Raw genomic sequence first — 57,169 nt, forward strand, 5'->3', positions numbered from 1 at the left:
ATGGGTGTAATATAAGCTCCTCTCTGTGTCTGGCTTCTTCAATTTAATACACCATCCTCCACTGCTTTCCCAGGTGCACCAGCAGGGAGCTGGATTAGAAGTGGAGCAGCCTGTATGGGATGCCAGCATGGCAGGCGGTGGCTCTACCCATTACACCACAGCACTGCCCCCTTCAAATACTTTTAAAGGATACTTCAAAAACTTTTTAAAAGGTGTGGGAGGAGGAATACTTCCAACATGTTTTAGGAAGTTAGCATAATTCTGATATCAAGACCTTTAAAATACACTGCAGGGACTGGGTTGTGGTGTAGCAGGTGAATTTGCTGCCTTTGACACTAGCATCCTGGTTTGTGTTCCAGCTGCTCCACTTCCAATACAGCTCCCTGGATGATGGGCCAAATGTTTGAGCCCCTGCTACCCACTTGGGAGACCTGGATATAGCTCCTGCCTCCTGGCTTCAGACTGGCCCAGTTCTGGTTATTGTGACCATCTGAGGAGTGAACCAGCAGATGGATGACCTGTTCCTTTCTGTCTCTCCCTCTCTCTACATAACTCTGACTTTCAAATAAATAAATAAATCTTTCTTAAAAAATACACTGCAAAAAAAGAGAATGTTAATGGACAACATCTTTACTGAGCCTAAGATATAAATATCCTTAAAAAATTATCAAATCCAATCCAGCAATATAAAAAAAAAAATCCCCTCTTGATTATTTACAGGTTTATTTCAGTAAAGCAAGATTAATATAACATTAATAAAATCAATCAGTCAATATAAATTTCACATCAGCAGACCATAGGAAAATAACCTAATCGTCTCAATATGTTAAAAAAAAAAAAAAGGAGTATTTGACAGAATTCAGTTCTCGTTAATGTGATAGAACTTAGTAATCCAGAAACGGAAGCTTCTTTATTCTGATAAATGGCATCTATCCACAAAAATCCTATAGGTACCATCAAAGGCAGTGCTGAAATATCAACCACCTTTCTCTAACTTCAGAAATGTGACCATGATATGTACTATCACCACGAATATTCGTGTAATGGAACTGCTAGATGTTACCACAATGCAAGGGAGAAAAGGCCTAAACACGAGAAAAAAGTAACAAAACCGTCGTTATGGGATGGGTGTTGTGGTGCAGCAAGTTAAGCCGCTGCTCAGAAGCACCTGGTTCAAATCCTGGCTACTTGGCTTCTGAGCTGGCTTCCTGCTGATGCACGTTCTGGATAGCAGATGCTAACTCAGGTACTGGGCTTCCTGCCACCCACCCGGGAGACTTGGATTGATTGTCTGCCCAGCCCCAGCTGTTGAGAGTATTTAGCGTCTGAACAAACACATGGAAGAGCTCGCTCTCAAGTAAAGAAACATTTAAAAAACTGTCATTATTTACAGATGACATGGTGCCAATACATAGCAGTTCTTACAAGAATCTGCAAATAAACTATTAGAATCCATAGATGAACTTAGCAAAGTTCCAGCTAAAAGTCAACACAGAAACCAATTATGTTTCTTTTTTTCTTTCTTTCTTTTTTTTTTTTTTTTTTTTTTTTTGACAGGCAGAGTGGACAGTGAGAGAGAGAGACAGAGAGAAAGGTCTTCCTTTTTGCCGTTGGTTCACCCTCCAATGGCCGCTGCAGTAGCGCGCTGCAGCCGGCACACCGCGCTGATCCAAAGCCAGGAGCCAGGTGCTTCTCCTGGTCTCCCATGGGGTGCAGGGCCCAAGCACTTGGGCCATCCTCCACTGTACTCCCTGGCCACAGCAGAGAGCTGGCCTGGAAGAGGGGCAACCGGGACAGGATCGGTGCCCCAACCGGGACTAGAACCCGGTGTGCCGGCGCCGCAAGGCGGAGGATTAGCCTAGTGAGCCGCAGCGCCGGCGTCAATTATGTTTCTATATGTTGTTTCTACAACCAGAAAGCAAAAATCTTTAAAACACTACTCATATTAACGCTTTTTAAACCCCACTAAATGTATTGTTCATTAGGAATAAATATACCAAGCATTCACAATGCAGCTCTGCCCTGAAAACTACAAACATCGCTAAGAGAAATTACAGAAAGCATATCCATGGAGACCTATGCCATGTTCATGAATTGAAAGAGTCAGTATTCCCAAGATGCCCCCATCTCATCAAATTGATCAATGGAGTTAACGCAATCCCAAGCAACACCCCAGCAAACTTTTTTTTGTAGCAATTGACAGGAAGATTTTTACATGTATATAGAAATAAAAGGGGTCTAGAACAGCCAAGATGTCTTTAAGAAAAAAGTTGGAGGAGCTACACTGCCAGATGTTTAAACTCAGTATAAAGCCACAGTTAATCAAAACAGCACTGTGTGAGGGGTAAAAACAGACAAATATGTCCATAAAAGAGAACAGAGAATTCTAATGTAACCTCAACGCATACATAATCTCTTGATGTATGACCACAGTGCCACTGCAAATCAATAGGCAAAGGATGGTCTGTCTTGTCAATAAGTAGGACTAGAGCAACCGGATATCCTTATGGAAAAAGGAACCACAATCTGTCACTTCATGCCACATACAAAACTTTATTTGAAATGATCTTAGACCCAGATGTTAAAACTGAAACAAGGTTTTTAGAAGAAAATACAAGCATGCCGTCTTAACAAAGTTTTTAGAAGAAAATACAAGCATGCTGTCTTAAAAAATTCATTGTATTTATTTGAAAGGCAGAGCTACAGAGGGAGAGACAGAGTGAAAGAGGGACCTTCCATCTCCTGGCTCACTCCCCAAATGGCCACTGCGGCCAGGGCTGGGCCAGGCTGAAGGCAGGAGCCTGGAATTCCATCTGGGACTCCCCCATGGGTGGCGGGAGCCGAGGTACTTGGGCCATCCTCCCCTGCTGTCTCAGGCACAGTAGCAGGGAGCTGGATAGGAAGTGAAGCAGCTGGGACTGGAACTCATGCTGTCTGTGGGATGCTGGTATCTCAGTAGCTCACCCCACTGCACCCCGGTGTCAGCCCTGAGCATTTATTTTATTTATTTAATTTTCTCTAGGGTAGGTAAAGATTATTTAGCCATGGCACATAAGGCAATACATAAAATAAAAAAAAATCAATGTGTTAGATTGATTAGAATGAGATTATTTATCAAAGACATGATTAAGACAGTGAAAAGACAAGCTTTGAATTGGAAGAAGATTTTTTTAAAGATTTATTTATTTATTTGAAAGTCAGAGTTATACAGAGAGAGTAGAGGCAGAGAAAGAGGGCTTCCACTTGCTGGTTCATTCCCTAATTGGCCGCAACAGCCAGAGCTGAGCTGATCCGAAGCCAGGAGCCAGGAGCTTTTTCTGGTCTCCAATGCGGGTGCAGGGGACCAAGCACTTGGGCCATCTTCTACTGCTTTACCAGGCCACAGCAGAGAGCTGGATTACAAGTGGAGCAGCCAGGTTTTGAACCAGCACCCATATGGGATGCCAGCGCTCCAGGCCTGGGGATTGACCTGCTGTGCCACAGCGCCACCCCAGAAGAAAATTTTTAATACATATCCATATTTCCAACAAAGCACAAACTGTTATATATATATATGTATATATATATATATAAAACATATGTAATACCTTTACAGATCAATAAGAAAAAGACAAATCATGTATTTTTTTAAATGGGCAAAACACAGACAAGATCTTACAAAAGAAGATGTCCAAATGGACAAAAATGCATGAGATACTCAAATGAGGAAAAAGAAAATTGAAACTTCAATAATTTACTAATACTAAGATTATTTCTTCTTATAAACAGTGATAGCAACCACTACTGATGAGGGTGTGCATGAAGGTGGAACAACTGAACTCCGTTCATAGCTGACAGAAAAGTCAACTGATGTAACTTTGGGAAAGCATCTACTATAGCTGACTCTATGAGATGTTACTACAGCTGACTCTAGGACAGCATCTACTACAGCCGACTCTAGAGAGCATTGTTACTACAGCTGACTCTAGGAGATGTTACTACAGCTGACTCTAGGAAAGCGTCTACTACAGCTGACTCTAGGAAAGCGTCTACTACAGCTGACTCTAGGAGATGTTACTACAGCTGACTCTAGGAGAGTGTTACTACTGCTGACTCTAGGAGATGTTACTACAGCTGACTCTAGGATAGCATCTACTACAGCCAACTCTAGGAGAGCATCTACTACAGCTGACTCTAGGAAAGCGTCTACTACAGCTGACTCTAGGAGAGTGTTACTACTGCTGACTCTAGGAGATGTTACTACAGCTGACTCTAGCAGAGCATCTATTACAGCTGACTCTAGGACAGCATTACTACAGATAACTGTATCTGTCCTATATCTGGCAAGTCCATTCTTGGTATATATATCCAAGGAAAATGAGTCCACCAAAAGACATGTACAAGAACAGTTTAGCGGGGCTGGCACTGTGGCATAGCAGGTAAGACCACCACCTGCAGTGCCAGCATCCCATATGTGTGCCAGTTCAAGTCCTGGCTGCTCCACTTCTTATCCAGCTATCTGCTCTGGCCTGGGAAAGCAGTAGAAGATGGTCCTAGTGCTTGGGCCCCTGCACCCACATGGGAGACCTGGAAGAAGCTCCTGGCTCCTGTCTTCAGATCAGCACAGCTCCAGCCATTGCGGCCATTTGGGGAGTGAACCAGTAGATGGAAGACCTCTCTCTCTGCCTCTCCTCTCTCTGTGTAACTCTGACTTTCAAATAAATAAATAAATCTTTAAAAAAAGAAGCAGCTGTATTCAAAATAATCAAAAACTGGAAGCAATCTAACAACCCATCCAGTAGAAGACTAGATAACCAAATGGAAATATATTCCTGAATAATACACACAGAAATAATATTCTTGAATAATACACACAGAAATACGAGTAAGTTTCTGTAGTATACCATTGAGTGAATGAGTCAAAGAAGTCAAATTCCAAACAGTATATACTGTTTGATTCAGTTTTTTTGTTTGTTTATTTTTTGTTCTTAAAGTTGGGGCCAGCGCTGTGGTACAGCAAGTTAAGCTGCTGTCTGCAGCACCAGCATCCCATGTGGACAGAAGTTTTTGTCCCAGCTGCTCCACTTCCAATCCAGCTCCCTGCTAATGTGCCTGTGAAAGCAGTGGAAGATGGTCCAAGAGCTTGGGCCCCTGCACCTACTTGGGAGACCCAGATGAAGTTCTTGGCTCCTGGCTTCAGCCTGACCCAGCCCTGGCTATTGCAGCCATTTGGGGAGTGAACCAGTGGGTGGAAGCTCTCTCCCTCCCTCTCTCTCTCTCCCCAACCCTCCTTCTCCCTCTCTCTTTCAAATAAGTAAATAAGCAAATCTTCCACACAAAAAAAGTTGAAAACAACCTATGGTGGTAGAAGTTAGCAGTTGTTATATTTTGGGGACTGGAGCTTGACAAGGAAGAGAATGAGACATGCTTTCAGGGGTGCTGGAGGACTGTCCCCCCTCCGCGTTGGTGATCACCATAGTGGGGTACACAGTTGTCCCTTGATGTTTTTGGGGACTGGTTGCAGGCCCCCAGTGGTGCAGTATGTACCATTACCTACATATTGTATGTTTTTCACCTCTAGATTACTTACAATATCTAGTACAACATAAATGCTGTGTGAACACTTGTATTGTTTCAGGAATAATGACAAAGAAGCAAAGTCTGCACATGCTCAGTGCAGACCCAAACTTCCCAGCATTTTGTACTTGCACTTGGTTGAATCCACAGATGTGGAGCCGTGGATATGGACAGCTTATTCTGCATACATCAACATTCATGGAACTGAACGTATAAAATTCGTGCACTTTGTTGTACCCCCATAGAACATAAAGAACTGTGGAACAATAATAGGGACCAGCCTAGACAATGATAGCCCTGGAGACAACAGATGTTGAAAACCTGGTCCAGGGGCCGGCATTATGGCACAGCAGGTTAAGCCACCGCCTGCAACACCAGCATCCCTTATGAGTGATGGTTGAGTCCCGGCTGCTCTACTTCTGATCCAGCTCCCTACTGATGTACCTGGGGATGCAGTGGAAGATGGCCCAAGTGCTTGAACCCCTGCCACCTGGATGGAGCTCCAGGCTTCCGGCTTTGGCCTGGCCCAGCCCCAACCCAACCATTTAGGGAGTGAAGCAACGGATAGAAGATTTCTTTCTCTCTGTTTTCCCTCTCTCTGCCACTCTGCCTTTCAAATAAATAAATAAATCTTAAAAAAAAAAAAAAAAGCAAGCAAGCCTGGGCCAAAGCAATAGATCTGAAGCTGGGTGTGTGGGGCTGTAGATGACTTCTGAGGACTTTATGACTTAGTAAAATCAAAACGGTATCTCCTTAGACAAAAGAAAAGCATGAAAATAGCCACCCTACAATGACTAAGTGTATTTCCTTTGCGATTTTATCTTCTGTCTTAAGGAACACTGTTACTTTAAACACTTGATGTAAATGCTTTTTTCAAAAAAAACGAAGTGTTACAACCTAGGAAAACTTGCCAAAGGGCTTGTTAATTAGCAAACACACAGTGCGTGTCAAGTGCTCCTCCTTAAGAGAAAGGAAATGAAGACCGAGCCACAGCAGCAAAGCAGTCCTGATGGAGAGGGGCTTCGTCGGCTGGGCTGCAGGGGCGGGCGGCAGGGGCAGGCAGACCCTACACAGCTGCCTGGCACAAGGAGAGCCGGAGATGCGCTTGCGGGGGCATTTCTCCAAAGCAGGTGTAAATGAGACGTGCTGAGCAACCTGGCCGTTCAAAGCCATGGGGGTGCACCTGCTCCACCACAGAGGAGGGCCACAGACCCCTGCCTCACCTCTCACTGCCTCTGTGAGAGCACGTTAGCCCAGAGCGGCCCTGTGCACGTAAGGCTTGTCATCAGGCCAGTTCAGAAATGGCCCAAAAACCTGTTCTGTGGGTTTCGTGAAGCCACTTGTTCTTTTAAGCACCCATGTCACTGAAGAGAGGAAACATGATTCTTCCGTGAGGAGTCAAACTCCAAGGACCACGACTTGTGACTCAGTGGGACGCAGGACGACTTAGGAGCCAGGCGCGGAGGTGCGGGCCGGCGGCGCTGGGGAAGCTGGGCACTTCATTTTGTACCTGTCTCCCGGGCTCCCTTCTCTTGAGGTCAGACGGGTTCTGCTGAGGCCTGCACGTAGGGACACGTGGGCGAGTCAGTCTGCAGAAGGAGCCTGCTTGCAGCTGAGGCTTCTGTTAACAGGCGCTCACCCGGAGCAGGTAAGGAGTAGGCACAGGGATGATTGCTCTAAGGATTTATGGGAGCAGCTGGAGCAGACCCCATCTCCAAAGTCAGCTACCCAAGGGCAGAGTTTTCAGACGCTCGACCCCTTGCTGCTGCCACGGGGTTGTGGCATTCATTACCTCTCCATCCCCCCCGCCCACCCTTTTCCTGCCTCTTGTACTTAAGAATGGCCTATTACATAGCTTCTTTAGGGCAAAAGCCCAGCCATGTTCTCCATGATCCTCCGAATAAACTCTTTCTTCACTTCGGCCCCTGGTCCTGCAGCGCTGTGGGCAGAGCAGAGGACCTGGGGCTGGGGAGCATGCCTCTTGCATTCCCGGGGACTGGGGAGCTGGCCCCAGAGCTGCCTGGAGCAGGCGCTGACCTCCCCTCCCCTCTTGCTCCGGGTCAGAGCACCCAGCCCTTCCCAGGGCATAGATCTGAACTAATCAGTACATGCTGCTGGAGTCGCTAAAGGAAGCTATAGACAGGGGCAAGAACTCCCTGGCATGGGGCCCTGGGCGGGGGGCGAGGGAGAGGTGGGAGCTTGCTGTCTCTCTCTGCCTCTCAAATAAATGAATTATAGACAGAAGTCAGTGTAAGGAAACAAGACTCTTAGACATTTGGCACAGTGTGAAAAGCTTGGGAATGGCAAAAATTAGAAATGAAAGAAAAGGAGTTACAGTAATATTATTTCAAGTTTTCTTAATGCATTGCTTTCAATAAAAGGGAGCAGTAAAATACTGGGAGAAAAGTGGCTACCATAGGCTCCGGTGAGCCCAGGAGACGGTGCTCAGCCTAGCAGTTAGCACGCCCACATCCCACACTGGAGTACCTGGGTTTAGTGAGCCACCGCCTGCTTCCCGCTAATGCACACCCTGGGACACAGCAGGTGATGGCTCAAGAGACCGGGTCCCTGCCACCTGTATAGAACACTGGGATTGTGTTCCAGGCTCCTGGCTTCCATCTGACCCAGCCCTAGCTGTTGCAGGCATTTGAAAAGTGAACCAGCAGATGAGAACTGTCTCTGGGAAAACAAATTTAAACACTAAAACAAGCACACCTGGCCTATGGATTATCCAAGCCAGTGTATAAATCCCACCTCTGCTGTCCTTGGAATGCTGGGTCGCCTCCTGTTTCCTTCACTCTGCACCTTATTATGTGTGTAACAGTACCAGACATTCGCCGAGGAAATTCTGAAAGGCATCTGTCATTGGCACACTCCTGCCCCCTGGTGGCAAGTCTTAGAACCATGTGGGCAGTGGTGAGGGCAAAAAGAAAATGTGAAAACTCCCAGATGGGTCCTTCCTTGGGACGTGGGGAGTTTATGGCTTGTTCTTTCCTGCTCCCTCAGTGCTTTCCCCCTAGTACCACCACGCTCACCCACACGCACTGCAGGAAGTTTCCTTACCCCTGGGGAAGGGCGCATCTCTGCTTTCCTGTTTATTTCCCCTTCTCTAGAGGGCACAGGTTTGTGCTGCATGTCGGGGCTTCAGACTGTGAGCTTGGCCTTTTTAGATGTGACCACGGAGTTGAACAAAAGCCATGGGAAATCAACAAGATCCAGCTGGAGGTCACTTAGGTGTGTAAAACTGCTGTGGCCCTAGCAGGTGGAAAGAATCCAAGACCACATGAGTCAGTAGATGAATTGGATTTAATTAGGGCATGAAGCAGTTGAGGTAGGGTGCTTCACCCATCCCTATCCCATGATAAAATGGAAAGAAGGTCAAAGAATTAGCAGGCCTTTAAAGGGGCCGGCCTTGTGGCGTAGTGTGCAAAGCTGCCACCTGAAACACCAGCATCCTTTGAGGGCGATGGTTCACATCCCAGCTGCTGCACCTCTGATCCAGCTTCCTGCTCGTGGTCTGGGAAAAGCAGCAGTCCACACCAGGAACCCGGAAAAAGCTCCTGGCTTCCACCTGGCCCAGCCCTGGTGGTTGCAGTCACCTGGGGGGTGAACCAGCAGTTAGAAAGTCTCTCCCTCTCTGTATCTCTTTCAAACAAATAAATAAATCTTTTTTTTAAAAAAAAATAGAGCTTTAGGCCGGCGCCACGGCTCACTAGGCTAATCCTCCGCCTGGCGGCGCCAGCATACCAGGTTCTAGTCCTGGTCGGGGCACCGATCCTGTCCCGGTTGCCCCTCTTCCAGGCCAGCTCTCTGCTGTGGCCTGGGAGTGCAGTGGAGGATGGCCCAAGTGCTTGGGCCCTGCACCCCATGGGAGACCAGGAGAAGCACCTGGCTCCTGCCATCGGATCAGCGCGGTGCGCTGGCCGCAGCGTGCCTACCGTAGTGGCCATTGGAGGGTGAACCAACGGCAAAAGGAAAACCTTTCTCTCTGTCTCTCTCTCACTGTCCACTCTGCCTGTCAAAAAAAAAAAATTAAAAAAAATAAAAAATAGAGCTTTAACCTGGACTCAAGTGAATAGATTGCAAATCCAACCCCATTAGTAGGACAAGTATCTTTTTAAAAAAATTTTTTAAAGGACTATTTATTTGACAGGCAGAGATAAAGAGAGAGAAGGAGACAGCCGGAGCTGGGCCAGACCAAAGCCAGGAGCCAGGTGCTTCCTCCGGGTCTCCCCCATGGGTGCAGGGGCCCAAGGACCTGGGCCATCCTCTACTGCTTTCCCAGGCCATAGCAGGGAGCTAGATCAGAAGTGCAGCAGCCTGGGGTTGGCATCTCAGGCAGCGGCTTTACCCGCTATGCCAGCACACCAGCCCAACAAGTGTGTCTTTTAAAAAAAAAAAAAAATCATTCCCCCCTCTTCCCACAACAGTAATTGTGAGCTTGGAGCTGGAGTTGGAGAGGAAGACGAAGAGTGGAGGGAAAGAAGTAGGAGGAACATCGTAGGAATGGGGATGGGCTGGGAAGGTGAGCGAACAAGGTACCAGCGTCTTCTCAGGGCCAAACAAAGCTGTTTCCCTGTGCGGCAGCTGCTGGGTGCCAGGCTGCAGCCTCTCCCCACCGCTGCCCCCAGGCTGACCAGTCTGGCACTGGCGCCGCCCCTGGCTGTCCTCCTCCTCTGGGTCCACCCTAACTCCTGGAGCTTGCATCTGCTGCCCTTTCTCCCACTGACACGAACCTATCTAGCTGAGGCTGTGACGTGGCTGAGGTATCTGGGAGATTCAAGAGACCTGGAAGAAAAATCAGGAGTTTGGGGGATCCTGCTCTAATTTGGTAATTTACCAAGTCATAACATCCTGAAACCCTGGAGTCATTATCTGTAAAATGGATGTATCCTCTCTAGCTCATAAGAAGTTGTGTAGCTTAGGGGCAGGCACTGTGGCATAGCAGTAAAGCCACTGCCTGTAGTGCCAGCAGCCCATATGGGCGCCAGGTTGAGTCCCAGCTGCTCCTCTTCCGGTCCAGCTCTCTGCTTTGGCCTGAGAAAGCAGCAGAAGATGGTCCAAGTCCTGAACCTACATAGGAGACCTGGAAGAAGCTCCTGGCTTCAGATTGGCACAGCTCCAGCCATGGTGGCCATCTGGGGAGTGAACCAGCAGATGGAAGACCTCTCTCTCTCTCTGCCTCTGCCTCTCTGTTAACTCCTACTTTCAAATAAATAAATCCTTAAATAAAAAAAAAAGAAGTTGTGTAGCTTAAATGCGTGAAGACGTAGGCAAGGACTTACAAGAGGTGTGTGCAGTAGTGTCACTGAGGGCCAGCACAGGACCAGCTGCTGCCTCCAGCCTCCCCGTGAACCCTATGGTATTCTCTGGCTCCCTCCTGCCTGCCTTTACCCTTTCCTATTGCAACCCGCTCTAGTTGCTTTTTATACTTTTTTTTTTTTTTTTTTGACAGGTAGAGTATTAGACAGTGAGAGAGAGAGACAGAGAGAAAGGTCTTCCTTTCGCTGGTTCACTCCCCAAATGACTGCCACGGCTGGTGCTGCCCCAATCCGAAGCCAGGAGCCAGGTGCCTCCCCTGGTCTCCCATGTGGGTGCAGGGCCCAAGCACTTAGGCCATCCTCCACTGCCCTCCTGGGCCACAGCAGAGAGCTGGACTGGAAGAGGAGCAGCTAGGACTAGAACCCGGCACCCATATGGGGTGCCGGCACTGCAGGCGGAGGATTAACCAAGTGAGCCACGGTGCCGGCCCTTATACTTTCTTTCTTTTTCTTTTCTTTTTTTCTTTCTTTTCTTTTCTTTTTTTTTTTTTTTAGTGGAAAGCAAAATAGCAAGGTTTATTAGGGAAGGAACATCCATAAGAACAGATGGGCACCTCTCTAGACAGAACCTGAGAGAGAGTGCCCAGTTGCTCAGACTGGGGGAGAGTGAGGTTACATGGTTGAGAGGCCCTTATACTTTCATAATATTAAATCAGAGATTATGCAGTTAAATCCAAGATGGTTACACGTTATCCAGAGATATTTATGAATTAAGCTCATTTGTCTTTGGGTGGTAAAAACATTTAGTTCTGTGATCAAGAGCATTTAGCCTGGTGGCTAAGACACCCACACCTCACTTCGAAGCGCTTGGGTTCAGTTCCTGGGTCTGGCCCCTGACTTCAGCCTCCTGCCAATGCAGACCCTGGGCCACAGCAGCCATGGTCTAGCAGCTGGGTTCCTGTCACCTACGAGAGAGACCTGGTTCGCATTCCTGGCTCCAGTCCTGGCCAGCCCTGGCTGTTGTGGGTATTCAGGAAGTGAGATGATATATGGGCTCTCTTGTCTCTCTCTGCCACAAATAAATAAATAAATAATTTAGTCCTTGTTCAAGAAATATTACCCAGCAGTTTGGGAGAAGGAAGGAAAGGAGGTTTTTCCTGTGTCATGAAGTCACCATTTTTCAACCTGAATTACTGCACCTGGGGCTGGACTTTAAAAGAAGTCTTTGGGGAACCAGCGCTGTGGCATAGTGGGTAAAGCTGCTGCCTACAGGGCCGGCATCCCATATGAGTGCTGGTTTGAGTCCTGGCTGCTCCACTTCCGATCCAGCTCCGTGCTAACGGCCTGGGAAAGTAGCAGAGGATGGCCCAAGTGCTTGGACCCCTGTCATAAAGTTTTAAAATAAATAAAAATTAAAAATCCACTTAAGCCCCCCACTTCAGCCTCACCCCCATTTGCACGGGCCACTGTGAAGTGCTGCCTTGTGATCATCCCATGAGTTTTTACTGCTGTGTTTTGTAAATCATGCGACTGGACTGTACTTGATGTGGGCAACTGCTGTTCTCGGGTCACTGTGGGACAAGGAGTTATTTCCAGGTGGGAGGGGCAGCCCCGCCCCCTTTCTCCTCTGGGCCTCACAGCCCCCGCACACACCCTGCACACTGGATTTAACCAGCGTCCTACTGAAGGGCGTTTGGGTGGCCTCCAATTTCCCACTCTGGAGCAGGCTCGCTGTTGGCATGTTTTCTTTCCAGAATTCAGAGCCATCGAGCTGAAGCCCCAAGGGACTTCCTCATCGCAGCCCCGTAGCTCATTTCCTATTGAGCAAAACTTCCTCGGGTCAGCTCTTGCCACACCCCGCAGCGATGGGGGCTTTTTCCGCAGAAAGAAGAAGTGGAATTGTGTGTCCTGGGCATTAGGAGGAAACACACCCATTCCCCTGACGGTGCTGCCCACTCCGCCCCCAGGGGCTCCTGAGCAGCTCCTTACGCGGCTACAGTGAAATCAACACCGCTGTCTCCGCGTGGCTGATCGCCCTCCATAGGATACCATGGTTCTGGCAACGCACAGGCTCCTTCCCGGGATGAGTTCCCACGTGGGCCATCTGTAGGGTCCACAGCCCCGCCCCTCCAGCCCTCCACCCCCGCGCTTGCTTTCTGCGCCTTGGCCACCTGCAGGCTCTGCCCCCACAAGGCTGCGGCCTTGAGCAGTCCCAGGCACAGAGGAAGGTGTTCAGCTTGTTGCCCAAAACACGGACAGAAGCTGGCCTTGGCCCTGAGCTGGATTTCCCGTGACCTTGGTGTGAACCTGGCCCTCACGCTGTTGCTTCTGACACTGCTGCATTTGCCTGCTGTGGGCTGTGGGCCTGGGATTCAGCGGCAGGCGCCTCCTAGGAATGTTCTGGCATCAGGACCCCGCCCCCCTTTTTTTAAGGATTATTTTATTTTACTTGAAAGTCAGAGTTACACAGAGAGAGAAGGAGAGGCAGAGAGAGAGGTCTTCAATCCGCTGGTTCACTCCCCAATTGACTGCAATGGACGGAGCTGCGCAGATCTGAAGCCAGGAGCCAGGAGCTTGTTCCAGGTCTCTCACGTGGGTGCAGGGGCCCAAGGACTTGGGCCATCTTCTGCTGCTTTCCCAGGCCATAGCAGAGAGCTGGATCAGAAGAGGAGCAGCCGGGACTCGACCTGGCGCCCATATGGGATGCTGGTGCTGCAGACTGGGGCTTTAAACCCATTGTGCCACAGTGCCAGCCCCCTTGGGATCCTTTGAAACATCCCCACTTTGGGGGCACCTCAGCTGAGGCTCTAGTGGGACAAAACATGCTCCTTGGCATCACCCCAAAACATGCTCCTGTTATTAGGGTGACCATTGATAGGGTTCCTTCCTTCCTTCCTCTCTTTCTTTTTTGTCTTTTTTTTTTTTTTTTTGACAGGTAGAGTGGATAGTGAGAGAGAGACAGAGAGAAAGGTCTTCCTTTTTGCCGTTGGTTCACCCTCCAATGGCCGCTGCGGCTGGCACATCTCGCTCATCCGAAGCCAGGAGCCAGGTGCTTCTCCTGGTCTCCCATGCGGGTGCAGGGCCCAAGGACTTGGGCCATCCTCCACTGCCTTCCCGGGCCATAGCAGAGAGCTGGCCTGGAAGAGGGGCAACCGGGATAGAATCCGGCGCCCCAACCGGGACTAGAACCCAGTGTGCCGGCGCCGCAAGGCGGAGGATTAGCCTGTTAAGCCTCTCTCTTTCTTTTTCTTTTCTTTTTTATGCAGAGGTCAAGCCACAGCCTAGGACTTAGGACAGCCACCTCCCTTATCAGAACGCCTGGGTTGGGCTGGGCTTCACTTCCAATTCCATCTTCCTCCTAATGCAGACCAGGGACAGAGCAGGTGATGGATCAAGGTAGATCCCTGCCACCCATGTGGGAGACCTGGGTGGAGTCCTGGTTCCTGGCTTCAGCTTGGCCAGTCCTGGTGACTGTGGGCATTTGGGGAATGAACCAGAAGATGGAAGATCTCTCTCCATCTGTCTCGGCCTCTCTCTTTGTCTCTCTGCCTTCCAAATAAATAAAAATAATTAAGTAACATTTTTCATGAAAGAGTGTTCTTTCCAGTCCCCTATAGGCAAGTCTCCCAGGGCTGGCACTGTGGCATAGCAGGTAAAGCCATTGCCTGCAATGCCAGCATCCTGGAAGTGTGCAGGTTCAAGTCCCAGCTGCTCTGCTTCTGATCCAGCTCCCTGCTAATGTGCCTGGGAAAGCAGCAGTAGATGACCCAAGTCTTTGGGTCCCTGCCACCCATGTGGGAGACCCTGATGCAGCTCCAAGGTCCTGGCTTCAGCCTGGCCTAGTCCTGGTCATTGCAGCCAGCTGGGGAGTGGAGCAGCAGATGGAATATCTCTCTCGCTCTCTGTGTCTAACTCTGACCTTCATATAAATAAATAAATATATATATATACATATATATATTTAAAATAGACTACTCCCTTGAGGATGCACTCAAATCTGATTCCTTTTTTGAAACTCCCTCGGCCTAAACGAGTGCCTTTCCCTCTACTACCTTTCTTTCCCCAAGGATGCTTTGTGTGTGCCGTGCACCTGTGGAAGGGTGAACCCCTGGGTCTTGGAGCCAGTCATTGGGGAAAGGCTTAAAATAGAAGGCTGTAGTGTACCTGAATCTCGCAGAAATAAAGTTATTTTTGAGAAGCCTCTGTAACCACAGATACACCCTGGAATATATGGGAGTTAGTACGAACACAAAGGAGTTGTGGACTGAAGACACCAGCACCCACGATGATAAAGGATGGAGCACAGGGGCGGGGCTAGCGTTCTCCCAGGAGCCTGGCTCCAGGATCTCTCTCTCCACTGCTTAAAGTCTGCCAGTGGTGGAGGCTGCTGGAGGAGGCAGGACAGGGAGGCCTGCGGGGGCAGGTGTACCAAAGGCAGCCGGGAGTGTGAGAGCAAAGGGCAAAGGTTACTGTCAATGACTGCCAGCAAATTCCTGGCCTAGGGAATCCAGAGCTCCTCAGCAAGTCACTGAAAGACTACTACTCGTTCCTTTAAAAAAAAAAAAAAAAGATTTATTTTATTTATTTGAAAGACAGAGTTATAGGGAGAAGCAGAGAGCAAGCGAGTGAGAGAGGTCTTCCATCCGCTGGTTCACTCCCCAGTTGGCTGCAACAGCTGGAACTGTGCCAATCCGAAGTCAGGAGCCAGGAGCCGAGAGCTTCTTCCGGGTCTCCCACGTGGGTATAGGGGCCCAAGGACTTGGGCCATCTTCTACTGCTTTCCCAGGCCACAGCAGAGAGCTGGATTGGAAGTGGAGCAGCTGGGTTTTGAACTGGCGCTCATAGGGGATGCCAGCACTGCAGGCCACTAGCCCACAGCACCAGGCCCCATCCTGGCTCCTCTTTTTTTTTTTTTTTTTAAGGCTCCTCTTTTTCTTTTCTTTTTTTTTTTTTAAGGAGCCCTCCTCAGGAAGGGACCTGGTCTCCGCTCAGAGCGCTCAGTCACATGCAGAGATGGAGGCTGTCGCAGCCTTCCCAGCTGGTGAAGATAGTTTTCAGATTTATTTTCTTTAATTTTTTTTTTATTTGTTTGAAAGGCAGTTACAGAGAGAGAGTGACGGAGAGAGAATCTTCTGTTTGTTGATTTACTCCACAAATGGCCACAAGAGCCAGAGCTGAGCCAGGCCACAGCCAGGAGCTTGGAACTCCATCTGGGTCTCCCACATGGGTGGCAGGGACCCAAGTACTTGAGTTATTATCTGCTGCTTCCCAGATTCCTTAACACATAGGCCAGCTGGAACTCGGAACAGCAGGCCACTTCAGCACACAGAAACCGAACACCTGTGGCTAAAGTAGGGGTCCTGGCCCCTGCTCCCCGGCCTGCCCTTTCCTCCTCAGGAGCAAGGGCCCTCCTGCATCCCTGCCCCATCCTGGCTCCCTTAGCGAGGCCGGCGCAGGCACAGCCACTGCCACTGCGGTGGACAAAAGGCGATGCGGTGGCAGGGAAAGCAGCAGCGAACCCAACGCCTCTGCCTTCTCCCTGGGGAGAACGCCTCACCCACTTTCTGAAGGAAGTGACGTCAGACAGAGGAATGGACCCAAAAATCAAAACCAGAGAAAGATAAGGTTGGGATTTTGAAAATAAAGCTTTAGTGAGCATATTGGGCTGCTGTCACGGGTGCCTTAGTCACAGGCGTCCTCGTTATATGATCTTGTCTGCAGCGGCTCTCAGGTGGGTCTGATTTTTCTTCTTCGGCTTCCTATTTGGATTGTGCAGGAGGGAGTGATGACCAAGTGAAGAAGGACTGACCCTACTTCATCCACAAGCAGTTGTGACCATGTGACGTTTTTCTTACTGACTTCTCTCTCCCCAGGGAAATGTGAGCCCCCGAGGGAGCAAGGTCCTGCCTGCATCCTGATTAATTACCCAGAGCAGCAGGAGGCACATAATAGGTGAGTAAAACACGTGATGCATAAACGAGGGCCGACTCTAAGCACGACGCAGACACCTCAGCATTCTAGGAAGATTATCTAGAAGCCATGTGAAGGGGCCGGCGCTGTGGCACAGCAGGTTAACTCCCTGGCCTGAAGCATCGGCATCCCTGTATGGGTGCCGGTTCAATACCCAGCTGCTCTACTTTTGATCCCGCTCTCAGCTATGGCCTGGAAAACAGTAGAAGATGGCCCAAGTCCCGCGTGGGAGACCCGAAAGAAGCTCCTGGCTCCTGGCTCCTGGCTTGGGATCGGCGCAGTTCTGGCCGTTGCGGCCAACTGGGGAGTGAACCAGCTGATAGAAGACTCTCTCTCTCTGCCTCTCCTCTCTCTGTGTAACCCTGCCTTTCAAATAAATAAATAAGTCTTTAAAAAAAAAAAAAAGCCATGTGAAGGCTGAGCAAGAGTTGCCTAGATAAAGGCATGCTGATTAGGTCATGAGAAGATATTGTTGAATCCTTCCAGAGTCAAGCCAAAGCTACCTTTTGATGAATTAAAGAATAAACACTGCCCTCTGATGGTGGTGTTTTGTTTTTGTTGTTATTTTTCACTTTAAAAAAGTGTTTGTTTATCTTTATTGACTTAGAAGGCAGAGTGACCTAGAGAGATGGAAAGGGAGGGCGCTCCCATCTGCTGGCTCACTCCCCAAATTCCCACAACAGCTAGGGTTGGGCCAGGAGCCAGGAACTCCAACGGAATCTCCCAGGTGGGTGGCAGGGGCCCAAGCCCATGAAGCCTCCCAGGAGGCATTACCAGGAATCTGGATCGTAAGTGGAGCAGCTGGGACGTGACCTGCCTGAATAGGAGATGCAGATGTCCCAAGCTGTGGTTTAACCTGCTGTGCCACAATACTCACCCCACTTATTTTTTGTTTTAGCAGCAATAAACATCCTAGTTGCCTTAAGAGCAGATGATGGCTGTCAGCAATGGCACAGCCATTGAGAGGGGTTTTAAAATGCACGATGCCCTTGCTGTACATGCCGGAGACAATGCTCCTAGCTACTACCTCGGCACCCCAACATTTCTGGTTAGACAGCTGCCCCCGAGCCTCTCTCCTACAGAAATCTAGAGCCTCACTGGGTAACATGGCAGTGCTAGAATGGGAGTGCCCAGAAATGCTGCCAGGAAGAGGGGACAGCGGGCACCCAGAGAGTGGTGGCCCCTAATGGGGCAGTTGTCCTCCGTCTGTCTGGCTTCTCCACGTGGCCTCTTCCTTTTATGTTTTAAGCTTCCTGCTCTTTCCTGCTTCCTATTCTTAGCTCCTCTGTAGGTAGAAATGTGGGAAGTTTAAAGTACACCGGTCCATTGTAACAAAAGTATGCCCCCAAAGATCAAAAGGATGTCAATCTCTTTATCCTATGGGTTATCAATGCCAATGTATAATTCCTAAAAATGTACACATATAACTCTCATATAAGTATGAAATGCACATGTATTTAAGACTTATGAACTGATTAAGGGGACCAGTAGTCTGGTAACATTGGTTCACAGAGTATTTTCAGGAACTAAATATTTCTAGGCATTCACAAAAAAAAAAAAATGTTCAAATAATGCTGTTAGCTTAGATTAAAAAGTGGTTAATGTCCTATAGGGAAATAAACCATAAGCTTCACAATTATCCTCTTCACTGGACACAAATCTTCAGGTTAACATGTGACTGCACTGTGGGCTCTAATCGAATAGTAAATAAAAGTAAAACAAAGTTACATTGTTCTAGAAAACACAATAATCTTGGCAGGCTTTTAAACAATGCGCCAGCATGGCGCTGAAAGACTGTGTCCCTTATCCTCTGCCTCATTTGAAAGCTATAGATAATTAATACACATTTATGTACTTTTCAAGGCCTTACTCTCTCCTTTTAGCATTTCCCTGTTTCAGAGTGTTAGTACTTTTCAAATAGTAAAGAGTGTCAAAGAGAGAGAGAGAGAGAGAGAAAACAACTGTCAAAACTTCTTAAATTATTCTGCTACTTCAATAATTCTAACTTCAAGATGGCAAGTATTTGGTGAGGAGTGCAGGGAAAAGAGGAAAGATGAGCAAAGAGCTGGGACGATTTGGCTATGGGGCTGGTGCTGAGCCTAGCAGCTGTGATGCCTGTGTTCTGCATTGCAGTGCCTGGCTTTGATGCCTGGCTCTGGTTCCTGATAGCAGCCTCTTGCTAATGCAGACCCTGGGAGGTTGCCGTGATGACTCAGGTAATTGGGATCCTGCCAGCAGCACAGGCAGAGCTCACTGAGTTCCTGGCTCTTGGCTTCAGACTTGGTCCAGGGCATTGTAGATAGTGGGAAGTGAACCAGCAGTTAGTTTTCTCTCTCTCTCTCTCTCTGAAACATTTTTTTGAAAGTTTTGAGGATTATATTAAGATTTTTAACTTATCCATTCTGTTTCTGTGGTTCATTATCAGAAATAGTAGATGCCAGGGGCTGGTGCTGTGACATAGCAGGTAAAGCTGCCGCCTGCAGTGCCAGCATGCCATATGGGTGAGGGTTCAAGTCCTGTCTGCTCCACTTCCAATCCAGCTCTCTGCCTTAGCCTGGGAAAGCAGTAGAAGATGGCCCAAGTCCTTGGGCCCCTGCACCTGCACAGAAGACCCAGAAGAACCTCCTGGCTCCTGGCTCCTGGCTTTGGATCAGATCAGCTCTGGCCATTGCAGCAAACTGGGGAGTGAACCAGCGAATGGAAGACCTTTCTCTCTCTCTCTCTCTGCCTCTGACTCTCTGTAACTCTGCCTTTCAAATAAATAAATAAATAAATAAATCTTAAAAAAAATAGTGGATGCTTTTACATTTCTTGAGAGGAGAGAATGTATCTGACCAAAAACATGAAAATTATCTGGTATCTACTATATAGTAACAGAGAAAGATGGACAGTGGAATCAAGAAATATTAAATAGTAATGATGGGGGCCAGGTCTGTGGTGTAGCGGGTAAAGCCACTGCCTGCAGTGCCGGCATCCCATATGGGCACTGGTTCGAGTCCCAGCTGCTCCACTTCTGATCCAGCTCTCTGCTGTGGCCTGAGAAAGCAGTAGAAGATGGCCCAAGTCCTTGGGCTCCTGCACCCAGGTGAGAGACCCAGAAGAAGCTCCTGGCTCCTGGTTTTGGATCGGTGCAGCTCCAGCCATTGAAAACATCTGAGGGTTGGAAGGCCCCCCACTTTCAAATAAATAAATAAACCTTTAAAAAAAAAACAGTAATAATGACAGATTTCCTGGCTCCTGGCTCTAGTTAAAATTTCCTCTAAAGTAGAGAGGCATATGGTAATCTTGCTACCCCAAATACAAAAGACTACAATTAGCAAGGTCAAAGGTGGTAAGGAAGGCAGCTGTCATGGGATTTGCTAATATAAGAATTTCCCTGGATCAGGTATTCATATTTAAGAACAAGACACATTCACCCAATTTAAAAAATGCCCCATCTTGAATATGTACCACTAATTTTGTTTGCATTTTTGCTTCTGGTGGAGCGTGTTTAGGAATTCTTTTCTAATACATACATATGTAGCAGAAGAAATTTATATATTTATATTCTGAATATTTCTGAATACAGTATCAAACCCTCTAAATCCTTTATCACTTCTTTACTTTCTACCCTTCCTCTCCTTTCCTAAACATCTATTAATTCTACCCTCTTACATTTTCTTCTTTAATTTTTATTTGTTTATTTTTATTTATTTGAAAGGAAGAGAGAGAGATCTTCTATCTGCTGGTTTACAACCCAAGTGGCCACAATAGCCAGATCTGGGCCAGGCCAAAGTCAGGAGCCCAGAACTCAAAGCAGGTTTCCCACATGGCTGGCAAGGACCCAGGTACTGGCACCATCTCTGCTGCTTCTCAGGATACACATTAGCAGGAAGTTAGAACAGGATACAGAGCCAGGACTGAAACCCAGGCACTCAGATATGGGATGTGGGCATCCTAAGCAGCGTCTTAACCTCTGCACCGAACGCTGGCTCCCGTTTTCTTCTTTAAATTATTGATGCAGTTGCTATCAATAAGCATTTTATACAAGGAGCCTTCCAAAAGGTCATGGAACTTTTGTTATGAAAAACTCACGCATAGATTTCAGTATTTTTTTGCACCAAAATAAACTTATTTTTAAATGCCATTTTCCCAAGAACGTTTTGAGGCACCCTGGGACATACCCAGAGGACTTTAGGTCCTAGCTGGTTTTCTTCTCCCGGGACCTTTCAGCATTGGAGTTGCTGCTCCTTCAGAGCTCACCCACCACAGCTTGCCAGGCCCGCCCTGGTGCCACTTTTCCTGGTGTGCTTCATTGCTCAGCTCCGCCCATCTCACGCTCCCTCTGGCTCCACAGAACTGCACCCAGCTTTAGACTCCAAGGTCTACTGCTCTGTTCAGCCCTTGCCAATTCCCTGGCTGTCCTCAATCCATTATGCCCTGCTCTATCCACTATATCAGTTTCTTCCCAGAGGTCTTTGGTCCTGTCTTTCAGGCCACATTGGGTCCAGAAATGGTGCTAATAGAAGAAGCTTGTTCTGGGGCTGGCGCTCTGGTGCAGTGGTAAAGCTCCGGCCTACAGTGCCGGCACCCCATATGGCATCAGTTCGAGACTCGGCTGCTCATTTTTTTTTTTTTTTTTTGACAGGCAGAGTGGACAGTGAGAGAGAGAGAGACAGAGAGAAAGGTTTTCCTTTGCTGTTGGTTCACCCTCCAATGGCCGCCGCGGCCGGTGCACCACACTGATCCGAAGCCAGGAGCCAGGTGCTTATCCTGGTCTCCCATGGGGTGCAGGACCCAAGCACTTGGGCCATCCTCCACTGCACTCCCAGGCCATAGCAGAGAGCTGGCCTGGAAGAGGGGCAACCGGGACAGAATCCGGTGCCCCAACTGGGACTAGAACTCAGTGTGCGGGTGCCACTAGGCAGAGGATTAGCCTGTTGAGCCACGGCGGCGGCTCGGCTGCTCACTTTCAAGCAAGCTCCCTGCTAATGTGCTTGGGAAAGTAGTGGAGGATGGCACAAGTGCTTGGGCCCCTCACCTGCATGGGAAACCAGGAAGAACCTCCTGGATCCTGGCTTTGGATCTGCTCAGCTCCAGTCATTGCAGCCATTTGGGGAGTGAACCAGAGGATGGAAGACCCCTCTCTCTAACTCTTTCAAATAAATAAAATAAATAAATATATACATATATATAAAACTCACAGGGGGCTGGTGCTATGGCGTACCAGCAGAGCTGGCATCCTATGTGGGCGCCAGTTTGTGTCCCGGCTGCTCCACTTCCAATCCAGCTCTCTGCTATGGCCTGGGAAAGCAGTAGAAGATGGCCCAAGTCCTTGGGCCCCTGCACCCACGTGGGAGACCCGGAAGAAGCTTCTGACTCCTGGTTCAGATCAGCTCAGTTTGAACCGTTGCAGCCATATGGGGAGTGAACCAGTGGATGAAGACCTTTCTCTGTCTCTTTCTCTGTAACTCTACCTCTCAGATAAATAAAATCTAAAAACAACAAAACTCAGTACCTGATATAGACGGTGCTTGACATATACTTTTTTTTTTAAAAAAAAGATGAATACTTTTTCTTAATTGATAAACAGAAAAGAACCTATCAGTCAGTTAACTCTGCCTCCGAAATAAATAAATCTTTTTTAAAAGTTCATGCAGGGGCCAGCATGGTGGTGCAGTAGGTTAATCCTCCACCTGTGGCACCCGCATCCGATGTGGGCACCGGTTCTAGTCCTGGTTGCCCCTCTTCCAGTTCAGCTCTCTGCTGTGTCCTGGGAAGGCAGCGGATGATGGCCCAAGTGGTTGGGCCCCTTCACCCACATGGGAGACCAGGAGAAGCACCTGGCTCCTGGCTTTGGATCGGCGTAGCTCCAGCCTTTGCGGCCATTTGGGGAGTGAACCAACAGAGGGAAGACTTTTCTCTCTATCTCTCCCTCTCAGTGTCTGTAACTCTACCTCTCAAATAAATAAATCAAATCTAAAAAAAAAAAAAGTTCACGGAGGGGCCAGTGCCGTGGCATAGTGGGTAAAGCCGCTGCCTGCAGTGCTGGCATCCCATGTGGGTGCTGGTTCAAGTCCCAGCTGTTCCACTTCCTATACAACTCTCTGCTATGGCCTAGGAAAGTGGTCAAAGACAGCCCAAGTCCTTGGGACCCTGCGCTTTTGTGGGAGACCCAGAAGAACTCCTGGTTCCTGGCTTCAGATCAGCGCAGCTCCTTTCTCTGTGTAACTCTTTCAAAAAAAAAAAATTTTTTTTAAGAAAAACTTAAGTTTGAGGAACACCTTTTTACATGACAAAAAATGAAGTACAGAGAAAATACTGATTAAACACACTTGAAAATATCCCCCTGGGCAAGCCCTTTGGAGCAGTGGGTTATTCTGTAATTGGGACTTCCACATCCCAGACTGGATTGGCCGGGCTTGAGTCCCCACTGCATCTCTGACCCATCTCCCTGCTACTTTGTACCCTGGGAGGCAGCAAGTACTTGGGTACCTGCCACATAAACAAAGAAAAAAAAAATGACATGCTGGGTAATATTATTAACTTCTGTCATAAAGAATTAAGGACTACTTTTCTTTTTTTCCTTTCTTTTTAAAAAATATTTATTTTGCCGGCGCCGCGGCTCACTAGGCTAATCCTACGCCTTGCGGCGCCGGCACACCGGGTTCTAGTCCCAGATGGGGTGCCAGATTCTGTCCTGGTTGCCCTCTTCCAGGCCAGCTCTCTGCTGTGGCCAGGGAGTGCAGTGGAGGATGGCCCAAGTGCTTGGGTCCTGCACCCCATGGGAGACCAGGAGAAGCACCTGGCTCCTGCCATCGGATCAGCGCGGTGCGCCAGCCGCAGCGCGCCTACCACGGCGGCCATTGGAGGGTGAACCAACGGCAAAAGGAAGACCTTTCTCTCTGTCTCTCTCTCACTGTCCACTCTGCCTGTCAAAAAAAAAAAAAAATTTTTTTTTTTTATTTTATTTGAAAGGCAGAGTTTGAGAGAGAAATCTTCCATGTGCTGGCTCACTCCCCAAATGGATGCAGTACAATCGTTGGAGCTGGGTCAGACAGAAGCCAGGAGCTTCTTTCTGGTCTCCCATGTGCGTGCAGGGGCCCAAGCACTTGGGCCGTCCTCCGCTGCTTTCCCAGAAGTATTAGCAGGGAGCTGGATGGGAAGTGGAGCAGTCACAATCCGGAACTGAACTGGTACTCATGTGGAATGCCGGTGCTGCACGTGGGAGACCAGGATGAAGCTCCTGGCTTCCTTAACCCAGCCTTGAACACTGTAGCCATCTGGGGCGTGAACTAGTGGATGGAAGATTTCTGTCTCTTTGTCTCTCTCTAAACTATGATTTCAGAAAAAAGCCAAAGACCAAAAACAAAATAAAACAAACAAACAAACAAAAAACCAAACTCTAAAATAAAAAAAAAAACTTTCATAAATCTGTAAGAAAATCATCAAAAACTCAATCAGAAAATGAGCAGTGAACAGGTGTTCACAGAAAATGGCTCTTAAGTGTATGAAGATACTCAGTTCTGCTCAAAATAAGAAAAATACTAATCACAACTATAACACTTTTAAGTGACAGAACAATTTCAGCAAGTCTGGCAACACCTTGCAATGAGTATCTGGGGAAAATGGATACTTCTGTGTACTGCTCATGGTTTCAGTTTGCACAACCTGCACAGTGAGAACAGCATTGTTAAGACATTCCAGCCTCATCTCCTACCCTTTTCCTTATGCTCAATCTGCATTAGCCACATTGGCCTCCTGTTCTTCTCAAGTATGCCACGTACACATGACAGGGTCTGTGCATTTACCACTCCTCCAGTCCTGAAATGCACATCAGTGTTTGCTTCCCGCCTTCAGCCCCTTGCCCAAACACCACCTCTTGGGTGAGGTCTTCGAGCGTCCTATCTACAGCTGCAGCTCCTGCCTTCCCTCACTTTCCTTAAGCTGTTCTTTCTGTGCAGCACCTACCACCTGACATTGTCCTGTGGATCTATGTGACAGCCCAACCCGACTGTAAATCCTGCAAAGAAGGCAGGGGCTGCCGTGAATACTGCTGCATCTCAAAACCCCTCCAGCAGCACAAGCTCCGAGTGTAGTCGGTACTCACTGGGCGTATAACCGAATGAACGCATGGATCTCTGTGAAGGAAGACTTAACAGTATCTACTAAAATTTACAATGCACACAAGCAGGAATTCCCCTTTAGGCTTTTATCCTATAGATGCCCTTGCATGTGTGCAGAACACAGTGTACAAGGTTATTTGTTGTTGTATTGTTTGCAACAGTGAATGAGAAAACCACCTAAGATAATCTTTTAAAATAAATTACCCACATTTACACAGTGGAATAAATGAAATACTATGTAGATTTGGGATGATCTATAATTCTGAGAACTTCTTTTGTTATTTTTGGCAAATATACATATGGGAGCTAAGACCCTGGTAATATCCCTACATACGTGACCTCTCTCTCTTTAAAAAAAAAAAAAAAAATTTGATAGGGAGGTGAGAGGGGTGAGTCAGGAGAGAGGAGAGAAAAGCGCATTCCCACCTGCTGCTTCATTCCCCAAATACAAGGGCCAGAACCAAGCCCCCAGCCTCAAGCCAAGAAACAGAAACTCAATCCAAGTTTCCCACATTACTTGGGCCATGACTGCGGCCTCCCTGGGTCCACGTGAGCCAGAATTGGGAATCAGGAGCCGAAACTGGACATCAAACACAAGTACTCCAGTGTGGGTGGTAAGAGGTCTTATCCAAAATTTTAACTGCTAGGTTAACCACCTGCTCCAAATGACCCCTTTCAATGGGGGCATTTAATGCTAACAGAGTAGGGACGAACAGCTTAAAAATAGTGAATAGTTCCGGCGCTGTGGCTTAACAGGCTAATCCTCCGCCTTGCGGCGCCGGCACACCGGGTTCTAGTCCCGGTCGGGGCGCCGGATTCTATCCCGGTTGCCCCTCTTCCAGGCCAGCTCTCTGGTATGGCCCAGGAAGGCAGTGGAGGATGGCCCAAGTGCTTGGGCCCTGCACCCGCATGGGAGACCAGGAGAAGCACCTGGCTCCTGGCTTCGGATGAGCGAGATGCGCCGGCCGCAGCGGCCATTGGAGGATGAACCAACGGCAAAAGGAAGACCTTTCTCTCTGTATCTCTCTCACTATCCACTCTGCCTGTCCAAAAAAAAAAAAAAAAAAAAAAAAAGTGAATAGTTATTTTTACAGTTTTATTTAATGGACATTAATTGCCTTGTAGGAAACACAGGATTTCTGCCAATTAAATAATACTCTAGTAAGAATGAATGTATCTGCACACAGATAACCTTGTTAAACAAAGATCCTCTCTTTGTAGGTACAGACTCGTTAAGTAGGCCCACACTGGCAGTATCTATTGTTCATTTATTGTGGGTGGATTTCCCATTTTACAAACAATCTCTTATTTACAGGAAGAGGTTCCGGGTTTCAGAAATGTCTGTTGTCCATGTTTCCTGATCCAAGAGGGGCAGAATTCCCCGGCTGGGGAACACACTTGCAGCTGCAGGCATCCCGCAGGGGCCCTCTTCTACTCCAGAGGCCGACACACACACAAACATGATGCATCCAGGGTCAATTCCTGGTAACTGTAGTGCCCTCCAATGTTGTCAAACTGTGATTTGCTAAAATACAAATGTCTATTTGTTGTCTCTTTGCCACTCCTCTTCCCCTTTGCTGCATGCACTCTAGTCTGGACCCCTACACGGGCATCTGTGAACTTACTATGATTTCCAGGGTCAGGCAACGTCCTGTCTCCCCCTAGCCATTCCACCCTACAGGAATCCAGGCTCTGACCTTTATCCTCTACCAGCACCTGGCTCTAATCTTTCTAATGCCTATATTATTATATCTTTTCACAAGTTTCTGACTTATCTTTCAATTAGTTTATGAGTTCCTTAAAGGCAGACTCCTATATTGTTTTTCCTATATCCTGCTTGCACCTACCTGGTAGATGTAAATATACTGCTTTGGAAAAGTAACACGGTCAATCCATTTATGACCCAACACATACATTTAGTGTTCTTGGCAGATTTTTCTAGAATCACTGTATGTTCTTTGTATAAACATGGATATTCTGCTAGCCCCTGACTTCCGAGTGCTCTGTATCAGAACTCATCAGCTGACTCTGTGTCCCAGCCACAGGACAGTACTTGCTCATCCTGTGGAAACTCAACCTCGATGTCATAGACAAAATTTGGATCATCCTTCTTCTTCCGATTTTTCTCAAAAAGTTCATCCATGATGCGCTTCCTCTTGGCAAGCTCCTTGTCGTCCAGTTTGTTCAGGTCTTCCTCAGGATCAATGGTTGTTTCCCGCTGAATTTGTTCCATCGTTTCTGCCAAACTCTGTCCCCGCAAGTTACCTCGTAAAACACTGAACAACTTCTCTAGCTGCCGCAGGGACACCTGTTCCAGGTAATACTTGTGTCGGGGATTATTCTTTAATTGTTCAGCAGCTCTGGTGCAATCTAGAAGGAAGACAGAAAGCAGTATATGACATACATCATCTATATCACAAATAATAAACGTACCATAAGTTAATGCAAGGGTCAAAAATAAAACAAAACTGAATCTTGAAAGCATTATCTCCCTTACCACCAAGGGACTAAATGGATTTATTGGAGTGCTTTTTATCCTCTTTTCGTTTGAAAGGTAGAGTGACAGAGAGAGGGAGAGAGGGAGAGAGAGAGAGACCTTCCATCTAGTGGCTCACTCCTCAAATGTCCTCATCCTGATTTCTCAGGTGGGTAGCAGAGACTCAAATACTTGGGCCATCATTTGGTCCCCTCCCAAGCAGCACACAACCAGGAAGCCTGATTGGAAGTGGAGTAGCCAGGCCTGGAAACAGCATTGCAACATGGGATGCAGGTGTCCCAAGTGGTAGCTCAACCCATTGCACCATAATGCCTGCCTCTTGGATGAATTCTTTTGTAGAACTATCTCTTTTCACTGAGCTTTGAATGTGGTGGCAGGAGGAGGGAGTAATATTTTTTAAAAGAACAATTATTTATCCTTTTTTTAAAAAAGTAATATTTGCAAAGCTAGGTGACAAAGAGGAAGAGAAGAAGGGAGGGAGGAATGGAGGGAGGGAGGGAGGGGAAGAGAGAGGGGGAAGAAAGATCTTCAACCCACTGGTTCGCTACCTAAATTAGCTATAACTGCTGGGGCTGGGCTAGGCCGAAGCCAGGAGCCAGGAACTCCATCTGGGTCTCATATGTGGCAGCAGGGACTCAAGCAGGTACTCAAGCCATCATCTACTGCTTCCAAGGCAGATTACAGGGAGCTGAACTGGAAGTGGAATAGCTGGGACTCAAACTGGCATTTTAGGATGGGCTGTAGATGGTGCAAGTGGTAGCTTAGCTGGCTGTGCCACAATGCCCCAGAATAATTTTTTACTTGCTTAATTTAGCTTTTTAAAAAATTTTTTTTGACAGGCAGAGTTAGACAGTGAGAGAGAGAGAGACAGAGAGAAAGGTCTTCCTTCCGTTGGTTCACCCCCCAGATGGCTGCTATGGCCAGCACACTGCGCCAATCCAAAGCCAGGAGCCAGGCGCTTCCTCCCAGTCTCCCATGCGGGTGCAGGGCCCAAGCACTTGGGCTATCCTCCACTGCCTTCCTGGGTCACAGCAGAGAGCTGGACTGGAAGAGGAGCAACCAGGACAGAATCTGGTGCCCCAACCAGGACTAGAACTTGGGGTACTGGCGCCGCAGGCAGAGGATTAGCCAATTGAGCTGCAGCGCCGGCCTTACTTGCTTAATTTAAAAATCACTTTGTGGAGATGCTGAACACTTTCAACTAGAGGAAGTGTCTAGGAGGAAAAAGTTGTATTATAGCCTTTAGATAGCAGTAGTGGTACTAATAAAATACCAAGGTTACAAACAAAAAATATTAGGAGGGAATTAATATTACTGAATAATGCTATTTAATTTAACTCAATTATCAGTTATCAAACTGGGAAAAAATTATCAATTCCCTTTGACAGATTAGGAAGCTGAAGCCCATGACAATAAGTAACTTAACCAAGATTGTACATCAAATCCCTGATAGAACAGTGATTTGAACCTAGGTTTGTGTACTCTGAAGGGCATGCCACTCCATGGCATGAGGCTCAAACTGTTCTCATGAAATGATTTAGTGAATAGTTCGGACAGGAGGCAAGACAAAAGATGAGATACCTGAAAACTTGGAAAAGTTTCGGACTGGCATGATGCGCTGTCGACTTTTCCCCTTAATTTCATGCTCATAGATTAAGATGATAGCTGGAGGCTGGAATCGAATTCCACATTTCTTGGCAGTACACATCATTCACACATATAATTCAGCGTAAATCAGAGGAAACCCGACAAAAATGCACTCATTGCACGGTTACTTCCAGCTAAAGGGAAAAAGACCACAAGAGGTGTCAGATGTACTTCCCTCCCCTTCCCTTCCCCTCCAGCAAACCTGGCTCTAGCCCAATCTATTTTTTTAAATTTATTTTTATTTTTTAATTTTTGACAGGCAGAGTTAGACAGTGAGAGAGAGACAGACAGAGAGAAAAGTCTTCCTTCCGTTGGTTCACCCCCCAAATGGCCACTACGGCTGGCACGCTGCGCCGATCCAAAGCCAGGAGCCAGGCACTTCCTCCTGGTCTCCCATGCGGGTGCAGGGCCCAAGCACTTGGGCCATCCTCCACTGCCTTCCCGTCTAGCCCAATCTAAAGACACATACTCTGCCCATGAAGCCCAACACTTCAAGCGCTACCCTGAAAGTTCTGTTTGGCCTTGGGTTAGCCTCTGTTGGATCCCTACGATTCTTTGGGTCATTGAAGGATGTAAGTTTGTTCACATGTGAGCTGGAGAATACAATTCCATTTGGATCTCTTAGTGTACTGTACTCTTACCAAAGGTTGTAGCCAAACCTGAGTCAGCCCAGGGCTGATCTGTAGTGCCTTTTCTATTTATCAATTAATAAGATACGTATCAAGCACCGTTTGTATCAAGGTACTATGCAATTTGTCCTGAGAGGGTCACCAGACCAGATCTGTCTCCTTTGAATCTTCCCAATTACTCTACTCATCGAGTTTGTTGTAATTATTCATTTACTCATCTCTATCCCCTTCTGGTCTGTATGTTCCATGAGGGCAGGGAGTACATACATTTTTCAACACTATATCTTAGCATACGTGGAGTGTAGTAGGCATTCTACCCATATTGTTTAATTCCTTTAAAAAAAAAAAAAGATTTATTTTATTTGAAAGAGTTACAGAGAGAGAGAGAGAGAGAGAGAGAGATGAGGTCTTTCATCCGCTGGCTTACTCCCCAAATGGTCGCAATGGCTGGAGCCAAGCCGATCTGAAGCCAGGAGCCAGGAGCTTCTTCCAGGTCTCCTATGTGGGTGTAGGGTCCCAAGGACTTGAGCCATCCTCCGTTGCTTTCCCAGGTGCATTAGCAGAGAGCTGGATTGGAAGCGAATCAGCTGTGACTTAAACCGGTGTCCACATGAGATGCTGGTGCCGCAGGCTGGGGCTTTAACCCACTGTGCCACAACACTGGCTCCTTAATTCATTTTTTTAAAATTTATTTTGAAATTCAGAGTTAGAGTGAGAGAAAGACCTTCTATCCATTGGTTCATTCCCTAGATGGCCAAAACAGCCAGGCTGGGCCAGGTTGAAGCCAAGAGCCAGGAACTTCATCCAGGTCTCCCACATTGGTGGCAGAGGCCCAAACACTTGAGCCATCTTCTGTTGCTTTTCCCAGGCCATTAGAGCAAGGCACTGGTTCAAAAGTGGAGCAGCTGGGACATAAACCAGTGACCACATGGGATGCCGAATGCCAGCCCCATTCTTGTTTAATTCATGTATTAATCTAAGGCAGTTCTGGTACATCCTGATCCACCATTTAGAGACCTGACCAAAAAAGGCAGACCTGAAGGAGAAACAGCCTGCCCTGGAGCAAGGCAGTAGTTTACATGGCTTCTGTCTCACTATATTATCTTTCCTAGTTACAAGAAACACATCTATTTACAGATTGACGTTTTTTATTCTCTCATTACTTCCACATCTTCAGTGCCAAAATACACTTAATTACAGGTACAGCTTCAGATGTATCTAACATTTTAGGGAAATTCTTAAGTATCAAAAAACTCGAGGTAAAGTGGCATGGGGTGATTGATAATATTGTCACAAACCTGGTTCTGCTGGAGAAGTGCTACAGGAATATAATTTTCTTTAAATCCTTGTTTTAAAAATTTATTTGAAAGGCAGGCAGGGACAACGAGAGATCTTCCATCTGCTGGTTCACTCCCCAAATGTTGGCAAAGGCTGGGGCTGGGCCTGCGCCAGGACAAAGCCAGGAGGCAGTAACTCAAGCCAGGTCTTCCACTGGATGGCAGGGACCCAACCACCAGAGCCATCACCACTGCCCCCAGGGTATGCATTAGCAGGAAGCAGGAGTTGGAGCCAGGACTTGAACCTAGGCACTCCCACAGGATGCAGGCATCCCACAGGTCCTTGGGCCCTGCACCCCCATGGGAGACCAGAAGGAAGCACTCGGCTCCTGGCTTCAGATCTGAACAGTCTTAACTGCTCTAAATGCCTGACCTAGGAATATAATTTTTAAAAATACTTAACAGTAGGCTGGCGCCACGGCTCACTAGGCTAATCCTCCGCCTTGCGGAGCCGGCACACCGGGTTCTAGTCCTGGTCGGGGCACCGATCCTGTCCCGGTTGTCCCTCTTCCAGGCCAGGGAGTGCAGTGGAGGATGGCCCAAGTGCTTGGGCCCTGCACCCCATAGGAGACCAGGAGAAGCACCTGGCTCCTGGCTTCGGATCAGTGTGGTGCGCCGGCCGCAGCGCGCCTACCGCGGCGGCCATTGGTGGGTGAACCAACGGCAAAAGGAAGACCTTTCTCTCTGTCTCTCTCTCTCACTGTCCACTCTGCCTGTCAAAAAATAAATAAATAAATAAAATTAAAAAAAAAACTTAACAGTAATAAAATATTTACTGTAGAAAACTGGGGACGAGCAGGAATGGGAGGAAATAAAATAATCACCTTTATTACTAACAGGATTTTTCCAGAGATACAGTTTAGTCTTTAAAACTATGTCTAGGCCGGCGCTGAGGCTCAATAGGCTAGTCCTCTGCCTGCGGCACCGGCACCCCGGGTCGGGGTGCCGGATTCTGTCCCGGTTGCCCCTCTTCCAGTCCAGCTTTCTGCTATGGCCCAGGAAGGCAGTGGAGGATGGCCCAATCCTTGGGCCCTGCACCCGCATGGGAGACCAGGAGGAAGCGCCTTGCTCCTGGCTTCAGATTGGCGCAGCGCGCCAGCGGTAGCAGCCACTTGGGGGATGAACCAACGGAAGGAAGACCTTTCTCTCTGCCTCTCTCTCTGTCTAACTCTTCCTGTCAAAAAACAAAAACAAAAAACAAAAAACAAACACTATGTCTTTTATATCATACATACTATCTCCTAAAGTTTAACAACTCATTTTCTCATTAAATATTTTACTAAGATATAATTCTTACATGATTCCCAAGGATCTTGTCGATATACGATATACTATAGTCTACATTATTCACCCCTTATTGTTGAACATAGAATTTTTACTCGGGAAACTAATCATATATAAAGAACTGCTGGGGCCGATGCTGTGGTGCAGTGTGTTAAAGCCACCGCCTGCAGGGCCGGCATCCGGTAGGGTCGCCAGTTAGAGCCCCGGCTGCTCCACTTCCAATCCAGCTCTCTGCTGGGAAAGCAGGGGAGGATGGCCAAAGTGCGCCCACGTGGGAGACCCAGATGAAGCTCCTGGCTCCTGGCTTCAGCCTGGCCCAGCCCCGGTTGTTGCAGCCATCTGGGGAGTGAACCAGCAGACAGAAGACCTCTCTGTCTCGACCTCTCTCTCTAACTCTGGCTTTCAAATAAATAAAACAAAACTTTAAAAACAATTTAAAAAGAACTGCTATCTCAAATGAGTGTTTGGCCTCTTAGCTGATGCAATTGACTCCTCCCCTCCCCTCTCTTTAACGCTACTCTAAAAATTGCGTCTCATTATACCATGTTAGTAAACTTTCTAGGAAAGCGTGCTGAGCACCGTGTAAACACACACTCTAGAGACCCGCGGTACTCAGGATGGAAGCAGTTCATACTCAACCGCGCAGTTTCCCACTGCAGACTCTTTTCCTTATTAAAATGTAACTTTTGTTTTTTTACCAATGCTGTGCTCTGTTGGGAATGTAAAACAATTCCTGAGGCCGATCGCGCGCGCACACACACACACACACAAACACACTCTGCCCCTCTCCTCCTCTCCAGGGGCAGCTCCATCTGAAGCGGATCTCCGTGTTTGTCCACCAGGCGCATGGCGCTGGTTTCCGCTTGGGACCTGCGCTCGGACACCAGGCTCTCCAGGCCTGCTAGCAGATTCCGTCCGGTTCAGGGAAGGGAGAGGGCGCGTTTTCCTGATTACCCTTCCTGGACTTGCATGTTTTTCTTCCCAGGGGTCAGGGACCGCCAGAATCTTGCCAGGGGACCCACGGTGGGCACGGATTTCCCCCAAGGAGCAGACGCATCTCTAGCTTCTCACGTCTCCAGGGCAAGGCTGGCGTCCTTACCTCAGAGAAGATCGGAAAGCGCACCGTCTCCCGCAGGACGACGTCTACACCGTGAGGAGCGGCCGCCTCCACCCGACCGCGGTGCACACAGGCACGCCAGAGTCTCCTGTGAGGCCGGGTGGGGCCCAGCGCCGCAGGAAGAGGCCGCAACCACAGCCTCACGGACAGCACCCCAGGGGTGAATCCTCGTGCGGGAGGTCTAGGCCCGCAAACACCAGGAAGCCCAGGCGGAGGCCGGTGGGCAGCGCAGACCGCCAGCTCCCGCCAGGGCTTGAGGGCTTCAGAGTCCAGCCAGCGCCCGCCGGGACGTTCCCATAGCAACAGCCCGGGCACACGTCACCGCGCTTGCGTCGCTGCTCGCCCCGCCCCCGGGCTGGCGGGGGGCGTGAACGAAAGGGGCCGGGTCCCGCCGCCTCACGCAGGGCCTGAACTTTTCGGGTAGGGGGCTAGAGCTTTGAAGACGCGGGACGGCCCGCGTACGCGACCCAGCCCTCCGGCGCAGACACTAGCGGACTCCTTCCCCTGCCGGCACCTCGTCCCGCGCGCCCCTTCTCGGGCGTCCGCCCCTCGGCGTTCTGGCGGCTCTGGTCCGGGCTGTGCGGGCGGCCGCTTGGCTGCTCCTCTGCGCGGCGGCCGGGCTCGCCCGCACAGGAGCCCCGAGCTCCAGCGACGCCGCTGTCGGTGCAGGTAAGGGCAGGGGCCGGGTGTGTGCTGGTGCTTCCGGAGCCGAGCGCTGCAGCTGCAACGGTGGGGTGAGTTGGGGCGGATTAGAAGCGAGCCAGGGCCACGCGCCTTCCTGCCGCTGCCCTTCCCGCGCGCTCTGCTCCGTGGCAGCACCTGCGTCTCTGCAGGGCCCCGCGTTGTCGCTGCGGGGTGGAACCGGCTGCGCTGTGACTCGAGTACCGAGGAGTACGGTGGTGACGCGTCTTGGGAAGCGCGTGGGCAGCGTGACGCTCCTCCGCGGTCAGGGGCCCGCGAAGAGTTCCAAAACGGAATGGGGAGACTGGACATCTTTGGTGATACCAGGTTGGCTTGGGGGTTCTTTGTGACTCCAGGCTGGGCAGGGGAGTTGATTCCTATCGTAGGGTCCAAGTTCGTGGTCCTGAGCTAAACACACCCGGAGCCGTCGAGGTTGCAGCGTATTGAGGGAGACAGACACCTGCCAGAGTGATTTCAATAAGGTGATAAGGTGATAACACTTCCGGGTGAGTTTCTCCAGCTGGAGGACGATTGTAGCCTAGTTATCCGTGCTGTGCTGCCTCTGTGGATTTACTTATTAGATTTCCAAATTTGTTTTAAGAAAGAATTATGAAATGAAAAATAACTGCTCAATAACTGGACTTGATATCTGTAAAGAGTTTTCCAGCCCGGCACTTAATCATTAAAAAGGGGTCCATTTCCACAGCTAGTTCAGGCCAGCACACCAAATTGAAGTAATATTTAAGAGGAAAAAGTTGTCTTAAAGATTTGTTTTATTATTTATTTGAAAGAGTTACAAAGTGAGAAAAGGCGAGGGAGAGAGAGGGATCTTCCGTCCGCTGATTTCACTCTCCAAATGCCTGCAACCCAGCAGATGCCAGGAGCCTAGAACTCCATGTGGGTTGCAGGTACTTGAGCCATGTTCCACTGCTTTCCCAGTGGCCTCACCAGGGAGCTAGCTTGGAAACAGCAGCTGGGATTAGATTTCTCCTAATTTAATATGTAGTTAGATGATAGACTGTAAAGAGAAAAAATGCTTAGGCCTTACTCCCTATGCCCATTAAAATTAAACACAAGGAGGAAAACTCTGGATTTGTACGAGATACGTGCAGTGTTTATTTGGAGAAACATTGTATGCTGCTCCAAAGCAGTTAAGATTTCTTTAGCTCCCTGGGAGAGTGGAAGTAGTGCAGACTGTAGGGGGTTGGGCAAACTAACTTCTGATCATTTACTCGGTTCAATGACTGAGAATCAGTTACTAATGATGTGTATACTTTAAAAAAAAAAAAAAAAGCTTGAGGAAAAGGGAATTAAGGGGCTTGCATTGTGTCCTACCGGGTAAAGCCACCACCTGCAGTGCCAGCATCCCAAATGGGTGCTGGTTCGAGTCCCGGCTGTTCCACTTCCAATCTAACTCTCTGCTATGGCCTGGGAAAGCAGTAGAAGATGGCCCAAGTCCTTGGGCCCCTACACCCGCGTGGGAGACCTGGAAGAAATTCCTGGCTTCAGATTGGTGCAGCTCCTGCTGTTGCAGCCAGTTGGGGAGTGAACCAGTAGATGGATGACCTCTCTTTCTCTCTCTGCCTCTCCTTCTCTCTCTGTGTAACTCTGCCTTTCAAATAAATAAATAAATCTTAAAAACATAGACTTAATAAAAAGGAATTAAAAGAAAAGTTCACTTTGGTGCAAAAAGATTGAAATTCATGCATACAAAGGATCTTCAAACAGTTCATAAAATATGTGTCCTATAAAAAACTATGATGCATGAATAAAGTAATATTAACAACAAACATATAGTATGCTTAGTGTATGGTAGGCTCTGTCTTCCCTTGGGAACCTGCCACACAGTTACCCCAGTGTACAGTCCTGGTTGGGTGACTGGGAGCTGACCATGTTGGGGCAGTTAGCTGTCTTCTCAGAGAACATTCTCCACAGGACTTGGTCCAGGAGTCAGACACCCCCCAAGGCCCCCGGGCTCCGTGTGTGCTCTCAACAGCATGGGGGAGAGCTCAGGGCCTTGTTGAGGTGCCCTGTGTATGCTGGGAATGTGGGGGGCCTAGGAAACCCTGCTTGCATACAGCTCTCTCACAGTGTTGGGGCATGCGGGGCACACCACAGGGAGGGCAGTCGGCATCCCCTGCCATCTCTGGGAGCTCCTGCGCTGTGTCCTCGCTGTGCCCACCATGAGGATGAGGAATGACCACCTGGACGCTGCCCTCAGGACCTGGGGTCTTCCAAGCACTGTGTGCTCTGGGCCACTCTAGAGAGTACAGGCTCCCTGCTGAGACATGGCCAGAGAGCCAGTGCCTCCTGTGTTGCCTGCCATGCTGGGTGGCGGCTGGCAGCCCCTCATGGTGAGGATTTCCCTTTTCTTATATGCACTATCCCGTCATGTGGTTCTTACAATAAATTGATTATTCCGGTGGAGAAAAAACATATGCCTTTACACATAGTAAGTCCTGTGACAGCTAGCAGAAAGAGAAGCTACCTTTGTTTTTTTTTTTGTTTGTTTGTTTTTAAGATTTTTATTTTATTATTTTTGACGCAGACTTACAGAGAGAGGGAGAGACAGAGAGAAAGGTGTTCTGTCCACTGATTCACTCCCCAAGTGGCCACAATGGCCAGAATGAACTGATCAGAAGCCAGGAGCTTCTTTGGGGTCTCCCACGTGGGTTCAGGGGCCCAGGCGCTTTGGCCATGTTCCACTGCTTTCCCAGGCCATAAGCAGAGAGCTGGATCAGAAGAGGAGCAGCCAGGACACGAACTGGTGCTCATAAGGGATGCCGGCGCTGCAGGCAGAAGCATAGCCTACTCAGCCACAGCACCGGCCTCAGGAGAAGTGGTCTTCCCAAAGTAATGGCAGACTGGGATTTAAAAACAGAAAATCTAGTTCCAAAGTCAGTGTTCGCCACTACGTTATACTGGAAATAGACTTATGTATAACTCAAATTGCTTAAGTTCGAAAAGCTTTTGGCTTTAGATCTGTTAGATTTTATAGGCAAGTAAAGCCTATTGAAGTAATTCTGTGATTATTTAAGTATTCTTTCATTATGTTTTTATTTAATATAATCTTTTGGTTCTATAGGTATAAGGGACACATGTCCTGAAATTGTTTTGAAGCAAGAAGTATTGAAAAATGGTTTTCACAGGTAAGTTGCCATTGAGGCATTTTTTTTAAAGATTTATTTATCTGGGGGCTGGTATTGTGGCATAGCATGTGAAGAAGCTGCCTGTGATGCCAGCATACCTATGAGCTATGGTTCAAGTCCCAGCTGTTCCATTTCTGATCCAGCTCCCTGTCAGTGGCCTGGGAAAGCAGTGGAAGATGGCCCAAGTGCTGTCCCTGTACCCAAGTGGGAGACCTGGAGGAAGCTCCTGGCTTCTGGCTTCAGACTGGCGTAGCTCTGGCTGTTGCGGTCATTTGGGGAGTGAACCAGTGGTTGGAAGACCTCTCTTTCTGTCTCTGCCTCTGTGTAACTCTGCCTTTCAAATAAATAAATAAGCCTTTTTTAAAAAAAAATCACATTTGGGTAACTTTTTATTCAAAAAATTGTATTTTCTTCCTTCCTTCCTTCCTTCCTTCCTTCCTTCCTTCCTTCCTTCCTTCCTTCCTTCCTTCCTTCCTTCCTTCCTTCCTTCCTTCCTTCCTTTCTGTTTTTTTTGACAGGCAGAGTGGACAGTGAGAGAGAGACAGAGAGAAAGGTCTTCCTTTGCCGTTGGTTCACCCTCCAGTGGCCGCTGCGGTAGGCGCGCTGCGGCCAGCGCACCGCGCTGATCCGATGGCAGGAGCCAGGTGCTTCTCCTGGTCTCCCATGGGGTGCAGGGCCCAAGCACTTGGGCCATCCTCCACTGCCTTCCCGGGCCATAGCAGAGAGCTGGCCTGGAAGAGGGGCAACCGGGACAGGATTGGTGCCCCGACTGGGACTAGAACCCCGTGTGCCGGCGCCGCAAGGCGGAGGATTAGCCTAGTGAGCCGCGGCGCCCGCCTCTTTTTTTTATTTTTTGACAGGCAGAGTGGACAGTGAGAGAGAGAGACAGAGAGAAAGGTCTTCCTTTTTGCCATTGGTTCACCCTCCAATGGCCGCTGCGGCCGGCGCATCTCGCCGATCTGAAGCCAGGAGCCAGGTGCTTCTCCTGGTCTCCCATGCGGGTGCAGGGCCCAAGCACTTGGGCCATCCTCCACTGCCTTCCCGGGCCACAGCAGAGAGCTGGCCTGGAAGAGGGGCAACCGGGACAGAATCCAGCACCCCTACCGGGACTAGAACCCCGTGTGCCGGCGCCACAAGGCGGAGGATTAGCCTGTTAAGCCACGGCGCCGGCCAAAAATTGTATTTTCATCTCTTGAACTTGTACTCAGTTTTTTTTTTAACCTTATCTGTCTCATAATACTCGTGTTTTTCTTTTAAATTCTTGGACATATTGGGAGTGTTCTTAATGATTTTTATAGTACCTTTTGCAAATTTTAGCACTTCTGTCATTTCTGGGTCTGTTTCTGTTGGGTTATATTTTCATGATGGTTGATCATGTTTCACTGCCTCTGCTGTTTAATAATTTGATTAGATGCTGAACATTGTGAACATTTGGGATATGAATTCTGTTGAATGTGGATTTTCTTGTTTAAAGTGTGTTGGGCTTTTTTTTTTTTTTTTCTGTTGGCAATTAAGTTACTTAGTAGCTTGATCCTCTTAACCTTTTCTTGTATAGTTCTAAAGTTAAAGGCTAGTATATCTGCCTTATAAGGCTTTGCTCTACTGACCTCAATCTTGTTTGAAATTTTGGACTTTTTCAGTTTCCTGATTTTTTTTTTTAATGTACATGTAGATATATCTGTGTGTGTTTAAATATTTATTTATTTGAAAGGTAGAGTGACAGAGAGTGTGAGAGGCAGGGAAAGTGAAATCATCCATCTGTTGGTTCCCCCCTCCAAATTGCCTTAACAGCCAGGGCTAGGCCAGGCTGAAGTCAGGAGCCAGGAACTCCATCCAGGTCTCCCACATGAGTATCAAAAACTAAGCACTTGGGCCATCACCTTCTGGCTCCCAGGCATACTAGCAGGGAGGTAGTAGAATAGCTTGGAACTGGAACCAGACACTCTGATACAGGATATAGGTAGGTGTCCCAAGCTGTAGCTTAATCTTCTGTGCCACAATGCTTGCCTCTCCCTGGTCATTTTTTGCTGAGTCCTGTGGAGTTACACCCTAGTTATGCGTATCTTAGTATTCAGCAAAACTGAAGGGATTCCTGTTTGGATTTTTGGAATTCCTCTCTGAAATCTGGCACTAGGACTTGCAGCCACTTCAGTCTCCCTGAGCTTCTATGTGTATTTCCCTACTTAAGCAAAACTATCATGCACTGCGGTCCGGGATCAGGCAGAAAGCTAGGACAGTTATACACACAGATTTATAATCTGTTTTAAGTTTTGTATATGATGTGAGGTGGAGGTCAGTGTTCGTTTTTTTCTATATTGATATTCAGTTGTTTCAGTTCCAATTGTGGCAAAGATTGTCCTTTCCCCATCAAATCAGGTTAGTACCTTTATTGAAAATATGTATATAAATATTTTTGGACTGTGCTTTTCCATTGATGTTTGTTTTCACACTAATGCTGTAATGTGGCTATGACATGAATTATGAAAGATCTACTTTTTGGAATATGAATTTCAAATACAGTGTTTCCAATATTATGAGTATAGTGTCATGCTATCTCATTTAACAGCTGAAGGAAGAAATATACTTTAAATATATTTGTCTTACAGAGACCTTTCAATAAAAGTGAAATTTGGAGAAAGCATTGAGGACTTACAGACCTGCCGACTCTTAATTAAACAGGAAATCCCAACAGGACTTTTTGTGGATCCATATGAATTGGCTTCATTACAAGAGAGGAAAATAACAGAGGTACAGATATTAGGGATTTTATTTTTTTGAGAGAGTCAGAAATTTAAGGATCCTGTAGCTTGGATTAAGGAAGAATACTAGGGGCCGGCACTGTGGTATAGTGGGTACAGGTGCTGCTTACAGTGCCGTCATCCCATATGGATGCTGGTTAGAGTCCTGGCAGCTCTACTTCCTATCCAGCTCTCTGCTATGGCCTGGGAAAGCAGTAGAAGATGGCCCAAGTGCTTGGTCCCCTGCACCCACGTGGGAGACCCAGAGGAGGATCCTGGCTCCTGGCTTTGGATTGGTGCAGCTCCGGCCATTGGCAGCCAATGAACCAGTGGATAGAAGACCTCTCTCTCTCTGCCTCTCCTCTCTCTGTGTAACTCTGACTTTCAAATAAATTGTTTAAAAAAAGGAAGAATACTAAATATGACAGCATTACATTTTTTTTTTCATTTCGTTAAAGCATATAAAATGACATGTTAGGATAGGAGTTTTGTTTTTTAAGGTTTATTTATTTGAAAGGCAGAAAGAGAGAGAGAGGTCAATCTTCCATCCACTGGTTCTGCAGCTAGGGTTAGGAAGCTCAGAGTCAGGAACTGCATCCAGATCTCCCATGTGGGTGGCAAGAACACAAGTAGTTGGGCTATCATTTGCTGCCTGTCTGGAGCATATAGTGGGAAGCCAGATCAGGAGTTTAGAGTAGCTGGGACTTGAACTTGGTACACCTTTATGGGATGCAGGCATCCCACGCTGCAGTTTACTGTACCACAACACTCGCCCAAGGATAGGAATTTTTCTTGAACAAGTGAATATTTGTTCACTTGTCAGGAATAAACCAACTAAACTGAGCTGATTAAATACTCTTTGGCAGGTTGATTCATTAATAACTAAGCAAATTGTGTGTGTGTGTGTGTGTACAAGATACTTCAAAAATGGAAAAATAGAATTAAAAGCTAATGTACATTTCCTATAAACTTTTTGAAGATTCCTCATAGATAGTCTTGAAAAGTTTAATGATGAATAAGTAGCACTTAAATGGCATCTTTATTAAATTAGAAAGACATGTATTCCAATAACTGTATGCAAGGAAGGGAAACTAACATTTACTAGTTATCTAGGCTGAAGATCTTTATTTTAAAAAAAAGTTTATTTTTTTTTTTTTATTTGAAAAGCAGAGCGATGAAGAGAGAGAGGTAGAGACAGAGATCTTCTGTCGGCTGATTCACCCCCCAAACGCCCACATTAGCCTAGGCTGGACCAAGTCAAGGCCAGGAACCAGGAACTTAAGCTGGGTCTCCTGCATAGGTGGCAGGGATCTAAGGACCTGAACCATCATCTGCATTCCAGGATGCACGTTAACAGGGAGTTGGAATCAAAAGTGGAGCCAGAACTCAAACACAGGTGTTCCGATGTGGAATGTAGGCATCATAAGTGGCATCTTAGTTGCTGTGGCAAATTCCTGCTCCAAATATCTTTGTTTTAAAAGAAGCAAGGTTGGGGCTGGCACTGTGGCACAGTAGGCTAAGCCTCTGTTTGTGGTGTTGGTATCTCATATGGGGAGTGAACCAGCAGATGGAAGACCTTTCTCTTTGTCTCTCCTTCTGTCTGTAACTCTACCTCCCCCCAAAAATAAATGAAATCTAAAAAAAATTTAAAAATGAAGCAAGGCAAAGTTAAACATTAAAGGAAGATTGTGTCCCACACACTTTACATAAATTAATTGTTATGATACCTCTAGACGTGTTACCTCCATTTTGTAGATGGGGAAACTGAAGCACAAAGAAGTCAAGCAATGTATCCAGGATACATCAATAAATGGTAGAGCCAAGGAATGAACCCAGGGTTATCTGATTGGAAAGTTTTTGCCCTTCCCTGATGGGAATCTTAGCTCTTTAATTCAGAGTGTCCCCAGCTTTGAAGAAAATCATCTGGGAGCACTTTCTGTGCAGCTGGTTGTCTTCCTGGGAAATCCTGATTCTGTAGGTTTAGGTTAGACCCACAGATGTGTTTTTAAATAACTCAGATAATTGCTGTTAAGAACCAGTGATGGCCAGTGCTGCGGCTCAATAGGCTAATCCTCTGCCTGTGGCACCGGCACCCCAGGTTCTAGTCCCGGTCGGGGCGCCGGATTCTGTCCCGGTTGCCCCTCTTCCAGGCCAGCTCTCTACTGTGGCCCGGGAAGGCAGTGGAGGATGGCCCAAGTCCTTGGGCCCTGCACCCGCATGGGAGACCAGGAGAAGCACCTGGCTCCTGGCTTTGGATCAGCATGGTGCGCCGGCCGCAGCGGCCATTGAGGGGTGAACCAACGGAAGAGGAAGACCTTTCTCTCTGTCTCTCTCTCTCACTGTCCACTCTGCCTGTCAAAAAAAAAAAAAGAACCAGTGGTTAGGGGCCGGCGCCGTGGCTCACTTGGTTAATTCTCCACCTGTGGCACCAGCATCCCATATGGGCACCAGGTTCTAGTCCTGGTTGCTCCTCTTCCAATCCAGCTTTCTGCTGTGGCCCGAAAGGGCAGTGGAGGATGGCCCAAGTGCATGGGCCCCTGCACCTGCATGGGAGACCAGGAGGAGGCGCCTGGCTCCTGGTTTTGGATTGGCGCAGCAACGGCCGTGACGTCTATTTGGGGAATGAACCAACGGAAGGAAGACCTTTGTCTGTCTGTCTGTCTCTCTCTCTCACTGTCTATAACTCTACCTGTCAAAAAAAAAAAAAAAAAAAAAAAAAAAAAAGAACCAGTGGTTAAGACACAGCTTGGGAAGCCTGCATCACATAAATGAGCACCTGCGTTCAAGCCTGGGCTTCGTTTCCAATTCCAGCTTCCTGCCAAGTCCTAGCTCTGCTTCATTTCCGTTTCCCTGCTAATGTGCATCTTGGGAGTAAGTATGTGATAGCACAGGTACTTGGGTCCTTTCTGCCCATGTGAGAAACCTAAATTGACTTCTGGGCTCCTGTCTTCATCCTGGCCCAGCCACAGCTGTTGCAGACATTTGAGGAGCGAACTGGTGGATGGAAGATCTCTCCCTGTGTGTTTCTGCCTTTCAAATAAAATGAAAGTAAAGACAAAATAAATTTTTTTGTAAACTCTTTGTTCATAAGTTTATAATGTACATATGAATTTTTTAATCTTTTAATTGTCAGTTTAAAATTTATTTTCATTTTACTTGAAAGAAAGAGATCTGTCCACTGGGTCATTCCCCAAATGCCTGGAACAGCTGGGGTTGGGCCAAGGCAAAGCTTGGATTCTGGAACTCAACCTGGGTCTCCCATGTAGGTGACAGGGACTCCAGGAGTTGCACCATCACCTACTGCCTCCCATGGTGTGCAGAAGCAGGAAACTGGAATTGGAAGCAGAGTTGGGACTCAAATGCAGGCATTCTGGTATGGGACATAAGGTCCAAAGCAGTGTCTTAACTGCTGTGACATACGCATGTTATTTTAAAAAGTCAAAGTAGATATACTTCCAGTCATTTGTGATGGTATCTTGTTTCTAGTTGTGGTTTACACCAATTTCTTTACCTTTCTCATTTCATTTTTTTTTTTTTTTTTTTTGGACTGGCAGAGTTAGTGAGAGAGAGAGAGACAGAAAGGTCTTCCTTTCATTGTTTCACCCCCCAAATGGCTGCTACGGCCAGCGCTGCGCCAATCCGAAGCCAGGAGCCAGGTGCTTCCTCCTGGTCTCCCATGCGGGTGCAGGGCTCAAGCACTTGGGCCATCCTCCACTGCCTTCCCAGGCCACAGCAGAGAGCTGGACTGGAAGAGGAGCAGCCGGGACAGAATCCGGCGCCCCAACCGGGACTAGAACCCAGGGTGCCGGCACCGCAGGCAGAGGATTAGCCTAGTGAGCCGCTGCACTGGCCTACCTTTTTTATTTCATTTTAATGTTTGTTGAATTAGATAATTATACTCTGATGGCTCAACATTCAGGAGATATAGCAAGGCATTCAATAATAAACTTCACCTATCTCAGCCTTCAGTTACCTAGTTTCTTCCTGTGTTTTCAGGTTTTTGGGTATATATGGAATTCTAGATACACATAAATGTAAGTTTTTTTTCTTCACTGAGTTATAAATTCTAACTGAGACTTTCAAATTTAAACACAATTCTTAGCTTATAATTTCATGAATTGATAACGTATTTCAAACCACCTTAAAATCATCTACTATGTTCTAAGAAAATGAAATCTTTTTTGGAGAGATGTACCCAAAAGAGATGTACCTTTGATTGGATAAGATTTGGATATTTGCAGATTGACTGTTACAAGAAAAGTAGGTAGATAAAAGATGACACTATAGATTTGTTGATAAGGTTCTCTTCATTTTGATGATCTATTTCCTGTTCTAGTTACTAATTATAGGCCTGTAAGTATAGTTACATTTTAATTTTGGAAACTTCTATAAAAATTGATGTTACACTGTGACATATAGATAATTGGAAGCTAATTTGTTTTTTGAACACTAATTTCTTGATGTATCAGATACTGTTTATTTCTGCTTAGTAGATACTGTGGCCCAATTCCTTCTGCAGACTGTCATGAGAAGTGGCCTGAGGCTGTTGTGAGCCTCTGGGGAGTGAATCAGATGGGAGCTTGCTTTCTTTGTATCTCTCCTTTTTTTTCTCTTGCTGTATCTTTGACCCTCACAGATAAATAATTTACTTTTTAAAAGTTTATTTGGAGGGCTGGCACTGTGGCACAGTAGGTTAATCCTTTGCCTGCGGCGCGGACATCCCATATAGGTGCCGGTTCGAGTCCCGGCTGCTCCTCTTTCAAGCCAGCTCTCTGCTATGGCCTGGGAAAGCAGTAGAAGATGGCCCATGTCCTTGGGCCCCTGCACCCGTGTGGGAGACCCGGAAGAAGTTTCTGGCTCCTGGCTTCGGATTGGTGCAGCTCCAGCCGTTGCGGCCATTAGGGGAGTGACCAGCGGACGGAAGACCTTTCTCTGTCTCTCCCTCTCATTGTCTGTAACTCTACCTCTCAATTAAATAAATAAAAATCTTTAAAAAAATAAACAAAGTTTACTTGGGTACAAAAAATTTTGAAATTCATGCATAGCTTTTTTTTTTTTAAGATTTATTTATTTGAAAGAGTTACAGAGATGAGAGGCAGAGAGAGAGAGGTCTTCTTCCCAGGCCAAAACAGAGAGCTGATCAGAAGTGGAGCAGCTGGGTCTGCTTCAGGCAAGGGTGTTAACCCGCTGCGCCACAGCGCTGGCCCCTCATGCATAGTTTTTGTAATACTCATTTTCCATGAAGCTTTCAAAGACTTTTATGTATATATGGATAAATATATATAATGAAATACACAGCATAACTCAACATATACATTTTTACTTTTTATGTAGAATGTTTAAGATGGTTTTTGCAATACTATTTTTTCAAAACACCCTTTGCCATTTTTTTCAATTTACTTTTTGTTTTTCTATAAAGCTGAGAGACAAAGAGCTCCCATTCTCTGGTTCACTCCTAGTTGCCCACAACAGCCTCAGACTGGGCTGGGAGCTGAAGCCAGGATCTGGGCACTCAATCCAGGTCTCCTGCTTGGGTAGCAGAAATCCTGTGACCCAGGGCTTGCATTAGCACAAGCTGGAGTTGGAAACCAGAGCTGGGTACATCCAGGTACTCCAGTATGGGATGTGGGTGTCTGAATGACTGGACTAAACCCCCATTCCTTGTTAACTTTCTGTAGCCACTGTAGAACGAGTGCTGACCTTTGCTGTGGTTTCCTGGCCACAGAGCTCTGACTTATTCATTACCATCTTGTTTCCCTGAAGAACAGGAAATTACTAATCATTTTATACCAATACAGGTTGAACCGTTTTTGTCACAGACATTTTCATACTTATTTTTAATGGTATATTTATTCACAAGATTTGTCTTTTCTTGCTACCTGTTTCATCATGTAAACAGAGGTTAATAAGGGAATTTCACAGAAATAATTTTTATGGTGACACTTGGCAATCAAGAGTATACTTTCTCCTGTTTATGTTTAGTAAAAAAAACTTTACTAAACATAGATCTCACTCTCTGTTTCCTACTTAAAACTGAGGATGAATAGGGAATGGAAATTTGTTTTTGCAGAGGGTAAATTTGACACTTCTGTCTGTCCATATAGCCATCTTCTGGTTTTATTTATTTTTAAATCTTCCTCATTTATTTATTCTTGACTAATGTTTGTTTTCATTTTGACAGGCAGTGATGATTTCAGAAAATTTCAATATAGAAGCTCCTAGCTATCTGTCCGAGGAATCTGCAGTTCTCATTTATGCCAGGCAAGAGTCACAATGCAGTGACTGTTTCCAGGCCTTTTTGCCTGTGCACTACCGCTATCACCGGCCACACAGTAAAGACGGAGAAACCTTTATTGTAGTCAGTAACCCGGATTTGCTGATGTATTGTGACCAAGGTGAGGGTTGTAAGTCTTTTCTAAAGGTTGAAAATAAGAATAAATGAATGGCCACAGACTATAGTCAAGTCAAAAGCATGTTTTTTTTTTTTAACTTTTTTATTATAAAAAATAGCTGATAGGTAGAAAAGCTAACAGTTAGTTTTGTGGATTATCGTAAGACAAATATCCTAGTAAATACTAGCCAGGACGAGATCTTCCCTTGAAGACTCCCTCACCATTCTGACTTCACTCACTTCGGCGTTTCTGTTGTTTTTATTATACACATGAACATTTTTATACACTAGTGCTTAGTCTTATTTAAAAAATTGGTATCTCCATTAGGTCTCTTAAATTACAGGTTTCTGTCTCTTTCTTTTCTTAAAAACTGAACTGTTGAAAGAACATGGGCCAGAGGCTGGGGTTGCGGTGCAGGAGGTTAAGTTGCTGCTTGTGGTGTCAGTATCCCTTATTGGAGCATCAGTTGCTCCAATTCTGGTCCAGCTCCCTGCTAATTTGTCTGGAAGGCAGCAGATGGTGGCCCAAGTGTTTGGACCTGTGCCAGCCATGTGGGAAACCTGGATGGAGTTCCTGACTCCTGGTTTCAGCCCAGCCCAGCCCTGGCTGTTGTGGCCATCTGGGAGGCGAACCAGTGGATGAAAGGTCTCTCTGTCTCCTCTTCTCCTTGTTCCTTTGCCTTTCAAATCTTAAAAAAAAAAAAAAAGAAAGAAAAAAAGAAAGAAAGAAAAAGTGGGCCTGTGGCCCTGTAGAGTTTCTCATTGTGGAGGTCTGGAGATTTTCCTGACTATACTCATGATGCGGTTCATCGTGTTCCTCTGACCTAGTTGTTTCCTGGAGATTGGCATGGATCCAGTGGTGTGGTGAGGTTCAGGTTTGATTCCTTGGGCAGGGCTGTGGATGGGCCCTATCCTGTGACTAGTCGGCTTGCTAATACCAGTTGTGTTTCCTGTTGCAGCCTTTGATCCACAGAGCCCCTTTGCTGATTTTTGTTTCTTCATACTGGTATTGCAGGACTTTGTGGGTTTTGCTGTTTTTCTCCAGTTGGGAATGTTTTTGTGTTTTAAGAGGGATACTTGATCACTTACCTTTGTTGTAAATTTTGTCCATGAGGTTTTGGCTTTGCCAAGTAATTGTTCTTTCTGGTTTTTTATATGAGAATTTGCATGAATTAAGAAATGATTATTAAACTCTATCTTCACAGTCTTCTCAAAATCGGTATTTTTTCTTTAGTTTAAGAAGCCTCTTTCAGATTTTGATTCTTCCTGTCTCCAAATTCGTGCTGACTTAGATGTTTACACAAGATAATAGCTTTGCTGCTGAAAACTGACAGATGGGAAGTTTTTAATCATATGTTTGCAACCATCATGCCTTTCATGATGAGAAAATTAGAAAGTGTTCAACTATACTAGCTTTGTTTATCCAACCTAGTTTTCTGCTTCAATTAATGGTACTTTTTACATGCCTTAAGAAAAGTTTGAAAAAGTGTCTGTTCTGAGAGAATACTGGAGGGTCTATGGTGGTCTGTTTCTGACCTTAGAAATGTTTGAATTGATGCATTTCATATGGGAATTTATCAGCTTGTACACTTGGGATGTATTTTCAAAAGATTGGCCCTTAGCTTGAATGTGATGAGATTTGTTAAAAACTCATGTTCAGTTCTGTGATACCTTTGTAATTTAGGCATTCATATAAAAAAGATGTTCAAGTAGCAGCATGAGATGGATGGGTCCAAGACATAGAGAGTTTATATATATTGTGTTAAAATGTTTGAATACTCATATCCTAGAATGAAAGACTTATGCTGAGACTCAATGCAAGAATAGCCTTGAATCCAAATGCAGGTTTTTTGACAGAATTTTCTACCATTTTGCGCAGAGTTTCCAATTTTGAAATGCTGGACTCAATCAGAAGTGGCAGCTCCTTGTGCTTTGGAGAATGAGGATATCTGCCAGTGGAACAGTATGAAGTACAGATCAGTAAGCTATTATTTTATGTTGCTTTTATGTGTAAAAGTCTATGTGTTTCTGCCACATTTAAGGAACTAGTATCGTATATTCTAATATAGATAGCATTTTGTTTGCTTGTTTTTAAAGATTTATTAATTTTTTACTTGAAAGTCACAGTTACAGAGAGACAGAGAGATCTTCCATCTGCTGGTTCACTCCCCAAATGGCTGCAGTGAAGGCAGGACCCAGGAGCTTCTTGTAGGTCTCCCACCTGGGTGGCAGTGGCCCAAGCACTTGGATCATCTTTTGCTCCTTTCCTCAGACGCATTAGCAAGGAGCTGGATTGGAAGTGGAGCAACTGGAGCTTGAACCGATGCCTGTAAGGGTGTCCACTGCTATGGCAGGCAGCAGCTTTACTTGCTACACCACAATGCTGGCCCCTTTTGTTTGTTTTTAATGTTGTTTCTTTGCTACTGGTGTCACAGTGTTTTCTCATTTGGGTAAGGTTTCATATGAACCTTTTGATTTGGGAGGTTGGAGATGTAGTGTTAGTCCCATGACTCATTGGTTGGTCTAGGAATTAAGTGCAGCCAGTATGCTTTTTAAAGGTGTAGGATAGTGAAGAAAACAGTAGCATGTGTATGTTTTTTCTTTATCAATAAAATTTATTTGGGAACAGGCATTGTAGTGCAATGGGTTAAGTCATCCTGAGTTCAAGTCCCATCTCCCCTTCTGATCTAGTTTCTTTGGCTCAAGTACTTGGGTCCCTGCCACTCACATAGGAGACCTGGATGGAGTTCAAGGTTCCTGTCTTCAGCCTGGGCCAGTTCTGGCTGTAGGGGGCATTCTGGGGAATGAGTAGGAGGATAAAGATCTCTCTGGCTCTCCATTTTTCAGTTGCTCTACCTTTCCAATAAATAAACATTTAAAATAAAACTTTAAAATATTTTAATTTTACTTTTATTTATATCTCATTAAACAACAAAGTAAATTAACTTCAGAGGAAGTTAAAAAAAGGGAAACAAAAACCATAGTATTTTTAACTATGGTAAAGTTTCCAGACAGTTGTATTTTTGTTATTTTATTCCTAAATGTAATCCGACTCAGGCTGGTTTTATAGTTTTATAACTATTTGTTTACAGTTATTAAATTTGTTTTCAGTTATTAAATTGGGTATAGGATTAAAACCTCATTAGCAGTGTTTTTTTCTTAGGGGTCTGCTGTTTGAACATTCATAGCTTTTAGTTAACACAGTCTTCTACTTTCCCCTCTGTAAACTGCTAAGTCTTTATAATGTGCTTACTTTGTTTTTGTCTTTCTTTTTATCTTTTTGTTCCTCTTTCATGTGTCTCCTTTTAACTGGTGGTTGTAATATTACTGTTCGTGTTTCTCTTTCTTCCTAATTTTCTTGAAAGAGTACTTTGGTTGAAGGACATAATCTTTGTCACCATTTTTACAGGTTTTTTTTTTTTGTTGTTGTTTTTTGAAGGTTTATTTTATTTATTTGAAAGACAGTTACAGAAAGAGGTAGAGGCCGGCGCTGCGGCTCAATAGGCTAATCCTCCGCCTTGCGGCGCCAGCACACTGGGTTCTGTCCCGGTTGCCCCTCTTCCAGTCCAGCTCTCTGCTGTGGCCTGGGAAGGCAGTGGAGGATGGCCCAAGTCCTTGGGCCCTGCACCCACATGGGAGACCAGGAGAAGAAACCTGGCTCCTGGTTTCGGATCAGCGCAGCACGCTGGCCGCAGCGGCCATTGGAAGGTGAACCAACGGTAAAGGAAGACCTTTCTCTCTGTCTCTCTCTCTCTCTCACTGTCCACTCTACCTGTCAAAAAAAAAAAAAAAAAAAGGTAGAGACACGGGGGGGGGGGGGTCTTCTATCCACTGGTTCACTTCCCAAATGGCCACAATGGCCAGAGTTGAGCTGATCCAAAGGCAGAAGCCAAGAGTTTTCCAGGTCTCCAGCATGGGTATAGGGGCCCATGTACTTGGTCCAAACTCCGCTGCTTTCCCAGGAGCATTAGCAGGAAGTGGGATTGGAAGTGGAGCGGCCAAGATTCAAACCAACACTGCAGGCCGGGTCTTTAACCCACTGCACCACAGCGCCAACGCTTCTAGTTTATATTTACAAAGAATCAAATGAGTTTGCTACAAAAATAAATTTAAAATTTAAACCAGCAGACACCATGACTGTCAGTCAGATAAACATAAGGTGGGTTTATTCATATGTGCCACTGTGGATATTTAAGTTTGAAGTAATTTCTTGGTGGTTAGTTAGGAGTTTGTCTACTAGCCAGCTCAGAAGTCAACTATTTACAGGGAAGGCTTTATTTTAAAGCACTGTTCTTTTGTATTGTAGAACTTTTTTAAACTGCAGTTGAGAAGATAGATGATTGTGTTAATATCTTGCATAGCATAGAATTGCTTTTGAGATTGCCAATGCTATGTGGTACCTGGTTTTTATGATACTGTAAAAGTCCATTCATTTTGTTCATAAAATTCATTTTTCATGAACCTTTTTGCTCATGTACATGTATTTAAATTTTTTGTGCTAAAATAAACATCTTTAATCCCATTTTTCATTAACTTTTTAAAAAAATTATTATTTATTTGAAAGGAAGAGTGATAGAGAGAGGGAGAGAAAGAGATTTTCCATCCACTGGTTCACTACCCAAATGCCTTCAACAGCCTGAGCTGGGTCAGGCCAACGCCAAGAGCCAGGAACTCCATATGGGTCTGTCATGTGGGTGTTAGGAACCTTAGTATTTGGGCCATGATCTGCCGCCTCCCAGGCATATTAGCAGGAAACTGGATAGGAAGTGCAGAGTAGCGAAGGCTCCAACCAGGCACTCCTGTATGGGATGCAGTGTCCTAAATGGCAGGTTAACCCACTGTGCCATAATGCCTACTCCCATAAACTTACTGAAATACCCTCTATGTGCCTGAAAAATAGATGAATAGATGACCATTGCTAAGGTGGTGTTCTATTCCAAGGTTTGTTTAAGATGCTACTTTTGGGGGACAGTGTTGTGGCTGTAATCCCATATGGATGCTGGTTCAAGACCCAGCTGCTTCACTTCTGATCTAGCTGCTTGCTAATGCACCTGGGAAGGCAGCAGAAAGTGGCCCAAGTACTTGGGCCCCTGCATCCATGTGGGAGACTCGGAAGAAGCTCCTGGCTCTTGGCTTCAACCTGCCCAGCCCTCGCTGTTACAGCAATTTAGGGAGTGAAACAGAATGCAAGACCTCTTTCTCTGTCTCTCCTTCTCTCTGTAACTCTGCCTTTCAGATAAATAAAAATCTAAAAAAAAAGAAGGTTCCACTTTTTGAAGCATCATTTTCAGGTAAAGCTTTGTAAAAGATTGGGTTGGAACTGTGCTTTTTGGGCATAAAATGATAATCCAGGTATTTATGAAAATAAATGAAAAATAAAAATACTTGTATTTTTTTTTAATTTTTATTATTATTATTTTTTTAGACAGCCAGAGTGGATAGTGAGAGAGAGAGACAGAGAGAAAGGTCTTCCTTTTGCCATTGGTTCACCCTCCAATGACTGCTGCGGCCGGCGCATCTCGCTGATCCGAAGCCAGGAGCCAGGTGCTTCTCCTGGTCTCCCATGCGGGTGCAGGGCCCAAGCACCTGGGCCATCCTCCACTGCCTTCCCGGGCCATAGCAGAGAGCTGGCCTGGAAGAGGGGCAACCAGGACAGAATCCGGCGCCCCAACCGGGACTAGAACCCGGTGTGCCAGCGCCGCAAGGCGGAGGATTAGCCTGTTAAGCCACGGCGCCGGCCAAAATACTTGTATTTTTAAGTTACCTAAATTTTAATTTTTTTAAAAACTTACTTTGAAAGCATAAAATTTTCTGTAGATTTCTGATTGAACTCCTTTGACTTCAGAGTTAGAATAGAAAATAGAAGCTAGGGGCCAGCATTGTGGCATAGTGAGTAAAGCCGCTGCCTGCAGTGCCAGCATCCCATATGGTGTTGGTTTGTGTGTCAGCTGCTCCATTTCCAATTCATCTGCCGCTAATGTGCCTGGGAAAAGCAGCAGAAGATGGCCGAAGTGCTTGGACCCCTGCTGCCCATGTGGGAGACCTTGGAAGAAACTCCTGGCTTTGGCCTGGCTTAGTTCTGGCCATTGCGGGGGGTGAACCAGTGGATGAAGCTCTTTCTCCCTCTCTCTCTTTGTAACTCTGATATTCAGATAATTAAGTAAATGTAAAAAAAAAAATAGAGGGGCTGGCACTGTGGTGCAGTGGGTTAAAGCTTCAGCCTGCAGTGCCAGCATCGCATATAGGGGCCGGTTCCCATCTGGCTGCTCCTCTTCCAGTCCAGCTCTCTGCTGTGGCCTGGGAAAGCAGTAGAAGATGGCCCAAGTGCTTGGGCCCCTGCACCTACGTGGGAGACCTGGAGGAAGCTCCTGGCTCCTGGCTTCAGATCAGCTCAGCTCTGGCCATTGTGGTCATTTGGGGAGTGAACCAGTGGAATGGAAGACTTCTCTCTCTCTCTGGCTCTAACTCTCTGTAACTCTATCTTTCAAATAAATAAAATAATTCTTTAAAAAAAAAAAATAAAAGCTAGGAGCTAGGTTGAATATAGAACTTTCACATTGCTAGCTTGGAAAAGGACATATTCAGTTGTGCAATTTATGAATAACAAGCTTTAGAAAACTGTTTAGGGAGAGAAACCACGAAATAGGAATGAATATATAGTTTTATTATTTTCTACATTCTAATGTGAAACATGGAGGAAATATTTATACTGACTATAGAGGTGATGTTGAGCTATAATTTTCTTTTTTAAAAGATTTATTTATTTATTTGAAAGGCAGAGTTACAGAGAGGTGGGGAGGGAGGTATTCCATCTGCTGGTTCACTCCCCAAATGGCCGCAACAACCGGAGCTGGGCTGATCTGAAGCCAGAAGCCAGGAGCTTCTTCCAGATCTCCCATTGGGTGCAGAGTCCAAGGACTTGAGCCATCTTACGATTTCCAGACCATAGCAGAGAGCTGGATTGGAAGTAGAGTAGCTGAGATCTGAACCGGCGCCCATATGGGATGCTGGCACTGCAGGTGGCGGCTTTACCTGCTATGCCACAGCACTGGCTCCGAGCCTTTTTTTTTTTTTTTTTTTTTTTTTACAGGCAGAATGGACAGTGAGAGAGAGACGGAGAGAAAGGTCTTCCTTTGCCGTTGGTTCACCCCTCAATGGCTGCTGCCACCGGTGCGCTGCAGCTGGTGCACTGTGCTGATCCGAAACCAGGAGCCAGGTGCTTCTCCTGGTCTCCCATGCAGGTGCAGGGCCCAAGCACTTGGGCCATCCTCTACTGTACTCCCGGGCCATAGCAGAGAGCTGGCCTGGAAGAGGGGCAACCGGGACAGAATCTGGCGCCCCGACCGGAACTAGAACCCGGTGTGCTGGCTCTGCAGGCGGAGGATTAGCCTGTTGAGCCACGGTGCCGGCTTGAGCTATAACTTTTTTTTTTTTTTTTTTTTGACAGAGTGGACAGTGAGAGAGAGAGACAGAGAGAAAGGTCTTCCTTTTGCCGTTTGTTCACCCTCCAATGGCCGCTGCGGCCAGCACGGAGCCAGGAGCCAGGTGCTTCTCCTGGTCTCCCATGCGGGTGCAGGGCCCAAGCACTTGGGCCATCCTCCACTGCACTCCCGGGCCATAGCAGAGAGCTGGCCTGGAAGAGGGGCAACCGGGACAGAATCCGGCGCCCCGACCAGGGCTAGAACCCGGTGTGCCGGTGCTGCAAGGCGGAGGATTAGCCTATTGAGCCGCGGCGCCGGCCTCGAGCTATAACTTTTTAAAAGATAGTGAACTCTAGGCAAAACGCCGAAAAAGTAGAACTGATGAAAATTAAGTTTGATTTTGTGACTTAAATAAATTGTTGGATCTGAAATGATCATTTGAACAATGTTATGTGTATTGTAGAATGAGCTGAAAGATATTTAAAGGAAATAAGAAAGGGAAAAATGAAATTAAAGAATCTAAGAAATTGTCTTACCATAGATTGTACGTTTGGAATGTCTCTAACTTCTCATCCCTCTTCCTCTCCATAGGTATTTAAGAATGTGACTCTGCAGGTTCCAGTGGGACTGACCATTCATACCTCTTTAGTATGTTTTGTGACTCTGTTCATTACAATCCTGTGTTCTGTGCTGATCCTTATAGCCGTTTTCAAATACGGCCATTTTTCTCTTTAAATTTTATGCAGTTAAATACCTTCTATAAAACTAAATAGCCCTACTCATTTGTGACTAGAGGTGTTGTTCTACAGTTAACTCATTACTTTTGTTTTTGTCTTTGTTTATGTCTAAAATTATGTTTACTAACTGAAATCTTGACTCATTCTCAGTTAATTCCAAAATTTAGTGTTCTACTGTATAAAGCCTTGATAAACCTCAAATATCAAAAGCCAAAAGAGGAAACTTCATTTTGTTAATTTTTAAAAATGATTTTGTTTATTTATTTGAGAGGTAGAATTACAGACAGCTGAGGGAGAGACAGACGGATACATCTTCTATCCTCTGGTCATTGCCCAAATGGCCACAATGGCTGGAACTGAGCCAATCCAAAGCCAGGAGCTAGGAGCTTCTTCCAGGTCTCCCACGCATGCAGGGGCCGAAGCACTTGGGTCATCCTCTACTGCTTTCCCAGGCCTTAAGCAGAGAGCTGGATCAGAAGAGGAGTAGGGAACTGGCGCCCAAATGGGATACTGGTGCCATAGGTGGAGGCTTAGCCTACTACATTCAGGGCCAGCTCCCATTTTGTTAAATTAATATTTCCACTTGTTGAGTTGTGGCTTTATCTATATTGAAGATAGGAAAATATTTATGTATTAGAGATAAGTTAGTCTCGTTTTGTGAGTATAAACCTTTGAATTTAAGCTAAAAATTGAAAAAAATCATTATAAATAAGAACAAAATAATGGGAGTGAAAGTCAAGTTTATTTAAACACTAATTTCATGAGAATATTAAACCATCCAGAGTTTCAAAAAGAATCATTGAAGTAAGACACTAAGAAATAATAATATCAAAATGGATTATCTGTTAAAGCATCTTCATTTTTTTTAAATTTCATATTTCTTTTTAATGTATGAATTGGTAAAGGGCTTGATGAAACTGAGTACTGTGTTTTAGTTCTTATTTTAGTACACATACTGATTTTGTTAGAATATTAAAATTATGTTTTTAAAGAGAATACTTGTATTTTCTTAATTTTTATATTTATTAAAAAATGGAAATGCCAGGTGATATTTTCTTTTAAATAAAGGATCTTGATTTATACATGAGAAAAAATTAGAAAACAAAGTAAGTGCTGTAGGCTAATTAAAAAATAAAACTTCCAGGTGAGTGTTTGGCATAGCAGTTAAGACGTCTTGGGACGACCCTCATCCCATATCAGAGTGCTGTGGTTGAGTCCTGGCTTTGCTCCTAGTTCCAGCTTCCTACTAATGTGTACTCTGCAGAGGAGAGAGTCATGACTCAAGTAGTTGGGACCCTGCCACCCACCTGGGATACTCAGATTGAATTCCTGGCTCTTGGCTCCTGGCTTTGGCCTGGCTGTCCCTGGCTGTTAGGGGCATTTGGTGAATGGGGATCTCTGTCTTGTCTGTCCTTTTGCCTTTCAAATAAATTAAATAAGAAAAAAAAAAAAAAAGCAGAAAACAAAGCAAACAAAACTTTAGGGGAAGCATGTTTTAAAACAGAAGCCAGGTTTCCATAGTCTTGGCTGCTGATAACAAGAGCCTCGGGTGATCACTGTCATAAATAAGTGTCAATTGTTAAATCAATTACAGGAGTCACTGTGCACTTGCTCCACATAGGACCTCTGTCCTTAATATGAGAATTAACGGTAAAACCAGTCTTTAAACAGTACTTTATACTTTGTGTATCTGTGTTGGTACAAACTATTGAAATCTTTACTTAGTATAGAGTTGATTTTCTATATATAAAGATAATTAAAAATGAATCTTAATGACGAATGGGATGGGAGAGGGAGTAGGAGGTAGAATGGTTTGTGGGTGGAAGGGTGGGTATGGAGGGAAGAACTGCTATAATCCAAAAATTGTACTTTTGAATTTATATTTATTGAATAAAAGCTTCCTAAAAAAAAAAACAGAACTATGGTGTATTGGCATTGTCTCGTATAGAGTAATGGGATTTGATACATGATTGTGTATGTTATATCTGTTTAATTTTCTAAAACATTTTAGTGTTTTTATGGGAATTAATCTTTCCTAGGAAAATTTGACTTGTATGGCTTGACTAGTCATAACAGCTCTATTCAGAATATATTTGAGACTTAAATATTGGAAAAGGTAAGCCAGTGCCATGAAGCAGAAATATTATTAGAGATTTTTAAAAGCTTCAGTTGTTTTTATTTACTTGAAAGAGTGACAGAGAGAAGTCTTCCACCTGTTGGTTCACTCCCTAAATGCTCATAATAGCCAGGGCTGGGCAAGCCAAAGCCAGTAGCCCAGAACTCCATCTTGGTCCTTCATGTAGGCGGCAGGGACTCAGGAACTTGTGTTAGCAGGAAGCTGGATTAGAAGCAGACTGGGGACTCAGACTCAGATACTGTGATTTGGGATGTGAGTATGCTAACTGTTCCACAAAACACCTAACCCATTAGAGCTCGATATTGACTAAAATTTCAACCCAGTTCAGTTTTGTATTTTCTTTATAAAATAATTCTATGTTTTACAAGCATTTCTTTCACTATGGGATTAATAATAGTAAAATGGGCTTATAAAAGTCTGTTAAAATTTAGTAACATTGACACAAGGTTTTGGAATATGGTTAGGTGGTGGAACATAGTACTATTAAACTTATTCAGAGTGTGTGTGGGTAT

The 57,169-nt window shown here is 46.1% G+C and overlaps 2 protein-coding genes across 3 annotated transcripts; one reads left to right on the top strand and one right to left on the bottom strand.

The window, feature by feature from the left end:
* Positions 1-26,017: 26,017 nt before the first annotated feature.
* On the bottom strand, positions 26,018-33,687 carry CEP19 (centrosomal protein 19). Of its 2 annotated transcripts, XM_062209590.1 has the most exons (4): positions 33,386-33,687; positions 30,093-30,232; positions 28,971-29,170; positions 26,018-27,262 (listed from the first exon to the last, which is right to left on the bottom strand). In XM_062209590.1, exons 3-4 carry the CDS (start codon positions 29,098-29,100, stop codon positions 26,901-26,903), a joined length of 492 nt encoding a protein of 163 aa, XP_062065574.1. In that variant the 5' UTR covers positions 29,101-29,170; positions 30,093-30,232; positions 33,386-33,687; the 3' UTR covers positions 26,018-26,900. The 2 variants fall into 2 exon arrangements, with proteins under 2 accessions (XP_062065574.1, XP_062065581.1); XM_062209597.1 differs by lacking the exon at positions 30,093-30,232.
* Positions 33,133-55,975, top strand: PIGX (phosphatidylinositol glycan anchor biosynthesis class X). The gene is made up of 7 exons (XM_062181159.1): positions 33,133-33,309; positions 33,895-34,072; positions 37,170-37,233; positions 39,840-39,981; positions 46,153-46,366; positions 48,242-48,342; positions 54,375-55,975. The coding sequence occupies exons 1-7, from the start codon at positions 33,133-33,135 to the stop codon at positions 54,516-54,518; spliced, it is 1,020 nt and encodes a 339-aa protein (XP_062037143.1). The 3' UTR covers positions 54,519-55,975.
* Positions 55,976-57,169: the final 1,194 nt, after the last annotated feature.

This window comes from Lepus europaeus, chromosome 2, assembly GCF_033115175.1.
Source record: "Lepus europaeus isolate LE1 chromosome 2, mLepTim1.pri, whole genome shotgun sequence".
Taxonomy (NCBI): Eukaryota; Metazoa; Chordata; class Mammalia; order Lagomorpha; family Leporidae; genus Lepus; species Lepus europaeus.

Coding starts and splice junctions, on each gene's coding strand:
- CEP19 (XM_062209597.1), bottom strand. CDS start 29,100: ATGATGTGTACTGCCAAGAAATGTGGAATTCGATTCCAGCCTCCAGCT. Junction 27,263..28,970: donor AAACTTTTCCAAGTTTTCAG/GTATCTCATCTT, acceptor TCTTCCTTCTAG/ATTGCACCAGAGCTGCTGAA.
- PIGX (XM_062181159.1), top strand. CDS start 33,133: ATGGCGCTGGTTTCCGCTTGGGACCTGCGCTCGGACACCAGGCTCTCC. Junction 37,234..39,839: donor TTGAAAAATGGTTTTCACAG/GTAAGTTGCCAT, acceptor TTTGTCTTACAG/AGACCTTTCAATAAAAGTGA. Junction 48,343..54,374: donor ACAGTATGAAGTACAGATCA/GTAAGCTATTAT, acceptor TCCTCTCCATAG/GTATTTAAGAATGTGACTCT.